Source organism: Oncorhynchus keta, chromosome 17, assembly GCF_023373465.1.
Source record: "Oncorhynchus keta strain PuntledgeMale-10-30-2019 chromosome 17, Oket_V2, whole genome shotgun sequence".
Taxonomy (NCBI): domain Eukaryota; kingdom Metazoa; phylum Chordata; class Actinopteri; order Salmoniformes; family Salmonidae; genus Oncorhynchus; species Oncorhynchus keta.
Window position 1 is genome coordinate 14,459,332 of NC_068437.1, and position 67,275 is coordinate 14,526,606.

General features: G+C 42.1%; 3 protein-coding genes across 5 annotated transcripts; 2 read left to right on the forward strand and 1 right to left on the reverse strand.

The window, feature by feature from the left end:
* Positions 1-6,079: 6,079 nt before the first annotated feature.
* LOC118396474 (cytosolic 5'-nucleotidase 1A) lies at positions 6,080-8,308 on the reverse strand. The gene is made up of 6 exons (XM_035790709.1): positions 7,914-8,308; positions 7,677-7,799; positions 7,382-7,511; positions 7,167-7,289; positions 6,816-6,985; positions 6,080-6,564 (listed from the first exon to the last, which is right to left on the reverse strand). Exons 1-6 carry the CDS (start codon positions 7,947-7,949, stop codon positions 6,292-6,294), a joined length of 855 nt encoding a protein of 284 aa, XP_035646602.1. The 5' UTR covers positions 7,950-8,308; the 3' UTR covers positions 6,080-6,291.
* Positions 8,309-14,477: 6,169 nt separating this feature from the next.
* Positions 14,478-25,022, forward strand: LOC118396475 (synaptotagmin-1-like). Of its 2 annotated transcripts, XM_035790710.2 has the most exons (8): positions 14,478-14,559; positions 16,717-16,886; positions 18,593-18,679; positions 19,666-19,833; positions 19,969-20,136; positions 20,322-20,439; positions 20,739-20,872; positions 23,777-25,022. In XM_035790710.2, coding segments are annotated over exons 1-8 (1,086 nt in total). In that variant the 5' UTR covers positions 14,478-14,558; the 3' UTR covers positions 24,017-25,022. The 2 variants fall into 2 exon arrangements, with proteins under 2 accessions (XP_035646603.1, XP_035646604.1); XM_035790711.2 differs by lacking the exon at positions 18,593-18,679.
* A 17,965-nt stretch (positions 25,023-42,987) lies between these two features.
* On the forward strand, positions 42,988-54,518 carry LOC118396479 (troponin I, fast skeletal muscle-like). 2 transcript variants are annotated; one of them, XM_035790719.2, is made up of 7 exons: positions 42,988-43,080; positions 50,909-50,943; positions 51,063-51,099; positions 52,146-52,274; positions 52,708-52,797; positions 52,903-53,079; positions 53,813-54,518. In XM_035790719.2, exons 2-7 carry the CDS (start codon positions 50,936-50,938, stop codon positions 53,906-53,908), a joined length of 537 nt encoding a protein of 178 aa, XP_035646612.1. In that variant the 5' UTR covers positions 42,988-43,080; positions 50,909-50,935; the 3' UTR covers positions 53,909-54,518. The 2 variants fall into 2 exon arrangements, with proteins under 2 accessions (XP_035646612.1, XP_035646613.1); XM_035790720.2 differs by having other exon boundaries at positions 43,010-43,089; positions 50,911-50,943.
* Positions 54,519-67,275: the final 12,757 nt, after the last annotated feature.

The window sequence follows — 67,275 nt, forward strand, 5'->3', positions numbered from 1 at the left end:
GCCTTCTGCAGAGCGTTGATCTCAACATAGCGGCTAAGGATCAGGGAGGTGCCAGTGCCCACCACGACCTCACAGCCACCTTTACACAGTGTACGTCCCCAACACTAATTCTGCCAATGACGCTAAACTATTTATTTAGGGAAACAGAATATATTAGAGCAGTTGTTTTTAACAAGTTTGATCATGCACATAAAGTTGATCTCTCAAGTGGGTGTGGGATAGGGGCAAAAACAGAAGCCTTTAGTCTTTATATAAAGGAAACTAGAGAGACAAGTTGCACTTTGTGGGCCACAGATACCGAGGTCTCCATTGGGAAAGAGGTATTCTGACGTCAATGGAACAGAAGAGAGATCATATTGTGATATAGGGTAGAGCTAAAGGGATCAGCAAGGAAGATGTTTTAAAACTATATCATCTGTCACTGGCAAAAATTAATTTCTCCTCCATTTCAAACTTACTGTGTATGTATCCTGGCTGAGATACCTAGTTACACTTCCAGTCCATAATACATTGATTAGTCTCTTCCATCCTTGACATATGTGCTGGACTTGGTTTCATTGTATTTCCGATGAATCCCTGCAATACAACATTAAACGTCTCATCCGTTTGATATGGTGTTTTCTGAACAAACTAGCTAAGACATGAAGCTACAATTCACATCTTAGAAAAAAGGTTCTTTGGTTTGTCCCCATTGGGCAGGGGTGTCATAGGGGAACCCATTTTGGTGGTATGTAGAACCCTTTGCAGAGGGTTCTACCGAGAATCCTCTATTTTGGTTTCTTCATAGAACCCCCTGTAAATTATTCTATATAGAACCCTCTATGAATGGTTCTGCCTAGAACCCCCTATAAATGGTTCCCCTGAGAACATTTTTATTGTTGAAGGGTTCTTCGTAGAACCCTCTATGAACAGTTACACCAGCCTTATTAGCCTTTATAATTAGACTTTTTATGACAATACATTACAAATATCATAATACATATATTTGAGGTCCTAGTTATACCCTAACACAGTGATGTTAGGAAACTCCAGGTTTCCAGGCTACATCAGACCTGCATGTCACATTATGCTGGCTTGCAAAGTGATGTGTAATTCCTATTGGAATCCAGCCAGAGTGCGGATATCCAACAATTGGAATTAATCACCCTCAACCTGCATTCAGAATGACTACCAGTGAAAGGAGGATTGAGTAAGGACACTACATAAATCGTCTAAACATCTCAGTAACGGGTGCAATAAATCCAACTACTAACAGATTGGATTATTTTAGAAAAATGTGTGTTATTTATCTTTGTGTGTAGATTAATATTAATCAACAAATGAATGTACATGCAATAAGAAAGATATTGAAACCAACAATTCTGAAAATCAACCAGCACTAGAGTATGCTGGGAAATATAATAATGATGGGTGTGGTTCTGTGTTTTACTTTACACAGAGTAAATATGACAAAAGCACACTCAACTCTGGTTATGAACACTAACACTGTGGTTCTTTTACCCCTGTGAGTGTCAAGTTAATTTAACTCCTGAATCAACACTATACATGTTACAGTGAAAAATCAACACTTGGTAAAACTGGCCAATTCGCTGTGTAACATACAATACACATCTGGTTCACTTATTCCATTTTATTCTCCTACTCTCAGCTGAATAAAATCACAGAAAATAATCATTTGAAAGACAGAAATCCTGTCAAAAATATCCACTATGTCTACTGTTTATGTAAAATGATCAAGGGAATACCAGATACATGCACACATATTCCCATACATGTAGAGTTTAAAACATTCTCAAACCTCTATTTTTTTACACTATCAGATGACTCACTCCTGATGTTAAAGTTCAAACACTGAGGTAAACACTAATGCTCGGTCACTATTTCAAATAAAGGAAAGAAATACGATAAAAAAGCTTATTCAGATTCAGAAGCGTTCTATGTAGAACCCTTCTTACCTTCCAAATGATCTTTCTTGCATTCCAAAGAATCATCAAATAATCCTTTCTTCAAAAAACAGTTCTTAGGATGATACAAGTTCTAGGTAGAACCCTTTGCCTTACAAAGATCCCCTCATCTCCCCAAAAAGGGTTCTTCAGATAAAAACTGTTCTTGGTAAAACCCTATCCCTCTGCAAAGAACCCTTTTGGAATCATTTTTGTTTCTAATAGTGAAGTATTGGCATGAATTATGTCACTCAGACAAGAAATCGGCCTTGAGTTTGTACTCTTTTAACTCTCTCTTTCTCTCAACCTTATACCAATTTACTCCAAATATCATGGCTATGTAAGATTTCTATAGTCTGAGAAAATGCTACACGTGTACAGTATATGATGAGAGACAACACATGACATCAACGATGGAGGGTCCAGTATCAAAGGTCACCCTGAACATTTGAGGTGGGTTTTCCAGACTCTCCATAAAACTGAGCCTGGAAAAACAATCATACTCAGGATGAACAAGAGATATCAAAACCAATGCATAATGGATCAAGCATTAGTTGAGTTACTGTGCATAAGGCAGCTACTGTGACCTTAACTGTCCATAAGCTCAAAAATCATACTTCTCTCAAATGTTGTGCACACATTTGTTTAAATACCTGTTCGTGACCACTTCTCCGTTGTCAACAGCATGATCAAAAAATAATAATGATGCCTGGCCGTGCAGTCATGAGGGAACAGGGAGTGCAGCAGGGGACTGAGCACGCACCCCTTACCACCTGAGGGTGGCCCGTCAGGAAGTCCAGGATCCAGTGGCAGAGGGAGGTGTTTAGTCCCAGGGTCCTGAGAGTAGTGATGAGCTTTGAGGTCACTATGGTGTTGAACTCTGAACTGTAGTCAATGAATAGCATTCTCACATAGGTGTTCCTTTTGTCCAGGTTGTAAAGGGCAGTTTGGAGTGCATTAGAGATTGCATCATCTGTGGATCTGTTGGGGTGGTATGCAAATTGGAGTGGGTCTAGGGTTTCTGGGATTATGGTGTTGATGTGAGCCATGACCAGCTTTTCAAAACATTTCATGGTAACAGACGTGAGTGCTACGGGTCAGTAGTCATTTAGGCAGGTTACCTTAGTATTCTTGGGTACAGGGACTATGGTGGTCTGCTTGAAACATGTTGGTATTACAGACTCAGACAAAGAGAGGTTGAAAATGCCAGTCAAGACGCTTGCTAGTTGGTCAGCGCATGCTCTGAGTACACGTCCTGGTAATACGTCTGGCCCAGTGGCCTTGTGTATGTTGACCTGTTTAAAGGTCTTACTCATATTGGGTGCGGAGAGCGTGATCACACAGTCGTGCGGAACAGCTGATGCTCTCATGCATGTTTCAGTGTTACTTCACTCGAAGCGAGCATAGAAGTTAATCAGCTCGTCTGGTAGGCTCACTGGGCAGCCCTTGGCTGTGCTTCCCTTTGTAGTCTGTAATAGTTTGCAAGCCGTGCTACATCCGACGAGCATCGGAGCTGGTGTAGTACGATTCGATCTTCGTCTTGTATTGACGCTTCGCCTGTTTGATGGATCTTCTTATCAGCTTCCGGGTTAGAGTCCTCGATCCTTGAAAGCGGCAACTCTACCCTTTAGCTCAGTGCGCATGTTGCCTGTAGTCCATGGCTTCTGGTTGGCGTATGTACGACCACTTTTTTATAGACCGAGTCACTGGTGCTGGAATCAGGAGGATAGAGTTATGGTCAGATTTGCCAAATGGAGGGCGAGGGAGAGCTTTGTACGAGTCTCTGTGTGTGGATTCAAAGTGGTCTAGAATTGTTTTCCTTCTGGTTGCACATTTAACATGCTGATAGAAATGAGATAAAACTGATTTAAGTTTCCCTGCATTAAAGTTCATGACCACTAGGAGCGCCGCCTCTGGATGAGCGTTTTCCTGTTTGCTTTTGTCGGAATACAGCTCACTGAGTGCGTTTTTAGTGCCAGCCTCGGTCTGTGGTGGTATGTAGACAGCTATGAAAAATACAGATGGATGAAAACTCTCTATAGATAAACTCTCTAGGTAGATAGTGTGGTCTACAGCTTATCATGAGATACTCTACCTCAGGCGAGCTAATCCCTGAGACTTCCTTAGATATCTTGCACCAGCTATTGTTTACAAATAAGCATAGGCCCCCGCCTCGTGTCTTACCAGAGGCTGCTGCTCTGTCCTGCCGATAGAGTGTATAACCCACCAGCTGAAAGATAAGATATTTCAATTTTTAATGTCCCGTTGGTAGGATATACCTGCTTTCAGTTCATCCCATTTATTTTCCAGCGATTGAACAGTAGCTAGCAGAACAGAAGGCAAGGGCAGATTAGCCACTCGTCACCTGATCCTCACAAGACATCCTGATCTTTTTCCGCAAAACCTACGTTTCCTTTTCCAGTCGAATCACGTGGATTCGGGCCTGGTCGGGTTTCCATAGTATATCCCTCGCGTCCGACTCCTCGTCCAATTTGAGGTCAGTAATCCCAGTTCTGATGACCAGAAGCTCGTTTTGGTCATAAGAAATGGTAGCAGCAACATTATGTAACAAAACAAGTTACGAACAATGCGAAAAAAATTAACAAAATTGTATGGTTGGTTAAGAGCCGATAAGACGGCAGCCCTACCTTCCGGCGCCATCTTTTACTTATCATTACACAGCTACACCTTGTGCTGGGGACAATAAAATGCCCCTCTAAAATGTGCAGTTTTGTCACACAACACAATGCCAGAGATGTCTCAAGTTTTGAGGAAGGGTGTAATTGACATGCTGACTGCTGGAATGTCCAACAGAGTCGTTGCCAGAGAACGTAATGTTAATTTCTTTACTATAAGCCGCCTCCAATATCGTTTTATAAAATTGTGCAGTAAGTCCAACCGGCCTCACAACCGCAGACCACGTGTAACCACGCCAGCCCAGGACCTCATTCTGATTGGCTATGCCTGGCTCCCAAGTGGGTTGGCATATGCCCTCCCAAGCCCATCCATGGCTGTGCACCTGGCCAGTCATGTGAAATCCATAGATTAGGGCCTAATGAATTGATTTAAATTGACTGATATGAACTGTAACTCAGAAAAATCTATGAAACTGTTGCATTTATATTTTGGTTCAGGATAGTTCCTTTGCTGGGCTCACCTTCATCTTCGTCAAAGGTGTTGCTGTAGGAATCAAGGAATAGATGACAGAAATCCCTTTCTGAGTCAAACATAGATTGCCTCAAGGTCTTGAACTTTGTGAAGGGAAAACTGGATAGCAAAACAAACAGAAATGGTGCACAGGATGCTATAAGGATCTCCTCAGTGCCCCTAGGACCTGTCGAGCCTTACGAACAAAAAAAGGTCCTTAGACTTCTAATAATGGTTCAAGCGGTATCATTTTACCATGATCTGCAGAAATCTTATCTTTGTCACTACATAATTAATATATAATTCCTGCATAATATAGGCACTGTCCAGTTGCTAACCAGACATGACGAATGCAGTTAATAGTACACTCCACTGATGTTTTATGAATAAACTAGTATTTTATTTTTTTTACCTTTATTTAATTACACAAGTCAGCTAAGAACAAATTCTTATTTACAATGACAGCCTACACCGGCCAAACAAGGGCCAATTGTGTGCCGCCCTATGGGGCTCCCAATCACAGCCGGATGTGATACAGCCTGGATTCGAACCACGGACTGTAACATATCTACTTTGTATCTTACTGTAAACGAGTGACTCAGACATCAAGCTGCTAATACACAGAGATTTCAAATCTTTATTTTTAATTTATTTATTTGTTTGTTGTTTATGCAAGATCCGATGGCTTCTTTACCACTACTGTGGTGTTCGACTGTAAAGGATCCATACACTGGACACAGTCTCTCCTGAGAGGTGTTCATTGCACATCATTGGTTACTTGTTGCTATTTACCTGTCATTCCTGTCACGCATCACATGACTTACCTGAGGCTAATTCACAGGTTCAAATATTGGAGTTATGGTCATTCTTATTTACGAAGGCTATATGCACCGCACCACCTGAGGAAAATTGTGTCAATCAGAATGCATTATGTGCTGCTCTTGGAGTTTATTCACTTTTTGTAGTTTGTAAAAATGAAATAATCAAGATTAAAGGAATATTTTTATATTTATTTACACAACAATCTGTTCAAGCAGTTGGTTCATTGACATACTGAAGGTGGCAGCTGTTGTATGAATGATAAAAATGCTGGTGAGGTAAAATAAAACTCGAGACAAAAAGCATACAAGAAAGCTTCCATCCAAAAATGTAACAGAAAAATACCCATACATACATCTTCTTCCCATCGGTCTGCCATCCATCATGACATTGCAGTGAACCCCTCCATGTGATACAGGCCATCGAGGCAGAGGATGTGCGGCCGTACCAAGTTAAGGATGGGGCTACGAGGGGCTCCGGCCAGGCAAAAGGCCTCATCCACAAGCAGTCCCCAGCCTCGTAGAGTCTTCAGGGCGCTGGCACACACATCCCTGGAGCTCCATACTGTCATCAGTCCGGTGCAGAGGGGGCTTCCCTCCAACCCAAACCTCCTCCTCATCTCTCCCATCAATACGGCAAACTCTTTCACGGAACCCTTGAGTACAAACAGCAATACTTTAATTTAGTGAAAGCGAGTAATTAATTCAACTCACATATAGTAAGTGCATTATCAATGGAAACCCATACAGTATTATATACACTGCTAAAAATAAAAGTGTTTTGCAGTTCTAAATAGAACATTTTTGAAGGCCATATGAAGTAAGCCATTGAACCTGTTTTGGTCCTACATCGTCATGTCTTCTAGAAGGACAGGACAGGTATGTTGTTATAGGATGACTACTGTACCTTTGCAGTTTTGAAGCCCTGCAGCTGGGTCTCGGTGAAGCCCTGTTCTCTTAAGCCATGCAGCATCTCCTCTGAGGATCCAATCACGTCTCCCGAGAACACCACTTTGAGCTGATCCTCTGTCTGATGATGTGGGTCTGTCTGACGGTACAGTAGGGCTGCTGGAACACCTGACGCAATGTCCAAAGAAACAGGGGAATTTAACAGTTGGTTTGAGGGAAAGATTGTGTGTGTGTGTGTATGTGAGAGTGAGCGAGTGAGGGCGGTATTTAATTCAAACCTTTACGATAACAAATGCTCACCAAATTAAGGTTAGTTTCTGAGTTAATGTAAGACTTCGAAACACCATACCTTTTTGTAAGGCCTTGCACACATCATTAGTATCCGTTGACAGGAACAGTTTCACGTTGTTTGATTGCAGGCTCTCAATGGAATCCTCCTTGTTACAGAAGCAAAATCTGCCAATATCAAGACCTTTTGGGGAGTACAAGAAATACAAAATAGTGATTAACCTTACATACAGTACATACCCCTATTGTAGGCCTAATTCGGAGTGTATGCCGTACCATAATGTTTTGCACTGGCAATGATCCGTGAGTGTTTTTCTTCGCTATCATTGGAAAGCAGAATCACATCGAACAGCAATGTCTCATCAGAGTTCAAGGTCAGCAGTCTTTCATTCACTACCTGGATGGCCTGATGAGGATGAAAGCATACAAAACCATAAAAATATAGTAAGGCCAACTATATTTCTGTAAAGACTGTAATTCCATTTCTATGTGCATAACACTTTTAACTGACACTTTGTAATACTGCTACCTGTGCATACATTATGGGTGCTTAAAACAACGAATTATTCACCTTCATGAAAGAAAAAGCATCTCCCTTTCTCAAAGGTTCTGTTGCTCCATGGACTTGCTCAACTTCTGGGTCAAAAATTGCGTCTGATGACACTGCAACAACCACAGCCTGAGCTGCGTCTCTCTAGAGACAGACATAAACATTCAACAGCAGTGCTCAAACATAGACGTATACAAGTCGTTTTTCTGTTGACGATTATGAAAATACAGTTTTGCCGCAGGATATCTGACATCTCACCTGCTTGACATCCGGGTTGCGCACCATTGAATCCATCTTGCTTGATAAAGCAGTTTGAAAGATAATAGTTTGAAAAATAATAACGCAAACAATCTCCAAACTCTAAAGTTTCTTCACCATGAAAACGAAAGTACAAAGCCAATTGACTTTCAGGAATACTTTAGAATGCATTTGGTCTTGCAAAATGGTCTATTTGAATAGGCTATAATGACAAACTTCCACATATGTTGAACAGATTATGCAGCATAAAGAACCATTTGAAACCAGTAGCCTAAGAGTGCTTGCGAGTGCCTAAGCGAGTACCGTAAAATTGCCCTCCCTTTCTACAGTGTTTTTCCGTTAAAAAAAAAAAACATCTCAGATATTTATCCAATACTGCCACCCGCTGTACAGGAGTAGTAGGACTCCACAAATTGAGATTATGTTGTTTATTTGTCATGGCAACCAATATTTATAAATTGCATATTTATAAAACCAAGAGGACTCAAAAACTTGCAGCATAAATACAAAGTAGTCAGATGTGTGTAATTTGAATAGAGGAACGTAATGGGATACATATAAATAGTTAATGAGATGATAGGAGCGGTGACTATTCACTCATGGAGGGACGGACGGTTGTCACTTTGCACAGTGGTGTAACAGAACCGTTGTTTATGCTAATTCATATGTAAATGAAAATGCTTCTGTCTACTCTTGCTTTCCCTCCAAGATGTTATTTGATACTATGCTATTACCCCATGTGTATAAAACACTTCCAGACTATTGTACTATATCTTAGTCAATCGAATGTCTCTCCTCTTCTAATCCTGAGATGGAGCCAAGCATTCCAATGTTGTGTGACACACAAACACCCGCATGCGTGCCCGTACGCACACACACACAAGCACACTGTGTGGTGTCACTGTGTGTACATGAGTTGTTGTAGTCACTGCCTCTGTTACATGTGTTAGGGTATACATCAAAGTGTCCTACAGTGGAGGCTGGTGGGAGGAGCTACAGGAGGACCGGCTCATTGTAATGGCTGGAATAGAATAAATCGAACGGAATCAAACACAGGTTTTGATACGTTTGACGTGTTTGATGCCGTTCCGTCCATTCCATTCCAGTCATTACAATGAGCCCGTCCTCCTATAGCTCCTCCCATCAGCCTCCACTGGTTTCCAACCGTACCTATCTACAAGTTGAAACAAAATAGAGGAAAGGGATGATTGGGATCAGCACACATCATTGGAATAACACGTTCTGGAAACAAATGTATCTGTTATTATTGCACAAAAAGTTAAGTCAAGCAATATACCAGTGTAATATTTACACATTTAAAAGAAACCCACTCAAGCCTCTCCAAAATGTGCTTATCACGTGACTGTCTAACAGACATGATTTTTTGAGTAATATAATCAAAACCACGGGTGGTTCATTCTGGAAACGTCTTTGTTGTGTTACTCATTAGGTATACTGACACATGCATCAACTCTGTCAATAGATTACCTAAATGTGTGTTTGTAATGTGCAAACACTATATTTTATTTTTTATTTTATTTCACCTTTATTTAACCAGGTAGGCTAGTTGAGAACAAGTTCTCATTTGCAACTGCGACCTGGCCAAGATAAAGCATAGCAGTGTGAACAGACAACACAGAGTTACACATGGAGTAAACAATTTAGCAAGTCAATAACACAGTAGAAAAAAATGGGCAGTCTATATACAATGTGTGCAAAAGGCATGAGGAGGTAGGCGAATAATACAATTTTGCAGATTAACACTGGTGATAAATGATCAGATGGGCATGTACAGGTAGAGATATTGGTGTGCAAAAGAGCAGAAAAGTAAATAAATAAAAACAGTATAAAAACAGTATGGGAATGAGGTAGGTGAAAAGGGTGAGCTATTTACCAATAGACTATGTACAGCTGCAGCGATCGGTTAGCTGCTCGGATAGCTGATGTTTGAAGTTGGTGAGGAGATAAAAGTCTCCAACTTCAGCGATTTTTGCAATTCGTTCCAGTCACAGGCAGCAGAGTACTGGAACGAAAGGCGGCCAAATGAGGTGTTGGCTTTAGGGATGATCAGTGAGATACACCTGCTGGAGCGCGTGCTACGGATGGGTGTTGCCATCGTGACCAGTGAACTGAGATAAGGCGGAGCTTTACCTAGCATGGACTTGTAGATGACCTGGAGCCAGTGGGTCTGGCGACGAATATGTAGTGAGGGCCAGCCGACTAGAGCATACAAGTCGCAGTGGTGGGTGGTATAAGGTGCTTTAGTGACAAAACGGATGGCACTGTGATAGACTGCATCCAGTTTGCTGAGTAGAGTGTTGGAAGCCATTTTGTAGATGACATCGCCGAAGTCGAGGATCGGTAGGATAGTCAGTTTTACTAGGGTAAGCTTGGCAGCGTGAGTGAAGGAGGCTTTGTTGCGGAATAGAAAGCCGACTCTGGATTTGATTTTTGATTGGAGATGTTTGATGTGAGTCTGGAAGGAGAGTTTGCAGTCTAGCCAGACACCTAGGTACTTATAGATGTCCACATATTCAAGGTTGGAACCATCCAGGGTGGTGATGCTAGTCGGGCATGCGGGTGCAGGCAGCGATCGGTTGAAAAGCATGCATTTGGTTTTACTCGCGTTTAGGAGCAGTTGGAGGCCACGGAAGGAGTGCTGTATGGCATTGAAGCTCGTTTGGAGGTTGGATAGCACAGTGTCAATGACGGGCCGAAAGTATATAGAATGGTGTCGTCTGCGTAGAGGTGGATCAGGGAATCGCCCGCAGCAAGAGCAACATCATTGATATACACAGAGAAAAGAGTCGGCCCGAGAATTGAACCCTGTGGCACCCCCATAGAGACTGCCAGAGGACCGGACAGCATGCCCTCCCGATTTGACACACTGAACTCTGTCTGCAAAGTAATTGGTGAACCAGGCAAGGCAGTCATCCGAAAAACCGAGGCTGTTGAGTCTGCCGATAAGAATTTGGTGATTGACAGAGTCGAAAGCCTTGGCGAGGTCGATGAAGACGGCTGCACAGTACTGTCTTTTATCGATGGCGGTTATGATATCATTTAGTACCTTGAGTGTGGCTGAGGTGCACCCGTGACCGGCTCGGAAACCAGATTGCACAGCGGAGAAGGTACGGTGGGATTCGAGATGGTCAGTGACCTGTTTGTTGACTTGGCTTTCAAAGACCTTAGATAGGCAGGGCAGGATGGATATAGGTCTATAGCAGTTTGGGTCCAGGGTGTCTCCCCCTTTGAAGAGGGGATGACTGCGGCAGCTTTCAATCCTTGGGGATCTCAGACGATATGAAAGAGAGGTTGAACAGGCTGGTAATAGGGGTTGCGACAATGGCGGCAGATAGTTTCAGAAATAGCGGGTCCAGATTATCAAGCCCAGCTGATTTGTACGGGTCCAGGTTTTGCAGCTCTTTCAGAACATCTGCTATCTGGATTTGGGTAAAGGAGAACCTGGAGAGGCTTGGGTGAGGAACTACGGGGCGGAGCTGTTGGCCGAGGTTGGAGTAGCCAGGCGGAAGGCATGGCCAGCCGTTGAGAAGTGCTTATTGAAGTTTTCGATAATCATGGATTTATCGGTGGAGACCGTGTTTCCTAGCCTCAGTGCAGTGGGCAGCTGGGAGGAGGTGCTCTTGTTCTCCATGGACTTCACAGTGTCCCAGAACTTTTTGGAGTTGGAGTTACAGGATGCAAACTTCTGCCTGAAGAAGCTGGCCTTAGCTTTCCTGACTGACTGCGTGTATTGGTTCCTGACTTCCCTGAACAGTTGCATATCACGGGGCTATTCGATGCTATTGCAGTCCGCCACAGGATGTTTTTGTGCTGGTCGAGGGCAGTCAGGTCTGGAGTGAACCAAGGGCTGTATCTGTTCTTGGTTCTGCATTTTGAACGGAGCATGCTTATCTAAAATGGTGAGGAAGTTACTTTTAAAGAATGACCAGGCATCCTCAACTGACGGGATGAGGTCAATGTCCTTCCAGGATACACGGGCCAGGTCGATTAGAAAGGCCTGCTCACAGAAGTGTTTTAGGGAGCGTTTGACAGTGATGAGGGTGGTCGTTTGACTGCGGCTCCGTGGCGGATACAGGCGATGAGGCAGTGATCGCTGAGATCCTGGTTGAAGACAGCGGAGGTATATTTGGAGGGCCAGTTGGTCAGGATGACGTCTATGAGGGTGCCCTTGTTTACAGAGTTAGGGTTGTACCTGGTGGGTTCCTTGATGATTTGAGTGAGATTGAGGGCATCTAGCTTAGATTGTAGGACTGCCGGGGTGTTAAGCATATCCCAGTTTAGGTCACCTAACAGAACAAACTCTGAAGCTAGATGAGGGCGATCAATTCACAAATGGTGTCCAGGGCGCAGCTGGGAGCTGACGGGGTCGGTAGCAGGCGGCAACAGTGATAGACTTGTTTCTGGAGAGAGTAATTTTCAAAATTAGTAGTTCAAACTGTTTGGGTATGGACCTGGAAAGTATGACATTACTTTGCAGGCTATCTCTGCAGTAGACTGCGACTCCGCCCCCTTTGGCAGTTCTATCTTGACGGAAGATGTTATAGTTGGGTATGGAAATCTCTGAATTTTTGGTGGCCTTCCTGAGCCAGGATTCAGACACGGCAAGGACATCAGGGTTAGCAGAGTGTGCTAAAGCAGTGAGTAAAACAAACTTAGGGAGGAGGCTTCTGATGTTGACATGCATAAAACCAAGACTTTTTCGATCACAGAAGTCAACAAATGAGGGTACCTGGGGGCATGCAGGGCCTGGGTTTACCTCCACATCACCCGCGGAACAGAGAAGGAGTAGTATGAGGGTGCGGCTAAAGGCTATCAAAACTGGTCGCCTAGAGCGTTGGGGGCAGAGGATAAGAGGAGCAGGTTTCTGGGCATGGTAGAATATATTCAGGGCATAATGCGCAGACAGGGGTATGGTGGGGTGCGGGTACAGCGGAGGTAAGCCCAGGCACTGGGTGATGATGAGAGAGGTTGTATCTCTGGACATGCTGGTTGTAATGGGTGAGGTCACCGCATGTGTGGGGGGTGGGACAAAGGAGGTAACAGGGGTATGCAGAGTGGATCTAGGGGCTCCATTGTGAACTAAAACAATGATAACTAACCTGAACAACAGTATACAAGGCATATTGACATTTGGGAGAGACATACAGCGAGGCATACAGTAATCACAGGTGTTGAATTGGGAAAGCTAGCTAAAAACAGTAGGCGAGGCTAATCAGCTAGCACAACAAACAGCAGGTAAAATGGCGTTGACTAGGCAACTGGGCCGACAGATAAACAAACAAGCAGAATGGGGTACCGTGATTAATGGACAGTCCAGCGTCGTCAGCTATGTAGCCAAGAAATCAGTGTCCAGGGGCAGCGGTGGATGGGCAGGAAGCTGGGCTGGCGAGTGTTATCCAGGTTTTTTTTTATTTTTTTTTATTTTATTTATTTTTAAACTAACAATGACTAAATAGCTTGTAGCTAGTTAGCTGGTTAGCGTCTGGAGGTTCTTGAGTGTGTCATAAAAATAAATCAAAATTAAAAGTGATAGCGAATCCGTATCACAGTGGGTGAGGCAGGTTTCCGGAAGGTATAAACAAATAAAAATCAAAGAGAGAGAAAGTAAATGGGTTCAGAAGTGTTTGGGATGAGGTGAGTCAGATGGTTAGCAGGCCTGTGCTAACAAGCTAACAGTTCAGTAGGCCGGGCTAGACAAGCTAGCCGTTAGCAGGCCGAATAGCAAGTAGGGAGATAGCGAGGGCTAGAGAGCTAACCTTTGGGGGACGTCGCGATGGGGTGAGTCTGTTTATTCCTCTTCTTGCGGTGGCATCGACAGACCGGTCGTGGGCCCGGGTAATTGTAGCCCAGGATTATGCTACAGGAGCTCTGGTGAGCTGGAGACACAGCGTTTCAGAAAGCTCGCGGGCCTTGGCCAGCAGATGGATCTTTGGCGATGTCGCAACGAAAAAGCCTGTTGAGACCACCTCGGACGATTATGTCGGCGGACCAGTCGTGATGGATCGGCGGCGCTCCGTGTCGGCAGTAAAGGGTCCAGGCCAATTGGCAAAAGAGGTATCGTTGGGCCTCTTCGGCTAGTCGGGAGATGGGCTTAGCTCAAGGCTAACTGTAGCTTGTTTTGGGCCAGAGACGTTGGCCAGGAGTAGCCACTCGGAATTGCAGCTAGCTAGTTGCGATGATCCGGTGTAAAGGTTCAGAGCTTGCGGTAGGAATCCGGAATATGGCTGAAGATTGAGTACTTAAACACTACAGAAAGATATGTTTAAACCAGAATACACAGCTTATTGTGTTGTTTAATACTAGTAATTGGAACAATATTAAAGGCTACAGCCTAACTAAGTTGGCCTTTATCTACTTAGCAATGAACTATGCAAAATGCATAATGGTATAATATTTATCTTCCCCATGTGATCACGTCTTCTTCTCACTGATCAACACTTCATACAGAACGTTTATGGGCTGGTCCAGCCACTTTCAGACTTTCAGGGCAAAGTGACTTCCTTCCCCTCATTTGTTGTTATCCTGTAACTCCCTTTTGCTGGAGAACTGCATGGATGAAGGATAGAGTAATACAGTCTTCAAGTAGGCTACGGTAATAAGGGTACAAACTGCACTGGTCCTGAAAGTGAGTGTTAACTCTGTGCTTACATATTCCTTTTCCTATATTGTAAAACTTGATTCTGTCAGAATATAGGTATCTTTTGATAATGTGTTTTTTGGGGATATTGTATGGTTGTTGGTTGTGTTCATGGGAACAAAGACTCAAGCTATTGTGGTACTTTGTCTTTCCACTTTTGTTCTAACGCTCAAATAATGTGAACTGTATTTACTGCACTGCAAATTCTCCAGGGTTAAATAAACACTGAGAGTATTACATTTAACACTTTTCCAGTGTCTATACGGGTCCACACTTTTCAGTGTTAAATTAACACACTGTTTAGTTTAAAGCCTTATTTGCATATTTCCCAAAGTGCTTTTCAATTAATTGTAGAGTTACCACCCGTGACTGTATTGCTTACTGAAGGAGGCATGTTTGCTGCATTCATTCAGTTTCAGTTGTGTGGACTTCACCAAGTAAAATCCTAAGTAAATATGTTATCATTAAAATGTAATTCCTTAAAACAATATAATATGTATTTCATAAGGCCTTATTTTGAGGGCCTAATTTTAACCTAGTTTTAACCTCAAACTCATGGTTTACAGGCCACATCGGGTCTGAAAGTCACATTATGCTGGCCAGTGTGGGGTATCCAACATTTAGAATTTTTATTTACCCGCAACCTGCATTCAGAATGATTGCCAGGGTCAGGAAGACTAAGATATGAGACTACCTAAAGCATCTAAACTGGAACAACCATTTTAGTAATGGTGCAATAAATTAAGTAGCACATTGGTTTATCAATCAATCTATGTCCCTGCAAAAACATAGATATTGAAACAAACAATTCGAAAAATCAACCCACAAAAGAGCATTCTGGGATATATGATACTGATGGGTGTGGTTTTGGTTCAACACTGGTTGTTAACACCAACATGGGGGTTAACACCAATGAGTGTTAATTTAAAACTTACATAGTTAATTTAACTCCTGAATCAAATCTAGAAATGTTACACTGAAAAATCAACACTAGGTAATACTGGCCAATTTGCCATGTACATGTAAAGAAAAGTAATTCCCTGTGCTATGGCCATTTTGTCTCACATAATGTTATCAGGGTGTGCAGCACACCCTCTTTTGATTGGCTACTGCCTGTGTGGAGCTGTCAGCACTCAACTCTGCAGTTGTTTAACAATGGTTATGGCTAAGTATCCGCTCTCTGTCACGGCAACCAAGTTTTTGCAAGCAGAGGCACAATGTTTTTAAAGAATGGATGTTAAGAAAGAATGGGTGGGGGCTTAACTTGAGTTTGAAAATAGTTTCAACATCAAAGCTATGAAAATGATTAGTGCTTTATGTCACCAGAAGAGGCTGCTGTGGAGCAACAGTACAGTAGCTGTGTTAAAGTAGCAGTTGCTGTCAGCAGACACAGTAACAACCTGAGCTATGAATTACCCAAATTGCTTTTCCTCATAGCCTGTTTTTGCTCTTTCCTCTTGATTCTAGGTCTCAGCTATTCACCCTATACATATACCATGTTTCCTTAAACCCCATTAGCAAACGGCAAAATAACCCCTACCGCGACTTAATAACAAAGCTACTGCCAGCCCCACTAACGCCGCTGCTGCACAAGATTCACTGTAAGTAACCACCTAACTGCCCACACCTCTTCCACCACTCCCCCACCCCCACCACATCTCTCCCTCCATCTATCTTTCCACCCCCTCTCTTCTTCTGACACTCCCCCTCCACACACACTCTGTCATGAGTGGTCACCCCTACACTGCCCCCCATCTGTCCCACTTTCAACAGACATAGCCGAGTAGAGCAGCCTGCCTGCCTGGGCACCTGTTTCTATGTGACATATCTAATTCCAAATTCCACTTCAAGCGCACATTTTTTAGCTCTCAATTTTCACTTGTTATATACGTTCATATCTCCTGCTGGCTGTGCTCTTTGCTGCATGATTCAGATGTGTGAGACGACTTGACTACACTGACTCCCAGGACTTGGCAGCTAGGGGCTGCTGCTGTCAAATAAATGCAGGCAAATGTTTTCAAAAAGCTCTCCATTTCAACTTGTTACAAGTTGATCTCTCCTTAATCTTTCTGGCTGTGCTCTTGCCTCATGGTTCAGAAGTGTGTCATAATGAGACAAACTGCTGTCTTTTTCTATCTCACGCAGTGCCAAGATGGGCCATTTACACCATCTTTGCCGTCATCGTCTTGCTGTTTTTGGTGTGTATTATTTGGGTCTTTGTGAAATACTGCTGCAAGAGCAAGAAAAAGAGAAAGAACAACCCAGACCATCAGATCAATCTACAAGGGGCGACTGGTTCCACGACTACATCGCTAGTAAGTAAAGGTAGTAGTAGTAGTACTAGCTTGGTGTTCGTGGGATAACTCAGAGCGTCTGCTCCATTCTATCCATTTCTTCTTGCTTGGATTGGTCGCCGTTGTGGAGGAGTGAAGTAGAGGTGTAGCATTAGCTCCCTATGTACAGTACCAGTCAAAAGTTCTACTCATTCAAGAGTTTCTCTTTATTCTTTTCACTATTTTCTACATTGTAGAATAATAGTGAAGGCTTCAAAACTATGAAATAACACATATGGAATCATGTAGTATCCAAAAAAGTATTAAACAAATCAAAATACTGTATTTTAGATTCTTCAAAGTATCCACCCTTTGCCTTGATGACAGCTTTGCACACTCTTGGCATTCTCTCAGACAGCTTCATGAGGAATGCTTTTTCAACCGTCTTGAAGGAGTTCCCACATATGCTGCACACTTCTTGGCTGCTTTTCCTTCATTCTGTGGTCCAACTCATCCTAAAGCAATTGGGTTGAGGTTGGGTGATTGTGGAGACCAGGGCATCTGATGCTACACCATCACTCTCCTTCTTGGTCAAATAGCCCTTACACAGCCTGTATGTGTGGTTTAGGTCATTGTCCTGTTGAAAACAAACAATAGTCCCACTAAGCGCAAACCAGATAGGATGGTGTATCGCTGCAGAATGCTGTGGTAGCCATGCTGGTTAAGTGTGCATTGAATTCTAAATAAATCACAGACAGTGTCACCAACAAAGCACCTCCTCCTCCATGCTTCACGGTGGGAACCACACTTGCGGATATTATCCAAAAATCTCAAATTTAGATTTATCAGACCAAAGGACAGATTTCCACCGGTCTAATGTCCATTGTTCGTGCTTATTGGCCTAAGCAAGTCTCTTCTTCTTATTGGTGTCCTTTAGTAGTGGTTCCTTTGCAGCAATTCGATCATGAAGGCCTGATTCACTCAGTCTCCTTTGAACAGTTGATGTTGAGATGTGAATGTTACTTGAACTCTGTGAAGTAAGGGCTGCAATCTGAGGCGGAGTTAACTCTAATTAACTTATCCTCTGCAGCAGAGGTAACTCTGAGTCTTTCTTTCCTGTGGCGGTCCTCATGAGAGCCAGTTTCATCATAGTGCTTGACGGTCTTTGCGACTGACTTTCATGTCTTAAAATAATGATAGACTGTCGTTTTTCTTTGTTTAGTTGAGCTGCTCTTGCCATAATATGGACTTGGTCTTTTACCAAATAGGGCAATCTTCTGTACACCACCCCTACCTTGTCACAACACAACTGATTGGCTCAAATGCATTAAGACGGAAAGAAATTCCACAAATTCCCATTAAAAAGGCGCACCAATTAATTGAAATGCATTCCAGGTAACTTCCTCATGAAGCTGGTTGAGAGAATGCCAATAGTGTGCTAAGCTGTCATCAAGGCAAAGGGTGGCTACTTTGAAGGTCAAATATAAAATATATTTTGATTTGTTCAAGTCTTACTGCATGATTTTGCTTACTACATTATTCCCTATGTGTTATTTCATAGTTTTGATGTCTTCACTTTTATTCTACAATGTAGGAAACAGGACAAATAAAGAAAAACCCTTGAATGCGTAGGTGTATCCAAACTTTTGACTGGCAATGTATGTTGGGATGGGCCACTGCTTGAGGGATTGTGTAGCCGATGAATGTGATTGGCTGGTTCGAGCTATGACAGTGTTCTTGATGGGCAGGTTCAACCTGCCTCGGATGATGCAAACTACGGCTCAGCTAAAAACCGTGGAAGACTACTCTACTCTCTGGAATACAAGGCACAAGAGGTTAGTTAGTCTTTTGAACTTGTAACGTTATCAAAACACCCTAGCCACCACAAGCCAACATCTCATTCCAAAATCATGGGCAATAATTTGGACTTCGTCCCCACTTTTCTGCTATAACAGCCTTTGCTCTTCTGGGAAGGCTTTCCACTAGATGTTGGAACATTGCTGCGGGAACTTGCTTCCATTCAGCCACAAGCGCAATTAGTGAGGTCAGTCACTGATGTTGGGAGATAGGCCTGGCTTGCAGAGAACGCGTTCTCGCAGAGAATCAACGCTTGGCATTGCTCATCGTGATCTTAGGCTTGTGTGCGGCTTCTTTGCCATGGAAACCCATTTCATGAAGCTCCCGAATAACAGTTAATGTGCTGACATTGCTTCCAGAAGCAGTTTGGAAGTCGGTAGTGAGTGTTGCAAACGAGGACAGACGATTTTTAAACGCTTCAGCACTCAGCATTCCCGTTCTATGAGCTTGTGTGGCCTACCACTTCAACGGCTGACCCCGTTGTTGCTCCTAGAGGTTTCCACTTTACAATAACAGTATTTACAATGGACCGGGGCAGCCTTAACAGGGCAGACATTTGATGAACTGGCTTGTTGGAAAGGTAGCATCCTATGACAGTGCCACATTGAAAGTCACTGAGCTCTACAATAAGGCCATTTTACTGCAAATGTTTGTCTATGGAGATTGCATGGCTGTGTGTTAGATTTTATACACCTGTCAGCAACGAGTGTGGCTGAAATAGCCGAGTCCACTAATTTGAAGGGGTTTCCACATACTTTTTTATATACAGTATATTGTATGAATTATTACACATTACAAGACAGAAATGTCTGATTTTTCAAAATGTCACTGAAGTATACTTCAGTGTGCCTTTATGTTTATACCATACAGCAATTGGAATTACAGTGATCTTGCATGTGTGTGTGGCCCATGTGTGTCTTCCCCTACTGTCTTTGACTCTCCTGCCATCACTCATCCCGTGCAGCTGACAGTGGGGATTAAACAGGCTACAGCACTGCCAGCTATGGACCTGGGAGGCACCTCTGACCCCTATGTTAAAGTCTACATCACCCCCAACAAGTCAAAGACATTCGAGACTAAGGTCTACAGGAAAACCCTTAACCCCATTTTCAATGAACACTTCACATTTGAGGTATTAGATTGATATTCCTATTGTATGTTTTATATGTTTAAGAGCTTTTTAGCCAGGCTATTGTTTCATACACAATGTTAGTGAGTCTGTGTCTCTGCCCCACTCTTCAACCTCATCTGACTGTCTTGTGTCCAGATTGACAAAGCTGAGCTCAATGAGTCCACCCTAGTCATGAAGGTGTTCGACTTCGATAGGTTCTCCAAACATGACATCATCGGGGAGCTGAGGTTGCAGCTCGGAACCATCGACTGGAATCATGTGATCGAGGAGTGGAAAAACCTTAGTGAACCCTCCAAGTCTGAGGTTAGGATGTGACTTGATTTTTGGACCGGTCATAATGCTGATACAAGAACAGGAAGCAAGATGTGTAATTGTAGTCTACCTCTTTAGTCTACCTCTACCTAATTTTCCTTGAGATAATATTGGCTTACATACTGTATTTCCACCTGGTTGTTCATGTCGTTTCTGGTTACCTTCTGTGATTACAGGATATCATTCTGGGGGAAATCTGCTTCTCATTGCGTTACGTCCCGACCACCAGCAAACTGACTGTTGTCATCCTGGAAGCCAAGAACCTAAAGAGTATGGATTTAGGGAGCTCATCAGGTAGGTCCAAGCCCTGGCTCTCTGAGAGGAAGACCGAATGGTTGTTTTTGTGAAGAGTTATGATTAGCCTGGAATCCAGACCGGTTTTGTGCTGAAATTCCACTCCTTGTACTAATCGTCACATGCCAAACATATAACATGGAGTAACAAGGAGTGGACTGTTACAAAACAGGTCTGGATTCCAGGCTAAATTATGAATATTACAAATAATACTACAGGATTATTGTGGCCAGTTTCGATTATTACAAATAATACTGGATGCTCAAACTACATTCTACTGTCATTCATGTACACTGTAGATCCCTATGTAAAAGTACAGCTAGCTCTGGACAAGAAGAAGTGGAAGAGAAAGAAGACATCTGTTAAAAAGTGCACACAAAATCCCTACTTCAACGAATCTTTTACATTTGTGGTGTCATTTGAACAAATTCAAGTAAGTATGATCGTACCTCAGGATATGGCTAAGATGAGGCATTTTTGGCTCTCATTTATATGGTAATTTATGGTATTATCAACAGTTATATACTCAGAAACGTTTACCGAAGCATACTGTAAATGATGGTGCATTGTGGGAATGTTATAGGCTGGGATATAACTGCTGTATTTAGAATGGAATTCCATTCCACCCCATAGAATACAGTACTCTACTGGACCTTTGGGGGGTCAAAAACCTTTTGACCACTAGTGGGTGCATGGTATTGCTGTTTCTGACTCATTATTCTATTTTGAGTTGTGCCTTGTAAGAGGCTAACCTCTTGCACCCATGAGTGAGAATGCTGTACCAATTCAGCTGATATGTGGTTATGGTGCCCCATCAATTTAAAATGTCTAGGGGTCAGGTTGGAGTTGCAGCAAGTCTTAAACCTTAAAAAGGGGCTGAACTTCCTGTTTGAGCCTCGGTTTCAATTCTCCTCATTATGTAATTTGACTGAGAACGAGATTTGTGTCTTGGAGGAGTGCTTTGATATGTGTATCTCTGATGTGGGTATCTCGTGAGAAGCGTCTGTTCTTTCACTCTGCAAAACAGTGCACAGTTACAGTCACTCACATTTCCAGATAACTTGAAACAGTTTAACCAGGTCTTGTGTTTGGAAGTAGCCTAGACTAGCTAGCAAACTAGCCAACTTCTTTAGCCGGCTGGTGTGCGACCTATGGAAAAATTGGTTTGACTTTGGATTGCCTATCTGTGGGGATAGTTGACTGATCGTCCCTAACACAGGAGGTTGGTGGTACCTTAAATGGGGAGGACGGGCTCATAGTAATGGCTGGAATGGAGTCAATGGAATGGTATCGAATTCATCAAACACATGGTTTCCATGTGTTTGATACCATTCCCTTCACTACATTCCAGCCATTATTATGAGCAGTCCTCCCATCAACAGCCTCCTGTGGTCCCTAACTTACCCATAGGGATATTGAATGTCAAACCAAATTGACCATGGGCATTCATGATCGGGACTGGTGCAGCTGCGCTCCGAATTGACGATTACAGCGCTGCCAGCTGTGGGCATGTGGGCACGATTGAAATAAATTAAACCCAAGGAAAACACCACTGAATAGCGTAAAGTGACATTGAGTTTTTCCTGTCGTAACACATCGTGGTTTGACAGGTACCCCTCATTCCGTGACATACACTTTTTTTTCTAATTATCTCACAAATCTGTATTTTAGACGATACTGACTTTATGACCAAAATTATCCTATTTATACTTTGTGGTCTATTTTGACAGTAGAATAAATGTTTCGGACTAATATCGATGCCACATAGGCCGTTGTTGCCTTCAGTTGCTCTTTAAGTGTTTGAGCATTTTGCCATTTCCTTTTGGTCCGTTTTGCAGTAACTGCCATTTCAGAAGCCTATAAAGGTCCAATCCATCTGTTTTTCTGTCAATATCAAATCATTTCTGAGTAACAATTGTGTACCTTACTGTGATTGTTAACAATTAAAATGGTTAAAAAAAGACACAACAATAGCTTCTTAGCAAATAGCAATTTCTCAAGCAAGAATTTTGCGAGAACTGTCTGGGAGTGGTCTGAGTGGGGAGTGGAAAACTGAAAACCAGCTGTTATTGGGGTTTGAGTGGGGAGGGGTTTGGAACTTTGTTTCTTATTGGTCTATTAACTAATTTACCACCTGGTGATGTCACTATGCAAGACAAAACTCCCTCCCACCAAAACAAGCAGAGATTTTCAGGTGGTCTTTTCAAACAGCTTTTACACTAAAAGGGCATCATCATAATTTTCACGATTTCACAGTATTATTCCAACCTAGTTAGAAAAACACAGAAAAAGTGTTTGACTGCACTGGACCTTTAAGGCCTCTAGAAGTACAAGTGATATAAAACACAAAAATGCATTAATATGCTGTAATGTTTAACACTTTACCTAGCAGCCAACCTGCTTGTACCAATCCCTTACAATTACAGTAAAATACTGTGAAATACAAACCCCTCCCTTCAAAGAATTTCCTCCATCCATTCATTCCTTCAGATTACGATTACTTTTTTCTACAGTAAAGTACAGTCAACTTTACAGTATTGTAACGTATGTCTATCACAGTACTTGGTTTGATTATTTATTTATAGTAGAGTAGGTGTACTGTAAATATAGAATTTTACTTGCCACTGAGCTGCCTGTAAATTACTGTCAAATTAGCAGCAACCCCTTTACAGTGCGATATAAACAAATACACTTTTAAAGAATATAACTTGCCTCGAGCTGAGTTCAACTGTTGTACCCCAATCAGAACTCAAAATACATTGAGTAAACAAAATATGAGTATTGAGTTTCACCCCCTTTTTCCCTCAGAACAGCCTCAATTCATCGGGGCGTTCCATAGGGATGCTGGCCCATGTTTACTCCAATGCTTCCCACACTTGTGTCAGGTTGGCTGGATGTCCTTTGGGTAGTGGACCATTCTTGATACACACGTGAAACTGTTTTAAAAAACCTAGCAGCATTGCACTTCTTTACACGCTTAAACCTGGATTCACCTGGTCAGTATATGTCACGGAAAGACCAGGTGTTGCTAATGTTTTGTACACAGTGTATAAGCTTGTTTTACTCCACAATTTGTAAACAATTTAATTGTAAACAAACACTGTATAGCATCAAAGCATGGTTAAACTATCATTTTGGTATAATGGATGGTCAGTCATTGCATCCATAGCTCTGTCTATAAATTTGAGAGTGGTTATATATATTCAACCCCATTCCTCAGCTGTTAACCAAAACCAATATTGTTTGTACTGCAGATTGCCCCTTTAAACAGAAAGGTGATGGGACCTCCTCTGTAGTACAGTTTGCAGTGACTGTTGTCTGCAATTGCTCCCTCCAGAGGCTTCAGCTGGTGATTTCCGTGTGGGACCATGACAAGTTTACCAGGAACGATGCTATTGGGAAGATCTTCCTGGGTTGTGATGCTACAGGGAACCAGCAGAGGCACTGGGCAGACATGCTGTCCAACCCCCGTAAGCCTGTGGCCCAGTGGCACAACCTGTTTTCCAGTGAACAGGTGGACTCCATTCTCGAACTCAAACACTCAGTCAGGATCCCCTTCATTAATAAGAACTTTTGAGAAAACTTAGACTTGCTCCAGCAACTATGGGAAGAGGCTAGAAATAACCACTTCCGCCCTCTACTTCACTTAGCTAATAGCAGCTTGGAGGCTCGAGCACTTTTAAATGCTGATAAAATATTCCAATATGCATGCTGGACATCCGGATTTAAATAGTTGCAATTTTTATAGACATGTTATGAAATACATACGTGATAGGTCCAGTTAAGAATAGGAAAATAATCTATCTATTTTCTATGTAGCCCATTGTTTATTGGTTTTATACTCAAGTTGAATATAGCATTACAGTCAAACCTAAATGTTACACAGACAGTATGACTAGCATACAAAAAGACTCCATGGCCTGGGAGAGCATACTGTAGGCCCACCCACTTGGGAGCGAGGCACACACACTGGGAAGTCAGGCCCAGCCAATCAGATTGCGTTTTTCCCAACAAAAGGGCTTTATTATTCATCAGCTGTCCTGGTGGCTGGTCTCCGATGATCCCTCAGGTAAAGAAGAAAAAATGTATGGAGGTCCTGGGCTGGTGCGTTACACGTGGTCTGCGGTTGTGAGGCCAGTTGAATGTACCCCCAAATCTTTGAAAACAACGTTGGAGGGGACTTTACATAAAATTCTCTGGCAACAACTCTGGTGGACATTCCTGCAGTCAGCATGCCAATTGCACGCTCCCTCAAAGTTTGTGGCATTGTGTTGTGTGACAAAACTGCACATTCTAGAATGGCCTTTTCTTGTCCCCAGCACAAGGTGCAGCTGTTTAATCAGCTTCTTGATATGCCACACTTGTCAGGTAGATGGATTATCTTGGCAAAGGAGAAATTATTACAAACCGGGATGTAAACACATGTGCACAAAATTTGAGAGAAGTAAGCTTTTTGTGCAGATGGAACATTTCTGGGATCTTTTATTTCAGCTCATGAAATAACGGACAAATGCTTTACATGTTGTATTTATACTCTTAATTGATGGAAATATGCAATAAATCCATGTATGGCTTCTCATTTCCACAACCGTCTAACTGACTGTGTCTGATTGAATTTCAGGTGATGATATCATGTGCCTTATCGTGGCTCAATTAGCCTGAGTTCAGCAGCCTCCTCTCTCCCAAGTGACACAGGGTTGGGGCAGTGGGAAATCAGGGAGCCACAGCAGTGTCAGCCTATAGGACCTTATGATACCTCATTAACAGGGATGAAAACAACAGATCAAGGGCTTGGAATCTCAGCCAGAGATGTTTTATAATGTTTCTACCGGCTTTGTCTCAGTGTCATCACTGGGATATTGCTTACAGCTCTCACCGGTGGTCTGGTGTAACACATTAAATGGTATGACAGAAGTAAATACATTTATTTTATCATTTGAGGGCATGTTGTCAGACATATCCTCAATACAAATAATATTCCAACACATTTTGCTAAATTGCAACAAATATGAAAACTTGGGTGTAACTCTGACGGTATTTTATTTGACCCTGATTGTCGTCACGGTAGGTTTCACAGAGTCGGACGGACAGTCGTAGTCGAAGAAGAAGCTATGACTTTAAGAGGAAATATAACTCAATAAGGATTTAAAGAAAATGTCCTCAATTTCCTAATTTTTTTTTATTGGAAATCAAATGGAATTTCCCCCGTTTCCATTTCAAATGTTTCGTTGGAAATCAAATAGATTTTTTTCTGAATCCTCTGAATGATTCTGGTGAATTGTTGCTACTTTCTGGAAAGAGATGAATGGATGACAAGTGTGTGTGAGTGCAGAACTGCAGATGAGTTCCCAGAACCTGAGTATGTAAGTGATCGAGCATCAGAGCCAAAACCAAAGCTCTGATCCTGTTTCTGATCCGCTCTGGCCCATCCATGTTCACGGTCCTTTAACACATGGCTTCCCGCTGGGTGACTTGGCCTGTGGTAAGCCTCCCAAGGCTGGGCACAGTTACATCAAAGAACCATGAAACCTCTGTTTTCTGATCGTGACTACGGGCCTAATCAATAAACCATGGATGGCATACTCCCTGGTAAAGTATCAGATACATCACATGACACCAAGAGCCATTTGACATGAGGCCTTTGAGGTCTTTGAAGTCTGTTTGTCGTTAATGTTTTCGTAACTGGCGTTGAATAATAGGCAGGGTGGAGAGAGAAAGGCCTTTTGGGGGGCAGGTGTCTTGACAACAGGCAGGTGGGGCCTTCCCTGTTCGTCTGGCGATGTTCTTATCGACGCACGTCATGCACCTGAAAATGAAGAGCCGAGGAGATTAAGGGGGCTCTTTGAAATGTAAAATATGCCCACCCATCCTGTGGATGCTGTGTGTCTGTCTCCATGCAATCATAAACGTCCAACACTGCACCAACACTTCGTTCACACCGACACCGCAAATGCCCTGGACATTTCACAACGGCACCTCAGTCATGATATTTGTCAGTAAATGTGCAGTATGACACAATGCTGATGGACTCTTCTGTCGTCAATACAATAAATACCTTTTGAGTTGACCTGTTGGTATCAAATACATCAAACACATGGTTTCCATTCCATTGACTCCGTTCCAGCCATTATTATGAGCCGTCCTCCACTGGTTTCAAGGACGTAATTACAACATCTGGCCTGTACTCTCTCCCTATCCCACACCCTATCGCTTGAGTTCCCTCTGTCCTCCATAGGCTATTATATCTATTATGTCTCCACGGGCTATGTGCTCAGCTCTTCGGTATACAGCAGGGTGACATCGTAGGACTAGCGTTTCCAGGATACCTGGAGTGCGGCTAAGCTGTCCAATTAAAGCGTGCCTTGAAATCATTGCCTCCTAAGTGAGTGATTGCTCTTAGTGAGGGTTTGCTTCTTGCAGATTTCAACCAGTGCATGATAAGAAGGATCTGTTGTCATTTCAGAGACGATGAGAGCGAATCCAACTCATTCATAGGCTTCCACTAGACACGGTGAGTGTTTAAACTTTTTTGAATGCGAATTAGGCATGCAACTGATTTAAGGAACAGATCTGTGATACTATGCTGTTCAATGGCCATTTAATGTAATGATATGCTCATCTGATTCTTGAATAAAATAAACATGCTATTAGCCTACTCTATCCTAATACAAAATATAAGGTTGTTTTATACCATATTTTTGTTATCTGAGGTCTTTAAAAACACACACATAGCTTCAAAATATGTTTAAAACAAATATCATGTCATTCTCATGGGCTGCCAGTCCCTTGCATCCATAGCCCCGTCTAAGAAATTGAGTTTGCCTAATTTCCCCAGCCCAGCAGATTTATACCAAACCAATTGGTTAAACTGGATTACTTTAGGCTGTTTAAAGTTTTATGTTTGATTATTTTATCAAATAATCATTTATTACATTTGGATACGTCTAATTCAGCCAATGTTGAGCTTCTTTTTTTAAAAAGTTTCCTCTCACGAGCTCTTCAAACCAGAATGTTGAATAAAATGATATTTTAATGTACTTGACTGGTTGTCCATGTGGTTGGTCCTTTTGGCGGTAGGAATGTGAGACATTATATCCACAGGAATGTAGAATTACATCAACTTTTCAAAGCACTGGTAGTGCTACGTGTTCAGATTTTCAGCATTCACAAGATAAAAATAAAAACTCATGCATACTTGCCGAGCTCGTGAACGTGTTTACATGTTCTATGCAAGCTTCAGGTGATTGAAATCTGAACGCACTAATTCCTGTGGATATAATGTCTCACATTTCTACCGGCAAAAAGGACCAACTGCATGGACAACCAGTAAAGAACATTAAAATATAATTTTATTCAACACTTTGGCTTGTAGAGGTCGTGAGAGGAAACGTTCCTGATTCAAATGCTAATTTCTGCCAGATGTAGAATTCAACATCGGGTATCCAGGCAACTGATGCTGCTGCTGCTCGTCTTTCATTTTATCTTTATGCGGGGAGGTAAGTTCTCTACAATGACAATGAATATATTTAGCCAGCTACCTAGACAATGTTGATTGATAGACACAGGGTTTCAGCTGTCATTATCAACACTGATATTGGATAGCTTTGGAAAATGTTGAGACCAATGTTGATCCTCAGCATTCTCTTTAGTTAATCTGTCTGTCTCTCTCACCAGGAGGCAGAAAATGGAAAACGTGGAAAAATGGAACAAAGGCCTAATGTCACCTAAGTTGTTTGATGGAAAAGTATTTCCCAAACAGAATGGAAAGACAGGTAGGTATTCTTCATGGATTGCACTAGGTCGCAAAAACACTCCTTCATTTGTAGGATTTTCAGCCATTACATTCGCCCACAATTGGCTACGTGTCAACTACAATTCCTATGCGGTTTTAACACTTAGAAATGTCAATAATCATCGCATATGCTGATATGCCCCTTATCTTTCATGTCAGTGAGAAAAATCTTTAAAATGAAAAAGATGCAGTAACTGTAGCAGTTTTGCACAGACCCACTTGATGAACAGCACTTCCTTCCCAGTTACTTGTTCAGAACATGCTAGAAAGCGGATTAGCACAGGTAGTGGCCTATCTCTTTCGTCCGTCTTAACTTCCGTAAACAAGCGCTGTAGCATGGAGATGTGGCCGTGTGGGAACACGAACCTTATAAAAGGTGTGTATCAATGTAACCTTTTGCTTTTTGAAAATGATTTCTCGCTGATATGAAAGAAAAGGTCCTTATGCTTCCAAAACCGTACCGCAAGCAATGCGTGTTAATGTTCAGACCTAGCATCGGGGCTCTTAACAATACTCCCCCGTACAGAAGACGTCTTTGTCCAATGACTCTTATGTGCAATGTAATGGAACTGAGTGTCATCATGATCAAGGGTTGCACTTGTAGTAATGTACACACATAATGTTGTTTAGCTAGTCATTGTGTATGAATGAATTGTAAATAACACAGATGGAACTGCAAAGATCAATGTTCCTTCATTCACAGGAATGGTTGCTAAGCATCTTCACAGCACATTCAGACTTCAACATAGTTTGCATACACAGTCCATCACTTGCTCAGAATATGCCACTGGTAAGAAAACATTTGACTTTTTTACCCTTTCTTATCCTGGTAATATTTCAATGTTGAATCCTGTTTGAGCTGCATCATAAATGTTGGGTTTTAGCCTTTAGTTTGATAACAATCTGTTTTACAACTATGTATTAGCTACAGCATATATAGTCCCTAATGTGTGTACAGCATAGCCATGCACATTTACATAGAAAGGACTCTGCCGATTGTCAGTGGGTTGGGTCCTTCAGCTCGTCGAAATTTGAGACAAAATATCCACCAAAAGTTTTATTAAACTGACTTCAAACCGTGGGTCTCTGTGTGTGGCAATCAAGATGTTTGCTCATGAACTAAGGCGTGTACACAAGACGGAAGTACATGCAGGCGTATCAGGGGAGAACGTAGCCACAGGAATTCAAAGCCGACCGCGGTACTGCAGGCCTTGTTAGCAGAAAACAGGGTCCCCCATTATAGTGCCTGGAAAGGTGGAAATCTTCATGGTCAATCTGTGTGTAATAAATCATTCGAAGACAACCATGGAACCAATAATTGCTTCTAATACACCAGATGTAAGTCCTTAAGTGTAGTTATTCTGCAATTACTGTGTCCAAAATACCACAGTCGACTTCAGTTACTGCACTTTTGCTGCAGTTTCAAAACTGCTATCATTTTTTGGAAGGGTTGTTTCAGACTGTATAAAAATGATTAGTACAGTATCAGTCTGATTTATTAGGCAACAGCACATCTCTAGGGTTCATGGGGTTCATAACTAATAACATTTGACACATCCCTTGTCCTTTGTAAATCAGGGATGTCTGTGTTAACAGAAATGTCAATGTTCACGCAGTGGTTAAGCTATAGATGAAATCATCAGAGTCGTCTTTTTGCATGTGAGATCCACTATGCTGTTGAGGCCTTTCTCGTAGTTTTTAAGAAACTGTGCAAAGTTACAGTAAACCTGGATGCCTTCCCTGTGTGTGTAATGCAGGCTCCTGTCCAAATTTGATGATGAGTAGGACTGAGCACCGTGAGCCTTGGCCTGTCCCCATGGCCTTTGCCCCCAAGTTGTCCCCAAGGGCCCACCGCCCCCTCTGCCTTTCCATCTCCTCAGACAGCAATGGCCGCTTCAAAGCTCTGGAGACCCAGGAGTGGAAGAACAACCTCAAAGCCCAGGTCTGTCTGTTAGGCCTACACATACTGGTGGATTTTCTCCTCAGTGACTGCCGTTAGCTATGTAGGTGGCTGTAGTACTTACATTGTAACACTTTAGGTCCACTATGCGCTTGGTGTTGCTTTGCCATCAGAGTTGTGTCAATGTGACGTTCTACGTGCTACACAGAGCGCACTGTTTTGAGAGCTGAGAGGAGCAGAGGCGAAGAGCTTCTTTATTCTATTTTTCCCTACTGTAATGTACCGTATTCATTGATTATTGCTTTGGTACAGTTTAGTGTGTACTTTAGCATGTAATTGTTGCTAGCGGTTGTACTAAATGATCCTCTAATTACGGAAGTTGCTTTTGTTTACAGCGTGAACATAGTCAATTTAGCTAGCAAGAGTTTATGCTAGCTACTAACTTCTTGACTTCATATACTGTATCTTAGTACAATAACCAGTGGTATAGGCGAGTCCATATACAACCAAAAATCAACTTTATTTCTCATTATTTAAATTCACAAGAAGACATAATGAATGTGTGTGTCAGTCATCCAAAATGTAACCTCTGCCATTTTTGAGCTTGGACGCCACCATTGGACATGACACAACCGAGCACAACACGGGCAGTAAAACAGCTTTCATTGATTTCAAAGGAAGCATTTCCTCAATGCCTGATGGCGATGCCGGACGCCCGATTGGCTATAAAGTAGCAGGGCTGTAACTGTACGTATGCTAACTGCATTCTATTGTTTTTGTTAATCTAGTATTTTAATGTATTGCTGACTTCCCAAAATGAATATCCTTAATATCCATGAGATTGTCACGTCATATGGTGTCGTATCGCACTTAAATGTAGAGTCCTGCATTGGGTCGGATTCCCACGGTTTCCCTCCAGTGACCTGGGTGGAAAAAACATTTTCTCAACCAGTGAGTCGGCTCGCAGTTAAGAACAATTATATTGTGGGTCGAACAATGTTTTAAATCAAGATAATAATTGATTTTAGAAACCCAGGAGCTTGTTGTGTTGCATTGTGTTGCAAATTATTTGGTGGGTAACAGCTCGGCTCTCTGAACAATTATATGTGGGTGGGTCGGGTTGCAGAGAAAAATATGTCCTGATGGGACTCGGAAGGGTTGGGGCTCGGAATTGATATGGACAGCGCGGGTGGGTGCAGCTCCAAAAAACCCATGCAGGACTCAGGATATCAGTGTGTTGTGTGTGTGTGTGTGTTTGATATCGTTTGCGTCTTCCTACAAATGGAGCAGGCCCACAGTGCAGGAGCAGCCGGCAGCACAGGCTCTCTGGAGAGGGACTCGTTTTTTTGTGCCTCTGGTTCCACCACGGCCTCCAGTTCTGGCCTGTCCAGCCCCGTGGAGAACCTCACCAAGATCACCAGTCGCTTCTCCCTATTCTTTCCTCCCTGGAACAGCAGCTCAGAGTTCGACTCCAACCCCCCCTCTGGTTCCGGCTCCAAGAAGCTGCGTAACTACAGCATTAGGGCGGCCACAGGTCCGGCCGGGGTAGGCATGGGGTCAGTGGGCAGGGTGGGTCCTCCAGACACCCCAGACATGCACAAACAGAATGGACAGGAACAATTCCAGTACTCTGTGCCCGTCATATCGAAAGTGACAGACTACATCTTCGTGGGCAACCTGAACACTGCGTACAATGGGCGCGTGCTGTGCCGCAACAACATCGACAGTATCATCGACATGAGCAGTCTGCCGGGGGACCCTGGCCCCAGCCTCTGCCTTATCCCCTGCACCTGCTCCCAGGGCGCCCGCCACAGCTGGTCCCGCCTCAAGGTGGACATCTGCGATGTGCCGGACGAGCTGGGCGAGGGCAGCACCACCCTGAAGCAGCGCTATTTCGAGGACATCAACGAATGCATCGAGGCCTCCAAGGAAAAAAGGAAACGTGTGCTGGTCCACTGTCGTGACGGGCACTCCCTGGCACCGACCTGTATCATCCAGTACCTCATGGTGAAACAGAATATGCATCTGATCGCTGCCTATGAGCTGCTGAGGGCCAAGTATCCTGTCAACATCAGGGAGTGTCACCAGAATGTGCTGGTGACCCTGGAGAGAGCTCTGCGGCCTGGAGGAGACGGGGACCCAGAGTGCTTCAAGCAGGCCATCTCAAGGAAAGTGGCTTGGACTTGACTGGACTCCCTCCCCCTCCTCTTCACTCCCTCCTCTCCCTGCAGTTCGGCCATCTTTATTTTTCAAATCTAATCGTGGCATTCAACGGATCATTTGTTATGGATTTTTTTTTAAAGGCAGCATTTCTTTCTGTCATTGTCAACTGGATATATTGATGTTGCACCTACTTGCGGAACATGCAAGTTGATGTAAACTCAGCAAAAAAAAGAAACATCTCTTTTTCAGGACCCTGTCTTTCAAAGATGATTTGTAAAAATCCAAATAACTTCACAGATCTTCATTGTAAAGGGTTTAAACACTCTTTCCCATGCTTGTTCAATGAACCATAAACAATTAATGAACATGCACCTGTGGAACAGTCGTTAAGACACTAACAGCTTACAGACGGTAGGCAATTAAGGTCACAGTTCTGAAAATTTAGGTCACTAAAGAGGCCGTTTTACTGACTCTGGAAAACACCAAAAGAAAGATGCCCAGGGTCCCTGCTCATCTGCATAAACGTGCCTTAGGCATGCTGCAAGGAGGCATGAGGATTGCAGATGTGGCCAGGGCAATAAATTGCAATGTCCGTACTGTGAGACGCCTAAGACAGCACTACAGGGAGACAGGACAGACAGCTGATTGTCCTCGCAGTGGCAGACCTCGTGTAACAACACCGGCACAGGATCGGTACATCCGAACATCATACCTGCGGGACAGGTACAGGATGGCAACAACAACTACCCGAGTTACACCAGGAACACACAATCCCTCCATCAGTGCTCAGACTGTCCGCAATAGGCTGCGAGAGGCTGGACTGAGGGCTTGTAGGCCTGTTGTAAGGCAGGTCCTCACCAGACATCACCGGCAACAGCGTCGCCTATGGGCACAAACCCAACGTCGCTGGACCAGACAGGACTGGCAAAAAGTTCATTCGCTGACGAGTCGCTATTTTGTCTCACCAGGGGTGATGGTTGGATTTGCGTTTATCGTGAAAGGAATGAGCGAGGCCTGTACTCTGGAGCAGGATCGATTTGGAGGTGGAGGGTCCGTCATGGTCTGGGGTGGTGTGTCACAGCATCATCGGACTGAGCTTGTTGTCATTGCAAGCAATCTCAACACTGTGCGTTACAGGGAAGATATCCTCCTCCCTCATGCGGTACCCTTCCTGCAGGCTCATCCTGACATGACCCTCCAGCATGACAATGCCACTAGCCATACTGCTTGTTCTGTGCATGATTTCCTGCAAGACAGGAATATCAGTGTTCTGCCATGGCCAGCGAAAAGCCCGGATCTCTATCCCGTTGAGCACGTCTGGGACCTGTTGGATCGGAGGATGAGGGCTAGGGCCATTCCCCCCAGAATTGTCCGGGTACTTGCAGGTGCTTTGGTGGAAGAGTGGGGTAACATCTCACAGCAAGAACTGGCAAATCTGGTGCAGTCCATGAGGAGGAGATGCACTGCCACCTCAGAGACTAACGGTTACTTTTGATTTTGACCCCCTCTTTGTTCAGGGAAACATTATTAAATTTCTGTTAGTCACACGTCTGTGGAACTTGTTCAGTATATGTCTCAGTTGTTGGATCTTGTTTTGTTCAAACAAACATTTACGCATGCTAAGCTTGCTGAAAATAAACGCAGTTGACAGTGAGAGGACATTTCTTTTTTTGCTGAGTTTATTTGCCCACTTATAACCCTTTGAATGTATTACTCAGTGATGTTTCTCAGAAGAGGAAAGAGATTAAATGTTTTACTGTATACAGGTGTTAAATATGGAGGAAAAATATGTTCTAGACCGTGTCTTCAATCTGAAGAAGCTCTGTGTCAGGTTGGTTTTATTGCGCCCGTGCCAGTTAGAAAGCCAGTGTCCCGGAGTCGCTTCTTCACTGATGACGTTGAGACTGTTGTTTTGTGGGTACTATTTAATGAAGCTGCTAGTTGAGGACTTGTGAGGTGCCTGTTTCTCAAACTATACACTCTAATGTACTTGTCCACTTGTTCAGTTGTGCACCAGAGCCTCCCACTCCTCCTTATATTCTGGTTAGAGCCAGTTTGAGTTGTTCTGTGGAGGGAGTAGTACACAGCATTGTATACGATCTTCAGTTGCTTGGCATTTTCTCACATGGAATAGCCTTCATTTCTCAGAACAAGAATACACTGACGAGTTTCAGAAGAAAGTCTTTGTTTCTGGCCATTTTGAGCCTGTGTTCGAACCCACAATGTTGATGCTCCAGGTAATCAACTAGTCTAAAGAAGGCCAGTTTTATAGCTTATTTAATCAGAACAACAGTTTCCAGCTGTGCTAACATAATTGCAAAGGTGTTTTCTAATGATCAATTAGCCTTTTAAAATGATAAACTTGGATTAGCTAACACAACGTGCCATTGGAACACAGGAGTGATGGTTGCTGATACTGGACCTCTGTACACCTATGTAGATATTCCATTTAAAAAATCTGCTGTTTCCAGCTGCAATAGTCATTTAAATCATTATCATGTCTACACTGTATTTCTGATCAATTTGCTGTTATTTTAATGGACAATTATTATTATTTTTCAACAACAAGGACATTTGTAAGTGACCTCAAACTTTTGAACGGTAGTGTACATGGGACTTTGCACATGGATACCGATTGTAGTTGTTGTAAATCCCTCCCTGCTATTTTCTCTGACAGAGATGTAGTATTAGAATGACTTATTTTCGTCGGCAGTGGTGGTAATACACTTTTGTTCTTTTGTGGCCCGTATGGGTGGAAGGATAGCTATCAGAGTACTGTACGGTGACACTTGCACGCAACAATAAAAGTTTTTTTATGCTATACAATGCTGTCTATTAATTGATGCTATCAATGTTTTAATTGGAATACATGATGTAATGAAATATGAAATAATACAGTTATGTAAATTGGTTATTTCTGTATTGCTGTAACTGTTTTGGACCCTTAACATATTTTTTAAGCGACCCTAGATGTGGTCATTGAACATTTTGTGCACTTCTGCACACCATATAATTTAGGCCATGATATACCTAGACAGGAAAATGCTATATTAAAAAAGAAACTGTTATTGAAGGTTAATTTGACCCTTGTGGTGAGTGTTTGGGTCGTCTCTCAACTTGTTTGGTTTTACAACTTGTTCTTAGGTGAACTGTATAATCATGGCCCAGAATGTTCTGACTGAACTGAATATAAAAACAGAATATGTGAAGAAATGTATTTCCTGTGTCATGTTTTTAAGAGTCAAATGTATTGGTAGGTCTAAATATAAAATAAATACCTGATACATTGTTGCCATTATGTATATTGTTTGACTGGATTATTCTGTATAGGCTTAAACAAAAACCTGAATGAGTTTTTGCTTGATAGTGTTCCAAGGAATGTTTTCATTTGTGCATTCCATAGCAAAACGTTTATGCAACAAAAAGGAGAGTTTCTTATCGGTTAAGGTAGTCCCTAACCATTTCGGTCCATTTTCTTCTGTTTGGTGTCTAGTGAATACAACCCAGTATTTACATAAGGCTCATTTCATCTAGGATTCCCCCATCAATATCAGTCGTGATGCAAGCAAATGCACACTCAGGGAAAAGGAATCCTAGGAAACGAGGAGAATAGGGGCTTCAAGTTCTGAGGTTCAGTATAAGGAAACTCTTATTCTGCTCTCTGAAGAGGAGAAATTAACACACTACACCCAATGCTTCAAAAGGAGCCAGGCAGCAGTTATCATGGGGCGATAATCAACTATAAATTCCACATTCATTTAGAAATTTAAAGAATGGCGCCAGAGGGGATGGCTGCGGTTTTACAGGTTCCAAACCAATTGTGCTATTTTGTGTGGTTTTTTTGCATTGTTTGTAACTTATTTTGTACATAATGTGATGCTATTGTCTATTATGACCAAAAAGAGCTTCTGTATATCAGAACAGCAATTACTGGACAAAGATTTTTTTCTTTAATGAGTCTGACGCAAAGGATATAATGCTGCTCCCAGACAAGGCCCAAATCCCTGTCATTCGCATGAAGAAAATAAGAAATACAGGGGCGCATATCAGGGTGCCTTGTGAGAATTAGTCGGCGAGTGGGTAACCCGCATTTACCATCCATTCTATTGGCCAACTTGCATTCACTGGAGAATAAACTGAGCTCCGTTCAAGACTATTCTATCAAAGGGACATTAAAAACTGTAATATCTTATGTTTCACCGAGTCGTGACAAAACAATGACACAGACAACATACAGTTGACTGGGTTTTCGGCAGGACAGCTACGTCTGGTAAGAAGAGGGGTGGGGTTGTGTCTATTTGTCAATAACAGCTCGTGCGCGATGTCTAATATTAAGGTAGTCTCGAGTTATTGCTCGTCTGAGGTAAAGTACCTCATGATACATTGTAGACCACACTATCTATCAAGACAATCTATATTTTTAGTCTATTTACCACTACAAACCGACCCTGGCACTAAGACTGCACTCAACGAGTCGTATAAGGCCATAAGTGAACAAGAAAATGCTCATCCAGAAGCAGCGCTCCTAGTGGCCGAGGACTTTAGTGCAGGCAAATTTAAATCTATTTTACCTCATTTCTACAAGCATGTCACGTGCAACCAGAGGAAAAACAACTCTAGACCACCTTTACTCCACACACAATGACGCTTAGGCTTTCCCTCTTCCTCCATTTGGTAAATGTGACCATAATTCTATCCTCTTAATTCCTACTTACAAGCAAAAACTAAAGCAGGAAGTACAAGTGACTCGCTCAATACGGAGGTGGTCAGAAGACGCAGACTCCACGCTACAGGACTATTTTGCTAGCACAGACTGGAATATGTACCGGGATTCATCCAATGGCATTGAGGAGTATACCACCTCAGTCTCCGGCTTCATTAATAAGTGCATCGACGACGTCGTCCCCACAGTGACCATACATACAGTGCCTTGCGAAAGTATTCGGCCCCATTGAACTTTGCGACCTTTTGACTTTCTTCAAACATAAAGATATAAAACTGTATTTTTTTGTGAAGAATCAACAACAAGTGGGACACAATCATGAAGTGGAACGACATTTATTGGATATTCCAAACTTTTTTAACAAATCAAAAACTGAAAAATTGGGCGTGCAAAATTATTCAGCCCCCTTAAGTTAATACTTTGTAGCGCCACCTTTTGCTGCGATTACAACTGTAAGTCGCTTGGGGTATGTCTCTATCAGTTTATCAGTCTCTATCAGGCGTGCCATTCTAACACCTGGATATGTTCATTTTTGAACCATTCCATTGTAGATTTTGTATTATGTTTTGGATCATTGTCTTGTTGGAAGACAAATCTCCGTCCCAGTCTAAGGTCTTTTGCAGACTCCATCAGGTTTTCTTCCAGAATGGTCCTGTATTTGGCTCCATCCATCTTCCCATCAATTTTAACCATCTTCCCTGTCCCTGCTGAAGAAAAGCAGGCCCAAACCATGATGCTGCCACCACCATGTTTGACAGTGAGGATGGTGGTTCAGGGTGATGAGCTGTGTTGCTTTTACGCCAAACATAACGTTTTGTATTGTTGCCAAAAAGTTCAATTTTGGTTTCATCTGACCAGACCACCTTCTTCCACATGTTTGGTGTGTCTCCCAGGTGGCTTGTGGCAAACTTTAAACAACACTTTTTATGGATTACTTTAAGAAAGGGCTTTCTTCTTGCCACTCTTCCATAAAGGCCAGATTTGTGGAATATACGACTGATTGTTGTCCTATGGACAGAGTCTCCCACCTCAGCTGTAGATCTCTGCAGTTCATCCAGAGTGATCATGGGCCTCTTGGCTGCATCTCTGATCAGTCTTCTCCTTGTATGAGCGGAAAGTTTAGAGGGACGGCCAGGTCTTGGTAGATTTGCAGTGGTCTGATACTCCTTCCATTTCAATATTATCGCTTGCACAGTGCTCCTTGGGATGTTTAAAGCTTGGCAAATCTTTTTGTATCCAAATCCGGCTTTAAACTTCTTCACAACAGTATCTCGGACCTGCCTGGTGTGTTCCTTGTTCTTCATGATGCTCTCTGCGCTTTTAACGGACCTCTGAGACTATCACAGTGCAGGTGCATTTATACGGAGACTTGATTACACACAGGTGGATTGTATTTATCATCATTAGTCATTTAGGTCAACATTGGATCATTCAGAGATCCTCACTGAAAAATATATATGCCATTTAGCAGACGCTTTTATCCAAAGCGACTTACAGTCATGTGTGCATACATTCTACGTATGGGTGGTCCCGGGAATTGAACCCACTACCCTGGCGTTACAAGTGCCATGCTCTACCAACTGTGCTACAGTGCTACAGAATGTCATTCCACTTCATGATTGTGTCCCACTTGTTGTTGATTCTTCACAAAAAAATACAGTTTTATATCTTTATGTTTGAAGCCTGAAATGTGGCAAAAGGTCGCAAAGTTCAAGGGGGCCGAATACTTTCGCAAGGCACTGTACATATCCCAACCAGAGCCATGGATTACCGGCAACATCAGAACTGAGCTGAAGGCTAGAGCTGCCGCTTACAAGAGCGAAGCACTAATCCGGATGCTTATAAGAAATCCAGCTATGCCCTCAGACGAACCATCAAACAGGCAAAGTGTCAATAAAGGACTAAGATTGAATCCTACTACACCAGCTCTGATGCTCGTTGGATGTGGCAGGGCTTGAAAACGGATAAGGACTACAAAGGGAAACCCGTCCACGAGCTGCCCAGTCATGCGAGCCTAGCAGGTGGGCTAAATGCTTTTTTGCTCACTTCGAGGCGAGCAACACTGAAGCATGCATGAGAGCACCAGCTGTTCCGGACGACTGTGTGATCACGCTGTCCGTAGACAACGTGAGTAAGATATTTAAACAGGTCAACATTCACAAGGCCGCAGGGCCAGATGGATTACCAGGACGCGTATTCAGAGCATGCTCGGACCAGTGTCTTCATTGACATTTTCAACGTCTCCCTGACCGAGTCTGTAATACCAACATGTTTCAAGCAGACCACCATAGTTCATGTGCCCAAGGAAGCAAAGGTAACCTGCCTAAATGACTACCGCCCCGTAGCACACACACGTCATATAGTGCTTTGAAAGGCTGGTCATGGCTCAAATCAAAAATGTCATCCAGGAAACCCTAGTCCCACTCCAATTTACATACCGCCCTAACAGATCCTTAGGTGACGCAATCTCAATCACACTCCACACTACCCGTTCCCATCTAGACAAAAGGTACACCTACATGAGAATGCTGTTTATGAATAAAGCTCATCGTTCAACACCATAGTGCCCTCAAAGCTCATCACTAAGCTAAGGACAGTGGTATTAAACACCTCCCTCTGCAACTGGATCCTAGAATTCCTGATGGGCCGCCGCCAGATGGTAAGGGTAGGTAACAACACATCTAGCACGCTGATCCTCAACACGGGAGCCCCTCAGGGATGTGTGCTTAGTCCCCTGTTGGAGTCGCCAAGCACGACTCCAACACCATCATTAAGCTTGCAGATGACAAAACACTGGTAGGCCTGATTACCGACAATGAAGAGACAGCCTATAGGGAGGAGGTCAGAGATCTGGCATTGTTGTGGCAGGAGAAAAACCTCTCCCTTAACGTAGGCAAGACAAAGGAGATTATCGTGGACTACAGGAAAAGAAGGACTGAACACACACCCCATTCACATCGACTGGGCTGTAGTGGAGCGGGTCGAAAGTTTCAAGTTCCTTGATGTCCACATCACCAACAAACTATTATAAGTCCAAACACACCAAGAAAGTAATGAAAAGGGCACGACAATACCCTTTAACCCTCAGGAGACTTAAAATATTTGGCAGGGGTCCCCAGATCCTCAAAAAGTTCTGTAGCTGCACCATCTAGAGCATCCTGACCAGTTGCATTATCTCCTGGTATTGCAAATGCTCGGCATCCGACTGTAAACCACGACAGAGGGTAGTGCGTACAGCCCAGTACATCACTGGGACCAAGCTTCCTGCTATCCAGGACCTATATACTAGGCGGTGTCAGAGGAAGGCCCAAAAAATTGCCAAAGACTCCAGTCACCCAAGTCATAGACTTTTCTCTCTGCTACCGCACTGCAAGAGGTACCAGAGTGCCAAGTTTAGGTCCAAAAGGCACCTTAACAGCTTCTAGCCCCAAGACTGCTGAACAATTAATCAAATGGCCACCCGGACTATTTGCATTGACATTCCCAACCCTTTGTTATTACACTGCAGTTACTCGCTATGCATAGTCACTTTACCCCTACCTACATTTACAAATTACCTCGACTAACCTGTATCCCCGCACAATGACTCGGTACCGGTACGGAGTCAATGTTGCCTCATTATTGTTATTTTATGATGTTACTTTTTTTCTTCTTCTTTAGTTCATATAGTAAATATTTTTTCTTAACTATATTTCCTTAAAACTTCCTTTTTGGTTAAGGGATTGTAAGGAAGCATTTCGTGGTAAGGTCTAAACCTTCGGCGCGTGTGACAAATACATTTGATTTGATTTGAAATTGCATCTTGATGACATCACACATTTCTGTTAGGGGGGTCTTCCTATCCTTGACCCTATCACAGTATTATTAGCCTTATCCCACACACTCAGGGATAACACAACCTCTGCTGTGGCCTGTCTGTCACCAGCCTCCATGACCTATAACCGGCATGACTTCAGCTCTCCCTTTCATCATTCCACCACCCCGGGGTCCTCCCTTTCTGGCGCTCAGTGGTGCTACATTTCCCTTACGGTTTTCCTTTCTTCTCCTCCTTCCTTTCTGTCTCCCCCATACCCGGATTGCATGCTGAGGCTGCTGTCTTCACTAACTCGTCTGTCCAACCCATTAGCGACGTGACGTCTGCAAAAAGCCCTTTTTTACATACAATCGGGGATTTGTATTCCGAAGTGTAGAACTGAACAGTACATGAGGTCACCAATCCCATATTCCTACTCATTGATTAATGAATCACTTTAAGACTGCAGGACATGATTGATTTACATTTATTCTTATTTTTTAATATATCTTTTTTTACCGATTATTATTTTGTATGCACATTGTACTCAGTTTGTATTGACTGCTATATTCCCATTGCAACACAGTGTTGGATTCAACGTAGTCTGGCTGTCTAAAAGAAACAGCTCCTTAGCTAACATCATACACTTTATCAAATCATACAATACTGTATGACGCACTACAACACTACTTTGTTCTGTTCAGGTGTACCCTTTTTCTCAGTGCTGGTCTCTGTTTAGGATGAACACTGCTCAGCGCCACCTCAACCCGGTAAGTTCTGGAAGAAAAGCCCAAGCACGATGCTGTTGTATACTGAACAAAAATATAAATGCAACATGCAACACTTAAGATAAGTGAGTTTACAGCTCATAGAAGAAAATCAGTCAATTAAAATGAATTCATTAGGCCCTAATGACTGGAAAGGGGCACAGCCATGGGTGGACCTGGGAGGGCATACTGTAGGCCCACCCAGTTGGGGGACAGGCCCACCCACTGGGGAGCCAGGCCCAGCTTATCAGAATGATTTTTTTCCTCCACAAAAGGGCTTTATTACAGACAGAAATACTCCTCAACACCCCTCCCCACCACCCCCCTCAGACAATCGCACAGGTGAAGAAGCCTGGACTGGCATGGTTACAGTTGGTCTGCAGTTGTGAGGCCGGTTGGACGTACTGACAAATTCTATAAAACGACGGCAGCGGCTTATAGTTGAGAAATTAACATAACATTTTCTGCCCATAGCTCTGGTGGACATTCCTGCATTCAACATGCCAATTGCACGCTCCCAAAATATGAGACATCTGTAGCATTGTGTTGTGTGACAAAACTGCACATTTTAGAGTTGCCTTTTATTGTCTTCAGCACAAAGTGCACCTGTGCAGTGATCATGCTTTTAATCAGCTTCTTGCTGTGCCACACCTGTCAGGTGGCTGGATTATCTTGGCGAAGGAGAAATGCTCACTAACAGGGATATAAACAAATTTGTGCAGAACATTTGAGAGAAAATAAGCTTTTTGCATGTATGGAACCTTTCTGTGATCTTTTATTTCAGCTCATGAAACATGGGACCAACCCTTTACATGTTGGGTTCATATTTTTCTTCAGTATATATTGCATCACCATCAACTGCTCACTGTTTCTCTACAGTAGCTTGCACTGTAGGCCACACTGTTGTCAGTTCTTGATAATTATAAGTCTATGGTCACTTGATTAACAGCTTCCTGAACAGTCTCCTTCACTTTGCAGACAAAACCAATTCACTGGGACCTTTTATCACGTCACACTTACTACACCTGCCGTCTCCTTAACTTTCATCACTGAGTGTTCCCTCCTTTCCCTCTTTTCTTCTCCCTGCTTAAACTGGTGGTGGTGGTGGTACACTTCCATATCACACCGCCACTTCTTTGTTGACATGTTTTTCTAAATCTCCCTATCAAACACACTAGCAACTCTAAACCGATCTCTCAATTCTTCACACTTTCTAAGCGAAGGTGCCTATCTAACTGGCAGTAGTAAACCAAGATACCCACAACCAATCAAAAAGGAAGTACTAAATAAGGCTGTTGTCTAAAGGAAAGTGTGAAGGAGGGGGTTCTTGCTTGCCAGCCTATTGGCCCGTGGATGAATTTGCTTCCATAAACAGAAAGATTGGATTTCCTTGGCCATTGGGGAATGCAATATATACCATCTTATAATTCCATCTGCTGCTGTAGCCACTAGCCAGTCTCACCCATCCCTCTGCCAAAATCTGTCGCTCTCCTCTTCCTACTTAGCTCTTAGGTAAGAACTGCTATTCTTTCAGCCTGCTCTGCTGGTGAATTGGTTGGATCTATTCATTTAGTCGTTTTCTGTTTCCTAGTTTTAAATCCGTTGGTGCTGGTATATGTTAGCTTTATATTGGGGGTTTTGGATTTAATGCATCTGTTTGGACCTGGAGGTTTTTGTGGTGTTGCTTTCTTGAATTCTGTCGGAGTTGTTGTTTCAAGCAGATTTATTGCCCAAATGTTTATGATTACTGCATGTTTTTATTGAAGTACCTTGCAAACATTTGTGAAAGAGATATGCAGCACTTTCTACATTACAGTAAGGTGTGTCTCAGCTGTTCTCGACTTAGATGCTGTTTATGGGGGCCGTTTGACATTGCTAATATCAACACCATGTCCATTTCTGAGGTAAAGAGGTAAACAAGAGGTAATCCAACCAATATTGCGGAGATATAGGTGGGCTATGTTCATACAGTCACCTGCCTTGATATGCAGTCCGACAAAGTGTTGAAACGTGACACCTTTAATTGATGGATAATAGTGTTTATCTTGGTGTCAACACAAACTATTTTGATTTAACTAATACTTTAAAGATAAAGGCTCAGGCTGGAGTATCTCAAAATTGAGGATGGTTATGTTGATGGTGGGGATGGCAAGGCATGTACCGTGGTAAAGCAGCTACCTCAGGTTGATGAATTGGGTTCACATAATAAAGGAGATCATAGAGGATTATACTACGTTATCACAGAGATGATATCAGTTAAGACTTTTGTCCTGCCATTGCAATGTGATACAGTGATTGTCAGCTTTCTAAACATGTCTTTGTGCGCTGAATGAAGTCACTGCATTTGTATATCAGTGTTTAATCAAGTGTGAAGTTAACTTCAAGCATTGAAGGCTGCATGTTGATATTCCATGGTTTTATGTATATGCAATGATACCAACACTCATGTCACAGAAATCTTTTTTATCACATGCGTTGATACGTTTTAGTATGCAATATCCTCAAATAATGTCTTTCTAAAGATGTGTACATATCCAAAGTACGACAAGAAGAGTTCCCTTTTGGTCAGGAGTGTAACACCTGCTTCCAAATCACACACTCAAACACGTAGATCCCCTGAACGCAGCTCACTCTCCAGATCCCAATCACCTGAATTCTAATCACCTGTTCACACACCTGTTCAATCACCTGTTCACACACCTAAATAGTATCACACACTATTTAGTTCAGTTCTTTGCACCCCGTCACTGTGAGGTATTGTTTGTTTTGTGACACATGTCGTTCAGCGATCTGGGTTGCCCATGATGCACACCTCCCGTGTATGATAGTTTTTGCCTGCCTGATTAACAATGCTTTTTTGCCTATTCCCTGCCTGTACTTTAGCTGGATATCCTGTTCTCTACCCATTGCCTGATCTCCCGGACTACTTTACTAGCCTTTTCCCTGCCTGTACTGTTGCCCTTATGGACCCCCTGTGTATGACATTCTACCTGTTCCTGGACCCAGCTACCTGCATCCTCCTGTGGTCCTTTGCAAAAAACATTTGCTGTGCACTGTGCTTGAAACCAGCACTCTGTCTTCCCTTGTGTTCATTACTTTTTATGTCTATTTTGAGGAATTAGAAATGTTTTTCACTGATATCAATGTCACCGATGATGACCATCTTTGAAAGCGTTTTCCATTTCAAACTTACCCAGCTGATAAGCCTCTTTGATTTTTACTGAGGATAGTCACTGTCCATGGCACCATCTGCCAAAGAAGAGGAGCCAAAGGCACATCTAATAATTTACGAAAGCACTGGGATTATCAAATTCACAATACATGTTTATAGGATATTTAGGTTTAGCAGATTTATCCAGGGGCTTTTATTGTGGTATCTGACATCAGTTCTGACCACAGGTGTTTAAACGCCAACTCAAAGTAGTTATGTACGTCTTGAAGCACTGGAGTTGTCTCATTGGTCTGTTGCAGGCAGGGGAACCTTTATGTCAGATGGTGTGGAACATCTCTGCCATCCCAGGGATGTTCTAGAGGGTAAGGTGGGCATCAACAGAGGTGGTATCAGGTTGTTGATAATCTCTCAGCCTTCCATTACGGCACTTCTCATGGATAACAGCTGGTTCTCATATATTTAGCCTAATTTAGACCCTGCTGCTTTTTTTCCAGGGCCAAATGGGCCTCACTTGCATTAGTAGGCTATAGTGTTTCCCCTTAGCAGAACACTTATGGCAGAATCCACTGTATAGGGACATTCCTGGGTGACTCAACTTGGCACGACTACTGCACAATCCTCCTTAAGAGATTCCGGGAGAGGTAATTGGTACATCTGTTTAGGTTAGGTGAACGTTCCATCAACGTTAATCTGAACAGGATTGGAAAACACAAACAATTTGATAGTTTGATACTCATTAGAATATGTGAAAAGTTAAGACCTTTAACCATTGTAGGTACATCACATAAGTTGACATAATGGTGAATTGTAATTCTTATTTTTTTCCACTGTAAAACAAAACCAGGTAGTTTATAACAAAAAGTTGCCAAGGAAATCTAAAACTAATTCATGATACAAACAAGATTTGAAATGTCCCACTTTCAAGTACAAAAAATGTGAAACATTTCTGCAGCAATGGGAAAAAAAACTGGTAATTTCTCATTGGCAAGTAATGTACTAAATGAGTTGGAAATGTATATGAAATAATTTGTGGTGGGCACCAATATCAATAATTCGATATAATATTGGTATCAATATGAAATGGGTATATCGTAATAAAATAAAATGTTATTTGTCACGTACGCTGAATAAAACAGGTGTAGTCCTTACAGTGAAATGCTTACTTACAAGCCCTTAACCAACAATGCAGTTTTAAGAAAAATAAGTGTTGAGAAAGTATTTACTAAACAAACTGAAGTAAACAAATACAAATAAGAATGAAGAAAATAGAAAAACAACAATTAAAGAGCAACAATAAAGTAACATTAGATTGGCTACATACAGGGGGTACCAGTACAGAGTCAATGTGCGGGGGCACAGGTTAGTCAAGGTAATTGAGGTAATAGAGTGGGGCAAAAAAGTATTTAGTCAGCCACCAATTGTGCAAGTTCTCCCACTTAAAAAGATGAGAGGCCTGTAATTTTCATCATAGGTACACTTCAACTATGGCAGACAAAATAAAAATAAAAATCTGCAAAAAATCACATTGTATGATTTTTTTATGAATTTATTTGCAAACAAAATATATGTCCGTATACCCAGTCACTACAAAGATACAGGTGTTTAGATGTCAGAAAGGAAGGAAACCACTTAGGGATTTCACCATGAGGCCATGATGATAGATCAACAACATTGCAGTGAAAAGAAGGAAGCCTGTACATAATATAAATGTTCCAAAACCTGTTTGCAACAAGGCACTTTAAAGTAATAATGATTACAAAGTGTTATGTTTGGGGCAAATCCAATACAACACATTACTGAGTACCACTCTCCATATTTTCAAGCATAGTGGTGGCTGCATCATGTTATGGATGTGCTTGTAATCATTAAGGACTGTGGGGTTTTTCAGGTAAAAAAAAAACGAATGGAGCTAAGCACAGGAAAAGTCCTATAGGAAAACCTGGTTCAGTGTGTTTTCCATCAGACACTGGGAGATGAATTCACCTTTCAGCAGGACAAATTACAGTCTTGACGTAAATCTCCTTGAAAATCTATGTCAAGACCTGAAAATGGTTGTCTAGCAATGATCAACAACCAATTTGACAGAGTTTGAAACATATTGAAAAGAATAATAGGCAAATGTTGCACAATCCAGGTGTGAAAAGCTCTTACAGACTGACCCAGAAAGACTCAAAGCTGTAATCACTGCCAAAGGTGCTTCTACAAAGTATTGACTCAGGGGTGTGAATACTTACAGTACCTACTCATTCAAGGGATTTTCAATTTTTTAAAACTATTTTTTACATTGTAGAAGAATAGCGAAGTCATCAACACTGTGAAATAACACACATGGAATAATGTAGTAACCAAAACAGTGTTAAACAAATCAAAATATATGTTACCTTTGAGATTCTTCAAAGCAGGCACCATTTGCCTTGATGACAGCTTTGCATACTCTTGCCATTCTCTCATCCAGCTTCATGAGGAATGCTTTTCCAACAGTCTTGAAGGAGTTCCCACATATGCTGAGCACTTGTTGGCTGCTTTTCCTTCACTCTGCGGTTCAACTAATCCCAAACCATCTCAATTGGTTTGAGGTCAGGTGATTGTGGAGGCCAGGTCATCTGATGCAGCACCATCACTCTTGTTCTTGGTCAAATAGCCCTTACACAGCCTGGAGGTGTGTTTTGGATTATTGTCCTGTTGAAAAACAAATAATAGTCCCACTAAGCGCAAACCAGGTGGGATGGCGTATCGCTGCAGAATTCCATGCTGGTTACATGTGCCTTGAATTCTAAATAAATCACTGACAGTGTCACCAGCAAAACACCCACATACCATCACACCTCCTCCTCCATGCTTCACGGTGGGAACCACACATGCGAGATCATCCATTCATCTCATCTTATTATTGGTGTCCTTTAGTATTGGTTTCTTTACAGCAGGCCTGATTCACGCAGTCTCCACTGAACAGTTGATGTTGAGATGTCTGTTTACTTAAACTCTGTGAAAAATGATTTTGGGCTGCAATTCCTGAGGCTGGTAATTCTAATGAACTTATCCTCTGGGTCTTCCTTTCCTGTGGTGGTCCTCCAGTTGAAGAAACGTTCGAAGCCACTAAGAAAATTTTGAAGTTCTTGAAATGTTCCATATTGTCTGACCTTCATGCCTTAAAGTAATGTTGGACTGTTGTTTCTCTTTGCTTATTTGAGCTGTTTTTGCCATAATGTGGACTTTTATCAAATCGGGCTATCTTCTGTATACCACCACCAACCTTGTCACAACACAACTGATTGGCTCAAACACGTTAAGAAGGAAAGAAATTCCACAAATTAACTTTCAGCCATGCACACCTGTTAATTTAAATGAATTCCAGGTGACTTAAATAAAGGTTAAATAAAAATAAAATAAAAAAGACTACCTCATGAAGCTGGTTGAGAGAATGGCAAGAGTGTGCAAAGGCAAGCGGTTGCTACTTTGAAGATTCTCAAATATAAAATATATTTTGATTTATTTAACACTTTTTTGGTAACTACATGATTCCATATGTGTTATGTCATAGTTTTGGTGTCTGAATTAGTATTCTACAATGTAGAACATAGTAAGAACATAGAAAAACACTTGCATGAGTAGGTGTGTCCATACCTTTGACTGGAACTGTATGTAAATTAGATATTTCATTTGCAAACATTTCTAAAAGCATGTTTTCACTTTGTCATAATTTTTTTTAAATACAAGCTAGCTACACTTGCTACACTAGCTAGCTGGCTGCTAGTGTAGTTTGAAAACAACAATCAAAACAAGTAATCCAGAGTAGCTATAACACACGCATACATATTTTTAACAACATAGCAAACACAACATATCACTTTATTTTTTATATCTCTTACCTTTTCAGCCATCCGGTATTGAATCCCTTAGCTAGCTAGCAAGTAAACTCTCTCCACTTTGTGAAAGCAAATACAAGGTTCACTCTTGACACTAACACAAAGTTATTTCCATTCCTTACGTCCACAAAGTAAAAGTAAATGTGAAAGATGTATAAAAGTCTGGGTAACAAGTTTTAAATGGTAATGACATTTCAGACAAATTGTCACGTCCTGACTGTAGTTCCTTTTTTATGCCTCTATTTTAGTTTGGTCAGGGCGTGAGTTGGGGTGGGCATTGTGTGTTTTAGTTCTGTGTGTTGTATTTCTAGGTGTTTGGCCTGGTATGGGTCCCAATCAGAGGCAGCTGTCAATCGTTGTCTCTGATTGAGAACCATACTTAGGCAGCCTGTTTTCCCACTATGGTTTGTGGGTAGTTGTTTTCCATTTCAGTGTTCGCACAATACGGGACTGTTTCGGTTTTCGTGTATTCGCTTGTTCTTTTGTATTTAGTGTTCAGTTTATTAAAGGAAATATGAACACGTACCACGCTGCACCTTGGTCCTCACCTTCTTCCACCACAGACGGCCGTTACACAAATGGACAGTCCAGTTCTCACTCTGTTCACCTGCCAACAGCTAGCAGTGAAGGAGATGGTGTCATGGTGGTTGCCTCTGGACAGCATACTCCAGGGCAAAACCCAGACAACATGTCGATGCAATATGCATCTCAAAAAATGTAATCGTCTCGATTTAAGCTACTTCAAGCAAGGCAAAGCAGTGATGCCCATGCTGACCCTGTCTATTAACAGTGACTGGAGTCAGATAAGATCTCGCGTCAAGGATTCTAATGGATTTGAATGAATGGATAGAAAGGCATGAATACCCTGGTGCCTTTTCTTAGGTTTTGATGCAGTTTTAGACAATTTTGAGATTTTGAGCATAAAATCACCAGAATCATTGAGAAAAAACATTAAATAGCAAAAAACAAAAATCATAGCAGCTTTTTGTATTTGATTATCACACGGGTACGCCCTGCCTACCCTGAATGCATGTCACTATTGCAATGTTATTTATAAATCTGATATGATATAATAAAAAAAACTGCAACTTACAGTACATTCGGAAAGTATTCAGTCCGCTTGACTATTTACACATTTTGTCACGTTACAGCCTTATTCTAATGGATTAAATCATTTACACACAATCAATCTGCACACAATACTGAATAATGACAAAGCGAAAATCGTAATTTTTTTTTACAAAAACTGATGTACCTTATTTACATAAGTATTCAGACCCTTTGCTATGAGACATGAAATTGAGCTCAGGTGCATCCTGTTTCCATTGATCATCCTTGAGATTATTTCTACAACTTGATTGGAGTCCACCTGTGGTAAAGTCAATTGAATGGACATGATTTGACAAGGCACACACCTGTCTATATAAGGTCCCACAGTTGACAGTCCGCGTCAGAGCAAAAAAACAAACCATGAGGTCGAAGGAATTGTCCGTAGAGCTCCGTGACAGGATTGTGTGGAGGCACAGATCTGGGGAAGAGTACCAAAAAATGTCTGCAGCAGTGAGGAAACCTGACACCATCCCTATGGTGAAGCATGGTGGTGGCAGCATCATGCTGTGGGGATGTTTTTCATCAGCAGGGACTGGGAGACTAGTCAGGATCGAGGGAAAGATGAATGGAGCAAAGTACAGAGAGATCCTTGATGAAAACTTGCTCCATAGTGCTCCGGACCTCAGACTGGGGCGAAGGTTCACCTTTCAACAGGACAACAACCAAGACTATGCAGAAGTGGCTTAGGGAGTGGCCCAGCCCGGACTTGAACCCGTTTGAACATCTCTGGAGAGATCTAAAAATAGTTGCGCAGTGACGCTCCCCAGCCGACCTGACAGAGCTTGAGAGGCTCTGCAGAGATGAATGGGAGGAAGTCCCCAAATACAAGTGTGCCAAGCTTGTAGAATCATACCCAAGAAGACTTAAAGTTTGTAATCGCTGCCAAAGGTGCTTGAACAAAGTACTGAGTAAAGGGTCTGGATACTTATGTAAAGGTGATATTTCAGTTTAAATGTCTTATGAATTTGCATAATATTCTTAACCTGTTTTTGCTTTGTCATTATGAGGTATGTGTAGATTGATGAGTGGAAAAAAACTATATAATACATTTTAAAATAAGGATGTAACCTAACAAAATGTGGAAAATCAAGGGGTCTGAATACTCTCCAAAGGCACTGTATATCAATACAAATTTTCCATATCAGTGCCCATCACTATAAATAATTGACCTCTCTTTTTTCACAGGGTGTGAAATTAAAGAAACGCCAAGATGTCAGAGTGAGTAACTTAGAACGAACAAAGATTATGATCAAACATTTATTATGACGTAAATGACCCAGTCCAAGTTTTCCCTTAATCTTTTTTAAAAAATCAAACAATATATTATACCTCCACAGGAAAAAGATGTCTTCGAGTCGGAGGCATTACCTGAAGGTAAACATTTTCAAATATCTGATGTTAATCATTGTTTCATTATTTTTTTTATTTTTTTACTGCAGTAGCAACCATGGGAACATGCTTTGAGTTGGGGGTGCTTGTGGGGGGAGGGGGAGAGAGTGAAAAAAACTCCTTTATCAATAAATTACATTTACAATTGTGTTTTTTTTTGTCTGAAAAAAGGCCTTTTATAAACTAATTCCATGCAATTCTACGTCATTTACATGACATTACCAGAATATTTTTGTATGTTTTTTATATTTTTTAATACTCTGACCGTGACAAGCTGAGAGTAATAAAAACGACCGGGTCTTAAATTCAAACAATAGCTCTGGCCAATGAAGAGACCCTAGGCTAGTAAACAAACTTTCCAGTGGCAGTGACTCACCCAATGGTGAATATGAAGCCTAGGCTACTCACCGGTGATGTTTGATGCACTCGTGCCTATAGCCTGACAGTGGCAACGAACCATAGAAATATAATCCGTAGATAGCAGTTCCCATTCAAGTCAGGACTGACAGCCATTGCTAGCTCACCCATGAGTTTAACCGTCAAATTTCCAGGGTTAGAGGTTCCAAAACCCTTCTATTGATTATATGTTTATGGCCACAATGTAATAATCTGTTCCATATTAGGTGTGCGTGCTGCCCAAATTGCGGCCTTCCCGACTGTAAATCCTTGTGATAAAACTTAATCCACAGTTATTTTTAGAAGCTTTTGATCTTCTGTGGCAAAATTATGCTCTCTGGTGTAGTATTTTATTTATGTCTGTACAGACAGGAGTAATACAAATTTAAATTTAAATAAAACAATTACAATTTTGCCCAAATTATTTCAATGAATCAGGGAGTGATCCAGCACCTCCAGCACCCCTGCTTCCTTCGGCTATGTCAGCAACCATAAATACAAGGGTTATACTGGAGAACACAAGTACATCATATCTTACGGTTAAGTTTTACATGAAAGCCTGTTTACAAAAAAGTCTACTTGATTCCGGTCGGGCTTTTCATAAGTGTAACCTGCATGCTTTTCATTGTCTCCAGAGCTTGATGCTCTCCATTGCTAAAGGCTTACTGGAAGATGAGGCAAAGGAGAATGAGCAGGAGAGAATAAGATGGATGGAAGAGAACTGCCCTCCACTGTCCCTACCAGGGGGTACTCAACAGTTAATGGTAAACCAAACAACTAATCTAATAATTACATTATATTCCTCAAGCTAGGGGGGTGGCCGATGCCATCACTTCAGACAAACTCCTTGAATGCCCTACTCATTGAAGTTTGCAGTTGTGTCAAGATAATATACTTGGGTTATTGTTTTCAACGGGAAAGATTCAAAAATATCTGGAGTGCATCTTTAATTTGGTACTTCACTCCATAATCAAAGTTTGGTCTAACCCTAAATACATTTGGAGTGGGGTGTGGATGGATGTGCCTTTGTATAAAGATGATTACAACATTTGTTGCTGTATTCAAACGTGTTGAATAACGTTTTCACTATTAGATAATATAAATAATAATATTAGTAGTTGTATTATCATTATGATGATGATGCTGAATATTATTATTATTATTATTAATGTCTGATATTTGTTGATATCACCTCAGGAGTTCTTGAAAGAGTTACACCATAAGATTGACGTGATAGATGAGGAGAGATATGATCTGGAGAACAAAGTGAACAAATCCACCAAGGAGGTATATCGAAATTCACTTTCCCTCACACCTCCTAAAACTTGAAATCCATTCCATCAGTAGAAACAATGTGTTGACAGTTGTTGTCCTCTTCTTTCCATTGACAAGATTGAAGATTTGAACATTAAAGTTATCGACTTGAAGGGCAAGTTCAAGAAGCCAACTTTGAGGAAAGTGCGTATGTCTGCTGATGCTATGCTCCAGGCTCTGCTGGGCTCCAAGCACAAGGTGTCCATGGATCTGAGAGCCAACCTGAAACAAGTAAAGAAGGAGGTGAAAGAAGAGGTGTGTAACTGTTCAATAACACAACAATTCTATTCTAGAGTTGTCTCATCGGCTAACTTTGTTCTGGTGCACTTATTCTGAGTCACTGATCATTTAGACAAATCACAATTTCGGAAGTCTTTCGAATTTCAGAAGGGGAGGGAACATTTGGACCATAGACTTGCCGAAAATTGTCTGAGAGTTTCCGTTTAGAGGGGTGGAGACTTAACTTGTCTCATTAGCACATTTTCTAACACGTCTCCCCCCAGAACTCAATCAAGCATCTGACGCAATTACACAAGATTTTAGTTCTGGGTGTCCAAGGTGACCCATTGGGAGACATTGTTATTGTAAAACCTGAGACCTTGTTATTATGTTCTATTGTAAGAGGTTGGTCTTACTGAAATGAGTTCATAGATGAGCTCAGCAGAGGGTGCCTATGTTAATAAGGCTGATTGATTTTTATATAGAGTTGCCCCAAACCACTAAGATATATTAGTGAGATATATTTGTATCCCCCTACTGTAAGTAGGATTGGGGGAAGGGTCAAGGGTCATCTACAGTAGATCTGTGGTTACGGGACAACTTCTACTGCAAGCCTTAAAATTGGCCATAGAACTGCTGCAAAAACAACTTCTGCTGGAACGATTATATGACGTGACAAACAAGCCTCCTTATTTACCTTTACCACGCTATCTCAAGGTTTCATGGACACCATTTAGTGAATTCTAAACCCTGAATGTTGCTATTGCAGGATAAGGAACTGCGTAATGTTGGAGACTGGCGTCAGAACATTGAAGACAAGTCTGGCATGGATGGCAGGAAGAAGATGTTTGAGTCCGAGAGTTAAATTAGTCCACATATAGATCCCGATAAGCCAAAGTTATTTGTTCGACCGAATGGGAAAACATTTGTGTGAGCATCTTTAATGGCTGATGCTAGAAATGGCTGATAAGCAACACATAGCTCAGAGTTTGTCATATTTATCACCATGGTATAATTTGCACCAGCGTATGTTTCTGTAAAACAAAAGTACAAATCAATTTTATTAGTGGAACAGAAAGGAATGAATACATTTTTTTCAGATTGCCAGAGACACTCAAAAGATGCATGTCAAATAACACTATTTTACAAGTCAAAAAAACATTTTAATTTGACACATCAAAAAACACAAGTCTATTATAGAATGTTGTGTGCACTGAATTTGCATGCACAATCCATTGAAGTCAAGCGCCACCACTATGGTCAGTAGCACTGTCAAAGCTGTAAAAAAAAAAAAAACTCTGCAAACAAGCACACACACGGACACGATTGTGATTACAATACCGCATTTGTAATAAGACAAAGTTATTTGTTCGACCGAATAGGAAAATGTTTGTGTGATCATATTTCATGGCTGATGCTAGCAATGGAGCATTGGGACAGAAACTTATTAATAAATGCTTTTCAGTTGGCCACAATTTCTTGTCCCTGTGTGATCAAGTCTATATTTTGTTTATGACTTGTCTATGTCTTCTCTACACTCTAAAGCATGCAGGGTTAAAAACAACCCAATTTTGATTATTTGGTAACCCAGTGCTGGGTGAATGTAGAACAGAACACACGTTGGGTTGTTTTGATCCAGCCAGTTGGGTTGCTTGAATAACCCAACATGTTGGGTTGTTAGGATTTCCCAAACAAGGGTTCATTTAACCATCATTTGGATATTATTTACTTTCATGCCAGGTTAACCTAGCAGCTGGTTCTTTTTATATTAATCCTCAGGTTATTTTCAGGAGGCGTGGCTTAGTAAAGGCATGGCTTTCAGGCCTTATTGGCCACCCGTGAGAGTACATGTAATTCCTGTTCATCATGTCAAGTTTACATACTGCACATAACATTTTTCTTTGTGTGCATTTGACACATTCTCCTATAATATTAAAACTCTGCAAACAGGCACACACACCGGACACGATGTGTTTACAATACCGCGTTTGTAATAAGCCAAAGTTATTTGTTTCTCTGAATGGGAAAACGTTTACATTTACATTTACATTTAAGTCATTTAGCAGACGCTCTTATCCAGAGCGACTTACAAATTGGTGCATACACCTTATGACAACCAGTGGAACAGCCACTTGCATCTAAATCTTGTTGGGGGGGGAGAAGGATTACCTACCCTTACTTACCCTATCCTAGGTATTCCTTGAAGAGGTGGGGTTTCAGGTGTCTCCGGAAGGTGGTGATTGACTCCGCTGTCCTGGCGTCGTGAGGAGTTTGTTCCACCATTGGGGGCCAGAGCAGCGAACAGTTTTGACTGGGCTGAGCGGGAACTGTACTTCCTCAGTGGTAGGGAGGCGAGCAGGCCAGAAGGTGGATGAACGCAGTGCCCTTGTTTGGGTGTAGGGCCTGATCAGAGCCTGGAGGTACTGAGGTGCTGTTCCCCTCACAGCTCCGTAGGCGAGCACCATGGTCTTGTAGCGGATGCGAGCTTCAACTGGAAGCCAGTGGAGAGAGCGGAGGAGCGGGGTGACGTGAGAGAACTTGGGAAGGTTGAACACCAGACGGGCTGCGGCGTTCTGGATGAGTTGTAGGGGTTTAATGGCACAGGCAGGGAGCCCAGCCAACAGCGAGTTGCAGTAATCAAGACGGGAGATGACAAGTGCCTGGATTAGGACCTGCGCCGCTTCCTGTGTGAGGCAGGGTCGTACTCTGCGGATGTTGTAGAGCATGAACCTACAGGAACGGGACACCGCCTGATGTTAGTTGAGAACGTCAGGGTGTTGTCCAGGATCACGCCAAGGTTCTTAGCGCTCTGGGAGGAGGACACAATGGAGTTGTCAACCGTGATGGCGAGATCATGGAACGGGCAGTCCTTCCCCGGGAGGAAGAGGAGCTCCGTCTTGCTGAGGTTCAGCTTGAGGTGGTGATCCGTCATCCACACTGATATGTCTGCCAGACATGCAGAGATGCGATTCGCCACCTGGTCATCAGAAGGGGGAAAGGAGAAGATTAATTGTGTGTCGTCTGCATAGCAATGATAGGAGAGACCATGTGAGGTTATGACAGAGCCAAGTGACTTGGTGTATAGCGAGAATAAGAGAGGGCCTAGAACAGAGCCCTGGGGGACACCAGTGGTGAGAGCGCGTGGTGAGGAGACAGATTCTCGCCACGCCACCTGGTAGGAGCGACCTGTCAGGTAGGACGCAATCCAATGGGCCGCGCCGGAGATGAGTGAGCATTTGACCTAAGATCAGGATCAAACTATCAGGATAAAAAATGTTAGCTAGTTAGTCCATAAGGTTCCTGACATCCATCCCAGAGTCAGAGAAGAACGGATAGTGATCCCTTTGCTTTGAGAGTCCCTGCTGCTTCATCCTAGCTCGTCATCCTAGCTAGTCAAAATACAGAATAATATTGCATTGTGTCAACATTGATGACAGTTTAGAAACTGGAGGTAGGCCGTCTCCCTACTACATTGACTTTGGTTTTCATTATGACAAAGTCAATCACAAATATCTTTGATGTTATTAGAAACTTCTGGGGGTAGCTAGCTAGCAAGCTTTAGCTTGGTACTTAGCTACTGTAGCTAGAACCAATGCAACCAGCCTGAAAACAATGACCAGATAAACTGCAATCATTTTCAAAATTCTTAGCAATTATTTAGAAATCCATGGCAATAAGTTCTAGCTAGGCAGCCACTTTTTGTCCTCTTGAAAATAACAAACTAAACAAGCTAGCCAGCTAGCCAGGCCTCTTGCTACAAGCTAATATTTATAAGCAGCTACATTCAGTAGCTATCTTCATCTGGCTAGTATGGCTTGACCGCACCGGGTCCAACCGTCATCAACCAAATACGGAAACTGTTTTATAAATTAAGGGTTTTTTAGATGACGACACCTAGCTAGTGAAACAGATGATGTCATTTTGATTTGTTTTTGGGGGGAGAACATTGTTTGCATCCATCAGCTAGTTAACTTTTTTTCTGACCAGCACTGTCCTACAGCCTGGGTAGGTGTGTGTCGAGGGTTGCCAGGTCTAGGAAAAAAATAATAGCCTTTTTTCCCATAACTTTATTGAACCAATTAAGAAGGAATATCGATGTAACTTATAATGATGTTAGAAGCTAAATTTGGTTTTCATAAAAATAATAATTGCAAACTATGACATGAAGTAATATACAATTTTGAATATGTTGCAAGAGAAAATATAATTTGCCCTTATTCAACTCGCCAGATCATTTTCCATCAATGGATGTTGATTTAATAATAATAATAATATATGCCATTTAGCGGACGCTTTTATCCAAAGCGACTTACAGTCATGTGTGCATACATTCTACGTATGGGTGGTCCCGGGAATCGAACCCACTACCCTGGCGTTAACTAATTTGACTGCTATGATTAAGTGTTAAAGTAAGTGTTAAATGTTAGGCTATCTTCTGTCACGTCTACCAGCGCTTGATATCGCCGGTCTACTAAACACAGATCCTGGCAACCAATCATTACACACACCTGGCATTCTTCATTACGCACACCTGCGCCTCATCATTAGACACACCTGGTCTTCATCACTTCCCTGACTACTTCCCCTTTATTTAGGCTCTGTCATCAGTCCGTACAGTGGTTCGTCCTTGAAAAGTTACGAGCTTGCACCGCCGGGACTTAGAGGTACCCAGTGTCACGGCTTCATTGCTCCAGACCACCACAAGGGGGAGTTAGAGCACTCATTATGCATTTGCGTCCCAAGGTTTTTATATGATCAATTATATCAAGTGGTTCCAATGATGAATTTTGACGCGAGCCACCCTTGCCTTGTGGCGTTCTTCAACAAAGATGGCTGACAAAACATTACAGTGGATCCAGATGTAAGTTGTTATAACGTTCATAACAAGTGAAGCAAAAAATGCACAATTGAGAGGAATACGTTTTTTAATGTAGAGACAAACATTTGTCCATATTTTTTATGTCAAGGTTAATTTTCTATTTAGCAAGTTATCTAACTAGCTAACATTAGCCAGCTAACTAGTGTTCGGAGAATGAATGTGTAATTTGTGTTTCATAATTTAGGGACTCCTAATAAAACCAGGCTGTCTTGTGAAACAGGATGTAATGAATCTAGCTAGCTAAAGTATTTCCTGCAAATTGAATGTACAATTGTGTAAGCTTGCCTTGCAATGCAACTGAAGTAACATAGCTAGCTAACTATCTACTTGCTTATTGTGTAGAGGCAGGCAGAGATGGGGAAAAAGAACACAGGACAGTTGAATTACCTCTGGTTATGGACACTTTTGCCAGCAATAAAGCTTCCACAGCCTGTTCTTCGGACAGTGAACCTTTCGGCAATATCTACATTTTCGACCCCTTGGTCAGCTCGCTCTCTGAAATGATAGAAAACAGCTTATTTTTTATAGATATGAAAACAATAACTGAGATATGACCTTTCAATCTAAAGCAGCAGATGTAATTTTTACGATACGTCAATACAGCCCAGTGCTGCTCACCTGAGATGCCATCTTCGTAGGTGTCCGCTTTGACTTCCTTTGTGTCGGAAAAAAAGTTGCTTTCAGAACAATTATTTTTGATTGAAAATAAAAAAGGTTTTGCTCTCGACAAAAAGACACAAATGTACCTCCGTAGCATATAACAATTTGCCTGTGAATAACCACACCTTCATACAAACATGCTACTGTATGCAGAATTCTTGACGCCAAACCGAAGATGCTGCTTTATCCTACCAGCACGCCCACAAGCGAGCCACTCAGGCGCAGAATGATGACGCGAGGAAGAGGGAATGGAATGAGACGGGAACAGAAATTTGTTGCAAGTTGGGGAGGAGGGCTAATAGCTGAACAATAGACTATTCAACCTTTACTAAAGAATAGTCTAATAGCTGAGCTAGGTGTGAAAAATACCCCTCCTATCACAGGCCAGATTTGCCCTAATGACCAAGGGGTAGCTTGCTACTCAATGTAATAAAGTAATGACTTTTCAAATAAGTTACATTACACGTTATGTTGGCTGACAATTTGTTAGCTACGCTGTCCTTACGAACCACATAGCATATCATTACAGCAGTATGTACCGGTATGTTAGCCAGCTACCTATCGTTAGTAGTTATGCATAAAACTTGCCAGTATATTAACTATAGGCTATCTATCTACCCAACGTTTATTGACTTGATTATTCCCGTCCTTCTTAGCTTAGCTAAATTGTATAGTCGTTGTGCTTTCTCAATGGACATTCGGGTGCTTTCGTAAATTCGCTCTGGCTATCTATAGACTGGACAATAGAACGGGTCAAAACGGCTTAAGAACGTTGGCTAAACTGGAACACTAGCGCGAGCCCATAGCAAATTAGTGGAATTGAACGTACGCAGAGCCTGTTTTGGAGTGATGCTTAGAATTCCAGTTCAAAATGTATCCCTTTTTATTTTACCACTACTATCTGTTCGTCGGACAAAACTGGGAAAAAAACTATTTGTGTAGAAAGTTAACATCCACACCTCCATGGTGTCAACTGTACTTATTTCTGTGGAATGAAAAAGTAGGGGAAAAATAAAATCTTATGACTATTTATGGTCTAGCGATCAATGACAAACAAGCTCGCTGCCCAGACATACAAAGAGGAGATTCTCCAGATGTATTTATTTTATTAGGCAAGTCAGTTGAGAGCAAACTCTTATTTTCAACAACAGCCTAGGAAGAGTGCGTTAACTGCCTTGTTCAGGGGCAGAATGACAGAGTTTACCTTGTCAGCTCTGGGATTTGATCTTGCAACCTTTCAGTTTCTAGTCCAATGCCCTAACCACTAGGATACCTGCCTTGTGGTTAGATGGTGCCTGTGTAAAAGTTTTGCTTTGCGTCCCTCTCCTCGCCCCAACCTTGGCTGCTCTGCACACATAAACAACTGCCACCCTCGAAGCATCGTTACCCATCTCTCCACAAAAGCCACGGCCCTTGCAAAGCAAGGGGAAAAACTACTTCCAGATCTCAGAGCAAGTAACGTCACAGATTGAAACGCTATTAGCGCGCACCCCGCTAAGTAGCTAGCCATTTCACATCGGTTACACCCGACTTGAAAAAAATCTACGAGATATTTGGCGAAATAGACAGACATGCCTATATTTCCCCCATAGGAAACAATGGGAAGACCGCAGAGTTCCAATATTATTTTTGTTGTTTACATTTTGTTGTTTACATTTGAACTATTAAACAACATGAGCAGGTCTCACTGCCAACAACAGAGAAACAGGCATTGTGATGTTGAACAATAAGCTGGGAATAGAACGTTCAGAAGGAGGAGCTGGCAGGGTCTATGCACTAAAATAAGGCCTGTTTTTTTCGTGATTACTTCTAAATGATGACAAGCAGCTGGGAAATATGGTCTTATTATGAAACTGGGCTCCACAGCGGATGTAGAAAGTAAACATGCGCACCTCGATGGTGTCAACTGTGCTTATGTCTGCCTAATGAAAAAGTAGGGAAAAAATAAAAACATTCAGACTATTTCTGGTCTAGCAATGACAAACGAGCTCGTTGCCCAGACTTACATAATTACAAAGAGGAGATTCTACTGATTTAAAAATGGTGCCCGTGTAACAGTTTTGCTTCCTCTCCTTGCCCCTACCTGGGCTCAAACCAGGGACCCTTTGCATATATAGACAACAGCTACCCTCAAAGCATTGTTAACCATCCCTCCACAAAAGCCACAGCCCTCTGCAAGGGGAACAACTACTTCAAGGTCTCAGAGCAAGTGACATCACCGATTGAAACGCTATAATATTAATCAACTTAATTAAGCCATATTTCTTAATCATTCCCATATACTATACAAAAAAGGTTGTAAGTTCTCTGGTAAAGTCAATACGGAATACTATCAAATGCTTCTCAAAGATGCCCTCAGGTTAAACTAGCAATAACAGAAGAAATGTCATAGAATTAAATGACGTGCCACAGAATGCTGTAGCAGCATGCAGGGTGTGCCGCGGTATGAAGCAACTTTTAATGGAGGAACAACTAAGTAAGGGTTTTCTCTCACGTTCAGAACGCTTCCCAAGTTGTTTTTTGTTGTTGTATCTGTTCAGTATTAGAACTCACCTTCTGCACCTGTTTTCTGACTCCTGGTGTATACATTATAGAATAACACATCACAATATGGAAGCAGTAGAAGGTTCAACCCTCTTCCAGACAGTTAATTAACAAGATCATCTACTCCATCAAGACTACGACCAGCTGACGAAATTGAGTCCAGCCACGGAGGAGGTCCTCCGTGTTCTACACCACCTCGACACCAGCGATGTTCTCCATACCGACATCAGAAGGCCTCCTACCACGTTACAGTTACAGTGAGCCAGCCCACCAGCCGTCCGCCCAGGTCAGCGGTGCCCGACTGTCCCTTCCTGAAGAAATATGACGGTACTCCATCGAAATGCAGTGGCTTCCTACTCCAGTGCTACCTCTATTTCGTCTATCAAATGGGAGCCTCCATCACCGAGAGGTCCAAGGTTGCTACGGTCATTTCCCTGCTGACCGGATGGGCTTTGGAGTGGGCAACGGATGTCTGGGAGAGAGGAGGAGCTGGGTTCGTACGAGAGGTTCATTGCTCTGTTCAGGGTGGTCTTCGACCATCATTCAGAGGGCAGAGAGGGAGCTGAGAGACTTTTCCAGCTCCAGCAGGGTGCCCAGACTGCTGCGAATTACGGCCTCATCTTTCGCACTGTGGTAGTCTCCAGCGGATGGAATGAGCCGGCTCGTCATACTCTTTTCCGTAGTGGTCTGCGCGAGGAGGTCTAGACGGAGTTGGCATGTCAGGATGAAAACATATCTTTGGACGCTCTCCTCGATGGCCATCTGTCTGGATAACTTTCGGGAGCACCAGTGTCCACCTTGCCAGTCGCCTCCCTCCTTTGGCTGTCCTGAGGTAGAGCCTGAACCTGTGGAGGTAGGGGCCACACCTCTCTGCGGCAGAGCGGCGTTGCTGGAGACAGCTGAGGCTCTGTTCCTATTGCGGCCAGGAGGGGCTTCAGCGGTGTCCGGTATGCCCTAACCCGGGGTCCACTAGAGCAGAGAGGTGGCCTCATGACCTTCCATCTAGAGTATTCCAGTATCATTGTTTTCTCCCAAACCCTTTATGGTTCCTATTTCACTGGCTGGCTGTCCCTCAAGGCCCGAGCCTCCTCACTGAACTTAGCCTCGTACCCGCTCTCCTTTTCCTTTCCAAGTCCTAGATACGTGGCCTTTGGGATCCGGGACTATTATCCACATCATAGCACCACTCACCCTCACCATACACCAGGAAAGTCTTCCATTCTTCATCACCACTGCACTCAAACACAAGCCCATTACCTTTATTTAACCAGGCAAGTCAGTTAAGAACAAATTCTTATTTTCAATGATGGCCAAGCACATTAGAGGCTGCTGCCCTATATACAGTGCCTTGCGAAAGTATTCGGCCCCCTTGAACTTTGCGACTTTTTGACACATTTCAGGCTTCAAACATAAAGATATAAAACTGTATTTTTTTATGATGAATCAACAACAAGTGGGACACAATCATGAAGTGGAACGACATTTATTGGATATTTCAAACTTTTTTTAACAAATCAAATACTGAAAAATTGGGCGTGCAAAATTATTCAGCCCCCTTAAGTTAATACTTTGTAGCGCCACCTTTTGCTGCGATTACAGCTGTAAGTCGCTTGGGGTATGTCTCTATCAGTTTTGCACATCGAGAGACTGAAATTTTTTCCCATTCCTCCTTGCAAAACAGCTCGAGCTCAGTGAGGTTGGATGGAGAGCATTTGTGTACAGCAGTTTTCAGTTCTTTACACAGATTCTCGATTGGATTCAGGTCGGGACTTTGACTTGGCCATTCTAACACCTGGATATGTTTATTTTTTAACCATTCCATTGTAGATTTTGCTTTATGTTTTGGATCATTGTCTTGTTGGAAGACAAATCTCCGTCCCAGTCTCAGGTCTTTTGCAGACTCCATCAGATTTTCTTCCAGAATGGTCCTGTATTTGGCTCCATCCATCTTCCCATCAATTTTAACCATCTTCCCTGTCCCTGCTGAAGAAAAGCAGGCCCAAACCATGATGCTGTCACCACCATGTTTGACAGTGGGGATGGTGTGTTCAGGGTGATGAGCTGTGTTGCTTTTACGCCAAACATAATGTTTTGCATTGTTGCCAAAAAGTTCAATTTTGGTTTCATCTGACCAGAGCACCTTCTTCCACATGTTTGGTGTGTCTCCCAGGTGGCTTGTGGCAAACTTTAAACTACACTTTTTATGGATATCTTTAAGAAATGGCTTTCTTCTTGCCACTCTTCCATAAAGGCCAGATTTGTGCAATATACGACTGATTCTTGTCCTATGGACAGAGTGTCCCACCTCAGCTGTAGATCTCTAGAGTTCATCCAGAGTGATCATGGGCCTCTTGGCTGCATCTCTGATCAGTCTTCTCCTTGTATGAGCTGAACGTTTAGAGGGACGGCCAGGTCTTGGTAGATTTGCAGTGGTTTGATACTCCTTCCATTTCAATATTATCGCTTGCACAGTGCTCCTTTGGATGTTTAAAGCTTGGGAAATCTTTTTGTATCTAAATCCGGCTTTAAACTTCTTCATAACAGTATCTCGGACCTGCCTGGTGTGTTCCTTGTTCTTCATGATGCTCTCTGCGCTTTTAACGGACCTCTGAGACTATCACAGTGCAGGTGCATTTATACGGAGACTTGATTACACACAGGTGGATTGTATTTATCATCATTAGTCATTTAGGTCAACATTGGATCATTCAGAGATCCTCACTGAACTTCTGGAGAGAGTTTGCTGCACTGAAAGTAAAGGGGCTGAATAATTTTGCACGCCCAATCTTTCAGTTTTTGATTTGTTAAAAAAGTTTGAAATATCCAATAAATGTCGTTCCACTTCATGATTGTGTCCCACTTGTTCTTGATTCTTCACAAAAAAATACAGTTTTATATCTTTATGTTTGAAGCCTGAAATGTGGCAAAAGGTCGCAAAGTTCAAGGGGGCCGCAAGGCACTGTACATAGACTTGAAATCACTGACCACTTTAATAATGGAACACTAGTCACTTGAATACATTTGACACTCATCTCATACGTACAGTATATACTGTATTCTATCCTATTCTACTGTGTCTTAGTCTATGCCGCTCTGACAATGCACGCCCAAATATTTATGTATTCTTAATTCCAATCCTTTACTTTAGATTAATGCACCTCATCATTAGGCACATCTGGACTTCACCTTTACAGTGAAGTTGGAAGTTTACCTAAACTTAGGTTGGAGTCATTAAAAATCGTTTTTCAACCACTCCACAATTTTCTTGCAAACAAACTATAGTTTTGGCAAGTCGGTTAGGACATCTACTTCGTGCATGACACAAGTAATTTTTTCAACAATTGTTTACAGACAGATTATTTCACTTATAATTCACTGTATCACAATTCCAGTGGGTCAGAGGTTTACATACACTAAGTTGACTGTGCCTTTAAACAGCTTGGAAAATTCCAGAAAATTATGTCATGGCTTTAGAAGTTTCTGATAGGCTGATTGACATCATTTGAGTCAATTGGTGGTGTACCTGTGGATGTATTTCAAGGACTACCTTCAAACTCAGTGCCTCTTTGCTTGACATCATGGGAAAATCTAAAGAAATCAGTCAAGACCTCAGAAAAAACTGTAGACCTGTAGTACCTAACAATATGTACATACATACATGCATACATACATACATGCATACATACATACATGCATACAGGGCACATTTGTAAAGGAGACTTAGGACTTCCGTCTTAAAATAAATATCAACATTTCCCTTTTTCATATGGCATTGGTTCCACACATTGCGGTGATGCAATTCAAAATATGCCATTCTATTCTTTTGATAATACATTTTTATAACGTTTCTTAGGACCTGCAGAAAACAAATGTAATAATAGATTTATTTGTGATAATGTATATTCAATGTATTTATTAAAATAGAAGTCCGCCCACATCAGGCCACCTCAACTCCCACTACTAAACTTGCCGGCATGTGCACATATATACAAAAGTCTCATCTTGCCAATAATGTGGTTGAAATGGGACTGTATGAATTGGGCTCTAAAAAACATGGCCTTTTTTTTACAGGTGACATACAGTAAGGTCAGTCTGTAAAGGCTTTATGTAGGCTATTACATTATCAACCCCTGTTATTATTTTGGATGTGCGTAAAAAGAAATGTCCATGTAGGCTACAGTATATGTCATGGAAGGAGAAATGCGATAATCCGGTGACATTTGTATTTATAAACATTTAATTTATTTTCCAACAATTGCCTGTTTTCCGTTTACTTTCATTAAAAAAACACGCCCTTAGTACCTTACCCTACTATAACGAAAGCTGGTTCAACAGTAATTAGCCAAGTAGCTTATCCATAATATGTTTCTATTCACAATTCACATAGGCCTACCTACAGTGCTTACTCCATTCGTGTGTATCCATCCCCATTTCCAAAGTGTGCTTCTTGTCCAGTTAACAAAGACGCGCTCCTACGAACGGTCCTGCACTCTGAAAATTAGGGGTTCAACAAGGGTTCTTCAAAGATTCTCAAAGTTCTTTGAAAAACCTTATGGTTCTTGGCACTGAAAATTGCCCCCAAAAGGTTCTTCCGAGAACACCATAGGAGACAGGGTTCATTGAGGAACCTCCTTAGTTAGTGTTCTTTTTTCAGGAACCTAACTGCCCAAGAGAAACATTTGTCCTTTCAAATTCAAATCCAGCAGGAGTAGTCACTTAACTGAAAAAATGTAAAGATCTCCTCAATTTAAGATACGGTTTGTCAACTGTATGATCTAAATTGATATTGATTTATGATGATAACATCTATCTTTTCATATTTGTACAAACATTTCTAAAGCAGAAATTGGACGCAATTCAATGGATATCAATCAACAAAGAGGTAAGAATATGTAGGCTATAACAATATGTTGAAGTCTAGCTGTATTGGGTACAGATGACTGAACTGCTCACTTTTGTGTTTGTGTCTGCAGGCATACAGAAGAGGAGGCAAACAAAGGTATGTCAATTGGTATTGGTATGTTATGCAGATCACATTTAACTCCCTCACCTCTTCAATGAATATCGCATAGGCATCTACATTATGGACAAGGAATGCGTATGAAAACAATTATTTTCATTCACATTTACTACGAAAACCAAAGTATGAATACTGCTGTGTGCATGTTTTGTTAATCAGCTGTATAATGACTATTTTGGGGATTTGCAGAGTTCACGCACCTCTGATGAATATAACAGGGAAACATGTTCGATCACCACTCACTGCAAAATCATTCTGGCTATGGATACAGAGAACATCAACACATGAACATCTACATGCCAAAATGTATACACATGGGACCATAATAAACATTGAAAACTATAATATTGTGTTTTTGTTATGCTTATTATGATACTTAATAACAATGGGAGGGGGGTAGTTAAAAAATGTACCCCAAAAGGTTCTTCCAAAGGTTCCTCGAGGACCCAAAAAAAGGGATTCTTTGAAGAACCCTTTTCAAGGGTTCATCGAAGAACTTATAGGGGATCCCTCACAATTTGAAGAACCCCTAAATAATACTCCAGGAAACTTTTTCTTTTTACAGCGTATAACCCCATACAACGGTAGGCCGAGGCTATGTCTTGCTAATTGAGAACATGCCTCACACATACAATTCAATTTACGGGAGCCTATTTTTGTTTTATGTGACGAGAAGTGCAATGCGTAAAGGCCTATACTCATTGAAACCAATTACAACAATGTTGACTGTCAACACTCCAAACCAGTGCAGGCTGCTGAGGGGAGGACGGCTCGTAATAATGGATGGTATCCACTGATTCCACACCAGCCATTACCACGAGCCTGTCCTCCCCAATTAAGGTGCCACCAACCTCCGGTGCTCCAAATATATTGAGCAAACACTGCATGTTTGTTTTCTGTTGCTATCACTTGTCACTGTAGCCTATGCTATTTAATAAACTGTATTAGCCTATCAATCCACAATGGAGTAGGACGAGAATATTTCGTGCCCCTAGGCGAATTGGAGTTGACGACAACGCAAAGACTGTCAATAACATGTGTGTATCATCATGAACAACATTAGCCTCAGCAACAATAGTGTAATCGGCGGGTTGCTTTCAAAATAAAAGTCCCCACATTGAATCTGATG

Excerpts from the sequence above, each read along its gene's own strand:
- LOC118396474 (XM_035790709.1), bottom strand. The coding sequence starts at position 7,949 with ATGGATTCAATGGTGCGCAACCCGGATGTCAAGCAG. Across the intron at positions 7,800-7,913 it reads GCAACCCGGATGTCAAGCAG|AGAGACGCAGCTCAGGCTGT; the intron begins GTGAGATGTCAG and ends GTCTGTCTCTAG. Across the intron at positions 6,565-6,815 it reads AGGGCTTCAAAACTGCAAAG|GGTTCCGTGAAAGAGTTTGC; the intron begins GTACAGTAGTCA and ends TTTGTACTCAAG.
- LOC118396475 (XM_035790710.2), top strand. Across the intron at positions 16,887-18,592 it reads GTTCCACGACTACATCGCTA|GTTCAACCTGCCTCGGATGA; the intron begins GTAAGTAAAGGT and ends CTTGATGGGCAG. Across the intron at positions 18,680-19,665 it reads TGGAATACAAGGCACAAGAG|CTGACAGTGGGGATTAAACA; the intron begins GTTAGTTAGTCT and ends CATCCCGTGCAG.
- LOC118396479 (XM_035790719.2), top strand. Across the intron at positions 51,100-52,145 it reads GTCGGAGGCATTACCTGAAG|AGCTTGATGCTCTCCATTGC; the intron begins GTAAACATTTTC and ends CATTGTCTCCAG. Across the intron at positions 53,080-53,812 it reads AGAAGGAGGTGAAAGAAGAG|GATAAGGAACTGCGTAATGT; the intron begins GTGTGTAACTGT and ends TTGCTATTGCAG.